This window comes from Acanthochromis polyacanthus, chromosome 4 (genome assembly GCF_021347895.1).
Source record: "Acanthochromis polyacanthus isolate Apoly-LR-REF ecotype Palm Island chromosome 4, KAUST_Apoly_ChrSc, whole genome shotgun sequence".
In the NCBI taxonomy this organism is placed as follows: Eukaryota; Metazoa; Chordata; class Actinopteri; family Pomacentridae; genus Acanthochromis; species Acanthochromis polyacanthus.
The window spans coordinates 15149824-15212837 of NC_067116.1; the positions used below are offsets into that span (position 1 = coordinate 15149824).

Below are 63014 nucleotides of genomic sequence, written 5' to 3' on the forward strand. Positions count from 1 at the left end.
GACCTCAGTTTTCTTTTGACTCTGGGGTAGAATCTGGTTTTCAGTTTGTTTGTCTGTGATTTGTTAGACCTAAGGCATCTACCTGAGGGTAGCGGGTCAAACCAATGATATAACTGTTGTCTGCACCCTTTTATTGTGTGTCCCAAAGGTTCACACTGAACTTGGCAAACTGGCTCTTATGTTCTCGGCCCCCGCAGCCTGGAATCACTTGCAGGCTGAACTACGGCTTCAAGAGCTGATTCTGATTCAGGTTTTTAAAAACATGGTGAAGGGTATGGTGGTAGAATCCATTGGCAGAGTTTTAACTGCTTTCCTTCATAGCAATTATGCTTCCTCCTGTTTAGACTCCTGTTTCTTTTGTGAGTTCTTACTGTATGTTTTCTAATGTATGTGTTTTAATGTTTTCTGTATGAAACTATAACTGTGTGCTGCTGACGTCTTGGCAAAGGCTCCCTTGAAGAAGAGATCATGTAATCTCAATAGGACTCACCTGGTTAAGTAAAAGGTCTAAAAACAATCCAAGGTTAGATTGGTCTTTAATAATGTTTACTGCTCTACTGAGGCAGTGAGATTTGAATAAGTTCTCCAAAGAAGGCAGTGAACCACCGATGATCCTCCGGACGTCCTCTGCTGAGCAGCTGGAGAACCATACAGTTATACAGTATTCATTATGACTGACTTGAACTAAAAGTGTTTTTTTCTGATATTGAAATGAAAAGTGATCATTCAGAGCTTCACAGTTTGAGTAACTGTCCGTATTTTTAATATACATACACTACCATTCAAACGTTTGGGGTCACCTAAGCAATTTCATGTTTTTCATGAAAACTCACACTTTTATTCATGTGCTAACAGAACTGCACAAGGGTTTCCTAATCATCAGTTAGCCTTTCAACACCATTAGCTAACACAAAGTAGCATTAGAACACAGGAGTGATGGTTGATGGAAATGTTCCTCTGTACCCCTATGTAGATATTCTATTAGAAATCAGTCGTTTCCAGCTAGAATAGTCATTTACCACACTAACAATGTCTAGACTGCATTTCTGATTAATTTAATGTTATTTTCATTGAAAAAACATTTCTTTCCAAAATAAGGAAATTATAACTTTTGATTGGTAGAGTATATACAATAACTCTGTGAGAAACTGCAAAAACAAAAGAATAATGAGGATGATGCAATTATACAGGTTTATTTTATCAGTTCATAAATTAGTTCTTTTCATTAAATGTGATGGAAAATTATGATCTGGTTAGGACACCACAAAGCAACATAACTGGGTGTCTCAAAAAGTACTCAGAATTAACACAAATGTGGCAAATTGGATGAATAATGTTTCGATTACTTGGTGTGACTGACGGATCTCAGTCTGTTAGTCGTATAAATTAGGACATAGGGGAGAAAGCAGCTAACTTTAAACACATTTCACAGTTTTTGTTTTCAGTACAATACAGTCACCCCATTAAGTTTTTCACGTTTTCACATTTCCCCCAACTAGTTATAAAACATCTGTTGGAAAAATGAACTTACAATTCCTCATATGCTGTTCACATGCTACTCCATAGTCATTTAGGACAATTCAAAGTGCACAATAATCCGCTGAGTGCAATTTCCAAACTTGGTGACAACGCTGCAGTCCTAAAATAAGTGACAAGTGTTTCTTACGGACATACATGAGGCATTCATCACACGAATCAGGAACAGCGTTATTAAGCTCAGTGGGAGAATCACACACAGCAATCCTTTCATTTCCTTTCAACCCTCTCTTAAACTAATGAAGAGTTATTACTGAGGTTAGTCGACCACAGGAAAACCCGTCGCTGTCTCTCCCACTGAGGAATTAAAGTTAATTGACTGTACCAGGGATTAGGTGTGGACCAGAACCGAATCAGTCTGCCGTTTGAGGTGCAAAGTCATTCCACATGCCCAAATTGAAGTATTACTTTCACACCATGTAACATCACTGTCCTCTGTATTTTTGTCACTGTTAACACCTTCTGGTGGCAATGATGCAGCTACATTATGTTTTTTTCTGTAGTATCATTAATTTCAAAGTGAGCTAAAAGCACAAAATATCATTTTTCTCTTTTATATCCCAGACCTTTTCCCTTTAAAATAGGAAATAATTCTACAGCTACCCAGACAGTAATAATCAATAACTCATTCCAGCTTGGTGTTTTATACTCCAGTGTCATGCTGCCGACTAATCAGCTACTGATAAAAGACTGTTAAATTAAACAAACTTACAGACTGCTGAAGGAGAGCAAAACAATACTGCATGTGTATTTTGAAACGTTATCCATGAAACTGGATGAATACAAGTGTGCAGACTGTTTGCTCTTGATGGAAACAAACTAGTCTGCACCTGAATTGTTTTCCAGTAATAGTGGTTGCATGTGGTTCAGAACAACTAGTCTAGCAACTGGTCAATAATTTTGAAATGTATTCTATCACAAGTCAGCACACTTATTAAGGACAATAGAAAAAAGACAAAAATGACAACTATGCTGTTTGATGTATTTATATTTACAGGATACATAGCAAAGTTGTTGTTGGAGTTACTGAAGTCAAGATATTGTAATTGTGTAACTTTTTTTCATTGAACTACTGTTTATCTACCAATCTATTTATTGCCTATCAGGGTTCTCGCCAGGATTTTTTTCAGGCAGGTCCTCCTGCACGCGCATGCGCAATAGACGGGAACGGGTCAATCGACAGGAAAGTACGGCTGAGGTGGGGAGACATAAATTAACCTAGATTCGCACCCAGTTGATAAAAACAAACGCACATGGCGTTATCTGTCAAAATAACAGCGCAGCGGCCCTAATCACAGTGTTAACCCTTCCTGTTCGGCTGTGGTCAGGAAGCCCGGGGTTAACCCCCTTCACTTCATCAGCAGCCGTAGAGGCAAAGACACAGGAGCCCAGCCGCATCGAAGAACACTGCAGCCTTTATTGTCTATAAACAGTGGCTGAACCGCACAGTACCGTCAACCCAGCTCTCCTCCTCCGACTGCACCGACTGCCCGTCTCTCTCACTCGCTCTCCCCCTCCCTCCCACACACACACGCTGCTCTCTCTCCCACTCTCATGACGGAGCCACACTCTCATAACAACAGTGTAATCTTTGAAATGCGCAGGCGTAGTGGCCCTAATCACAGCATAATCTTTTAAACTGAGCGTAACGGGCCGTTAAGACTGCGTAACGGCCCGTTAGACAGCGTAACGCGCTGGCGAGAACCCTGCCTATGATATTCAGTGAAATCTTCAATTTCCAGACTTTAGAAAACCTATACCTGGACAGATTTCAGCCAATCAAAAGGCTTTCATAATCAGATGAGAAAGCATAACTGTGGTGATAAAAGGTGATAACAGAAGACTTTCACTTAGGAGTTTGAATCCAAGGTGAAGCCATAAATGAACGTTGACCATCATTGCACTTTTGAAGAGCATGGCTCAGAAAGGGAGGAGCCATATATTTTCAAATTACTTGCTTTTGTAGTTTATTTTTTGATTGTTTTCCTGTTTTTACCTCCAGACTTCTGCCTCCTGCAGCCAAACTCATGCATCATAGATGTATCTCTGGCAGGGGAAAATACATTTCAAGCCTTTTTGGGGGTGCAAAGTCCGCAAATGTTTTACACGTCAGATGTGTATAGCAAGTCTATACATTTAGTTTGTGTGTCCCAGTGACCATTAGAATTACTGTTATCACGCTCTCCTCATGTATTTAGCTGTTGGGGGTATTAACATGATAGTTGCTGAGTAACAAAGTCCCCTACAAGGAATTTGACACTCTTGAACTATACTGTGGAGGACATATAGTAGGTTAGAGAGTATAGAATTGAGTATTTATAGTTTACTGTACAGTTTTGAGGATATTGTATGTTCAAGATGAAGCTGCCTGAAGGGAGAGACAGAAAGAAAGAGACATAAATACAAATCTATCTGCTTCTTCGGCAGCACAGACAGCACCATGGATTATCAATACTCAGCACAGTTAGGCTACTGATATTTCAGAGCAGCCATACATTCTAACTTATACAAGGCCCAGTCATTTAGATGTCAATGAGCCAGGGAGAGTAGACAAACATATTCAGCTGAACAACGAGGAAACGGAGAGTTTACAGTACATTTTGGTCATTTAACTAACAAGGGGGATGACAGGCTGCCACATTCCCCCTAAAACATCTACTGATCATACACTGCTTGTCCAAAAAAAGTCTAATATTTTGTTGGACCACTGTTAGCTTTGAGTATGACACATATTCACTGTGGCATCATTTCGATAAGCTTCTGCAATGTCACATCATTTATTTCTGTCCAGGGATGCATTTATTTTCTACCAAGATCTAATATTGATGATGGGAGAATCGGACCGCTGTGAAAATTCTTCTCCAGCACATCCCAAAGATTCTCAATGGGGCTGAGGTCTGGACTCTGTGGAGGCCAATCCATGTGTGAAAATGATGTCTCATGCTCCCTGAATGACTCATTCACAATGTGAGCCCATGAATCCTGGCATTGTTATCTTGGAACATGCCCATGCCATCAGGGAAAAACTCCATTGATGGAAAGACCTGGGGCCTCATTTATAAAACATTGCGTAGGATCCATACTAAAGTTTGCGTACGCCGAAAATACGAAAAGGGCGTATGCCCTTCGCCCCTGATTTATAAAACTGTGCGTAAGCACAGCTGCATGCAATTTCTTGATAAATCACACACCAGCTGGAAGATTGCACAGGTGGATCCACCTCACATTCCGCCCACAACACACCCACATTTTACCATGAATGGTCAATGCAAAGTAACTCATGAATGTATCCGTATATAAATAAGCTGCTGATCCACGGCATTTCACGCAGCGCCGGCCGGCAGTCTTTTCACTGCTGTGTGTCAGGATGAATGAGTCATGTGTGACCCAGGCCACCCTGCCACTAAATTTGCTATGATCATGTCCAATGTACAAATAATTTGTACACTGATTGAATGTACATTTTTTCGGTTCACATAGACAAATTCATTTTCACTCGGGGGTTGTGGTGTGAAGCATGTGTGCCTGCGTGCCTGTACAGGGCTGATTAATGGTTGGACGCTCATCCCATTCGGCCGCATGTGGATAAATAAACAAAATTCTTTACTTTTTTTTACTTTTTACTGTGATAGTTGCAGTGAAGAGTGACAGGAAATGGGGAGAAGAGTAGGGGGAAGACATGCATAAAAGTGCCGCAGGTAGGAATCGAACCCGCGCCACTGCGTCGGAGACCACCCCTGCAAATAGGTCTTCTGCTTTACCCGATGAGGCATACGGGCGCCGAATGATCAGTAAACAAAATTATTTAATAAAGATCACCGCACCGGCCCCAGATTTGGACCAGCCCGTCGGTCAAACGACCGAATGCAATAACGTTCAATCCGCTCCTGTTAATATATGAACATAGTTCTGCAAATACAGTTGTCGGCCGAATGACGCACTATAGGAACATCTACAACAATGAGGGTTTATGATTATCCGGCTCTACAAGTCTAATATGTGATAACAATAAAGGTTTGAGATCAATCTGGTTTCAATTCGCCACTTCATCCTCCGGCACTGCCGTTCCCTCTGTCTCCAAAATGTGCTTAAGCAAGCATCAAAGTTGGCGCACCGGTGCGCACATTCTCACGCCAAGTTTGTTTTAGAAATCACAACGTACACAGCGTACGCCACTTTCTACGCAAAGTTTGTGATTTACGCCCTGCTTTGTGCGTAAGGAAGCATCAAGAATCAAGGTTGGCGAACCGGTGCGCACATTCTCACGCCAAGTTTGTTTTTATAAATCACAACCTTTGTGTAGACTTTCTAGCCCTGTTTTGTGCTCACGCAAGCTTTATAAATGAGGCCCCTGGTGTTTTTTATTATACTTAGTTAGTCAGCTGACCTCATTTTTTCGGCACATAACGTTGATGAACCTGGACCTGACCAACTGCAGCAACCCCGGTTCATAACACTGCCTCCACAGGCTTGTATGGTAGGCACTAGGCATGATGAGGGCATCACTTGTTCTGCCTCTCTTCTTACCCTGATGCACCCATCACTCTGGAACAGGGTACATCTGGACTCATCAGACCACATGACCGACCACATTTCTTCCTCAAAGATGATGGTTCACCACTATCCTTCAGGTTTTAATGATGCATTGGATGGTTCTGAACCTTTTTTTTAGTAATTTCAGAAATCTCCTTATTTTTTTTCTTTGCTTGATAAAGGCCAATAATAATGTTTCTAGCACAGTTGCTTAAGAAATGAGAAGCTCCTCACTGCGTCAGCTAAGGTTAAATAAGTTGTTGCAGCTGAAACATATTCATCACTGCAGTAATTATCCAATGGAAGGCTCTCACATATTTGCTTAGTTAAAGCCAGGTGGAGATTTTTTTGGACAGGCAGTGCATTTTACATCAGTGTTTTTATCATCTTGTTCAAAAGTTCTTCTTGTCCCTCAAGACCAAATAATATTGGTTTCATTTTTCCTTTTTATTCAACCTTGATTTTACCAGGTAAGACATTAAGGGTAATTATTTATGCCTAACAAGTGCAGAAATATACCTTTGACACAAGGTTAAAACTTTTCCTGATAATGTTTTACAAATAATAAAAGCCACAAAGTATGTGTGGTAAGATGTACAGCAAGTCTGAATGCTTTAAATACGGCATGCATGAGACCTATTATCATTTGCTCAAGGGTGTGACATATAGCAGCATCTTCACAGTTGATATTTGGACAGACTGGATTTCAAGTTGTTCTCTCCAGGAATTAGTCATGGCCCAGTTAGTCATCCAGTTCATGGACATTAAAGAAATTTCCACTTAGCTTGTTCGATCAGCGCATTACATTAGCACTGACATTAGCTCCTTACATTAGCGCATATTATACCTGCAAGCTTTCTGTTCTGCTGCTCCCACCATAAGGCAACCATTAGCTTACTCCCACGGTCACAGCTATAATTATTTATGGTAAAAGGATCTCTAATGTGATTTTTCGACCCCAAATTTTACAGCACACTAGACAGTCTGGACTTTTGAAGGTTGAGTCAGATAATGTTTCAGTCAGTATGTCCTCACTGAATGCATTTCTTTTCTGTCTGTCAAAGCATATGCCTTTGAGAAATACTGTTCATTTGGTTGCATCAGCTCACTGTGCTGCATTGTTGCATTATTTCTACAGACTGAGTACAGTGAGCTTTGCAAACTTTAAGATTAATCTGCTTCTGACAGAACACAAAGACAGTGACACATACAGACTCTGTTTTGAATGATATAGGACTTTGAGGACACGTTTCCTGTATTTTTAGGCTGCACTGAAGTTGTTAACATTTTGACCCCTCAGAACACTCTGTTTTTCCAGTAGATTTATTCCTGTCAAGGTAGGAAAGCCTCTGAAACACCCTGCAAACCACGCTAGATAGTCTACCAACACAAAGTACATATAGTTTTATAAAAACATGTCACAGTAACCCAGGGGCGAATTGAGAAAGAAGACAGAAGTCACAAATTAATTGAATGATAAGACCAGCACAGTTGGGCTGGTCTGGTCCAAAAATCCCGGGCCGAATGTGACTCCTAATCCGGCCCTGCAGTAACCCCTTCAGCAATGGTGGAAAGTAACTAAGAGTACTGTACTGAAGTGTAATTTGAAATTACTTTTACTTGTGCATATTTTGTACTTATTCCACTACATTTGCTGCAGTGATTTCGTAGGTTAATATTTTGCACACTTGGACAGAAAAAACATTATTTTTAACAAGTCATTTTTGTCTATTACTAGTCCCTAAAGTCACATTTTCTAAAAATAGATGGTTAAAAACTATGGCTGCACAGTAATATACGGCACTTTAAAAAAAAAAATCACCTACAGTGGAAGTAGTGCCTTGTCAACACTGAATAATAGACAATTTAGTTCCACTGTTTTTGGGAAGAATTTTTTTTTTTTTTTAAATCCTTCATGTAAAAGTGAAAACAGATGTCTACAAAATAATGACAATTGATTAAAAAGATTAAATGGAAAAAAAGCGATTGTACAACTTTGTACAAATCTGTTTCCACTCTGACGTGAAAACAAAAATCAGTTTCTGCAAATTATTGTCAAAAAAATGTTTTGTATTTAATTTTTTTAAAGAAGCCTCTTTTTTCTTTGATGACAGCTTTGCACACTCTTAGGATTCTCTCGATGAGCTTCATGATGTAGTCACCTGGAATGGCTTTGAATTTACAGGTGTGTCTTGTCAAGAGTGAATTTGTAGAATTACTTGCCTTCTTAATGTGTTTGAGACCATCGGTTTCGTTGTGCAGAGGTAGGGTTAGTACACAGTGGATAACCCTGTTTGACTACTTCTGTAATCCACAGTATGGCAAGAACCAATCAGCTAAGTAAAGAGAAATTACAGTCAATCATTACTTTTCGAACTGAAGGTCACTCGAATCAGAAAATTAGAGCCCACATAAATTCTTCACAGACTTCAAGTAGCAGGCAAATCTCAACATCGACTGTTCAGAGGAGACTGCGTGGATCATGCCTTCATGGTCTCAGTGCTGCAAAGAAGCCACTACTGAGGATGAACAAGAAGAAAGAGAATAGTTTGAACCCAGAAACACCAGGAATGGACATTAGACCAATGGAAATCTGTACTTTGGTCTGATGACTCCAAATTTGAGATTTTACTTCCCATCGCCGTGTCTTTGTGAGACCAGAAAAGGTGAACGGATGGTCTCTACATGCATGGTTCCCACCGTGAAGCATGGAGGAGGAGGTGTGATGGTGTGGGGGTGCTTTGCTGGTGACTCTGTTGGGGATTTATTCCAAATTCGAGGCACATTGAACCAGCATGGCTACCACAACATCTTGCTGCAACATGCCATCCCACCTGGTTCACACTAACTGAGACCATCATTTATTTTTCAACGGGACAATGACCTCAAACACACCTCCAGGCTGTGGAAGGGCATTTTGACCAAAACAGAGAGTGATGACGTGGAGTAGAGCTGCGTCTGATGGCCTGGTGTCCACAATCACCTGACCTAAACCCAATCCAAATGGTTTAGGATGAGATGAACCACAGATTGAAGGCAAAGCAGCCAACAGGAGCTCAGGGAACTCCTTCAAGACAGTTGGAAAACCATTCCAGGAGACTACCTCATGAAGCTAACTGATAGAATGCCAAGAGTGTGCACAGCTGTCATCTAAGCAAAAGCAAAGAAATTAAAATACAAAACATGTTCTGATTTGTTTAACACTTTTTTGTTTACTACATAATTCCATATGTGTTCTTTCATAGTTTTGATGTCTCCACTATTAATCTACAATGTAGGAAATAATTAAAATAGATAAAAACGATTCCATGAGAAGGTGTGTCCAAATTTTTGACTGGTACTGAAGCTAAAAGTGGTCTAATGAAATGCCGTCTATTATAACTGTCACCAGAATGTTCTTGTAAAGTATTTTGACCCTGGTTTGACACATATTCATTGGATGATTGTAAATGAGGTTCTGAAATGGGTGAATATTTCATGCATTGCTTTCCAGGTTTCAAGGAGCAGCAGCTATAGGGATAGAGGGCCTTTAATATTAACAATGGACAGCCCTGAAATGAGCAATCAATGTCATGACCTGTTTATCAGCAGTTTAAGTCTAACCCCGCCTACAAATATATTGACATTGAGTCAATGCTGCAAACTGCTGGTTTGCAGGCGGAAGAAGGGCAGCTCCTTTGCACAGCCATACAATACACAAGTATACAAGATACATGGAGTGTTTATCATCTTCATCCTTACAGATTCATCAAAACATTTATATAAACTGGACTGAAGTGATTTGATTCATTATCTTGAATTCAGAGTGGATCCTTCCTTCTTCTGCCTTTACTAGCAGAAGAAGGATGGGATGTCTCATGGCTCCCCCTGAAGTTACTTCTGACTAGTCTGCTTTGTCTGTCTACAGGCTTTCTGTAAGTTATGCTGCCAGTGCACTGATGGGCCACGCCTGGGCTTTTTCAAACAAGGGTCTGAACTCTGCAGCAACCTCCTGTTTCATCACCTTGAATCATTCATTATTCCTTTGTGAGCAAAGAGCTGCAGGAGGTTCAGCTGCGTGAAAAAAAAGATATATCGGATTTGAGTCGGTCAGCCATGTGTTTTAGCAGGACTTCCTTTCTTGACAGTCTGCTGTAAGAAACACAGGGATCAAAGAGGGAGAAGCTCTGGAACATAAATGAGTATTGACTCTGCAGAAAGGCAGCAGCAGTGAAGACTGAGCTTATCGTGACAATCTGTCATTTTCGGCCTTTGCAGTGTTGAACAGGGAATGTGCCGTTCAGCTGGAAACCAGTGGTTCATTAACCTGTGAAATAATAGTTACTGCTTGCAGCATATCATTAGCTTTAAGCTGAAATCCTTAGGAAGAAAGGCTCTGCTGTTGGTTTGCTGTGGGTTCAAATATTATTGCTCCTCCTGTTGATTAAACAAGTTGGGATTATCCTGTCCTAACAAGCTACCTGTTCCAGCAGCACCCTCAAATACAACTATAAAGAAATCATTGCAGGATTTGCTCTATATGTCAGATGCAGACATTTTTACCATCTCTGAAACTCTGTTATTTTAAAAAGTAAGAATTACAGCAAAGTAAAAAGCAGCAGTTGCGTCAGATAAATGATTTATATTCCTAACACTTGAACATCATGTATATTTTACATATACTAAATTATGAACTTGGTAGAAGTTTCCCCAAAGCAGATGTATTATAAATTCTTCTTTTTTTGCTAATGAGAATGCATTTTATTATCATGAGAATGAACAGTGTTTTCAACATAAAAAGAATGCCTAAGGATGTACATTTTTTTCCTCTACCAGTCTTCAAGTCTGAAAGGCAAATTTTAGCAGGAGTGAGACCTCTATCAAGGGCATGTTTTTCTCCAGTTACTCTGTAGAGTTGAGTGCATGTGTGGCAAAGCGTCCGTGAGAAATAGCCTAAATAACCTGAATTTCAGTACTCCGTCTGTCCTTCAGCATGAATATATGGAACTAAAAGAGTGTGAAGCACAGAGTTGCTGAAACAGAGCATAGAAAATGGCCTCGCTCAAATACATACACAGTGTGAAGATGATAAAGCAGCCATTGCTTTGCCTTGATGTCCTCTCCATATTTTTCTTAATGTGCAACCAAAACCAGCAGACTGAGCAGAAAACCTCAGGTCAATAATAAGGTTACTGGAAGTAATAAAACCAGCTGGTGTCCAATTTAGTTCCTCTCCAGCCATGCCTTAATAATAGGAAATCTGCAATTTCAAATATTCCAATTGATTCTTGTCTTTGTTTGTTTTTTATATTTACTTAGTTGATCCCGTTTTCCCACATCATCCCTTCAGTTGGCTGATCCAGCTTCCATATGGATCACGTCTGTCCTCTAGTGGGGAAATAAAGGAACAATGCAAAGAAAACTAGTGCTGCTCTCCAATAAAAATGGTTTACTAAGAGCCAGTATTTTAAAGGAAGTGTTTGGATGACCTCTGTGATTAAATGGTGGCTTTGAAGATTTTTCTGGCAATTCATTTTCCTTTTTACACGTTAAAATATATTAGCTTTCTAGACAGTGCTACATTTTTATGCTTTTTGTGGTTTATAGTTGTTGGACAAAGGATGAAATGACCCCTCAGTAATCTATATGTGCTGTAGGTGGATATTAAAAACCAGCACAGCATCACCGCAGACTGACAGTAAGTACCTCTATACATCCTGCACAGGGAGCTCCTGGGACAGGGATGTCTGGTGGGATTTGAAGCCTGGTTTTCACAGTTGCCTCTTAGCTGTGCTCTGAATAACACTGACCAGAAAAACATACAGTTTTTCTCAGTCGCTTTGGTATATTTCTCAGATCAGAATTGAAATTCTCAAAACTACTTGTTCAGTCTTCACATCCTTGTGCCATTTGTGCACATCAAATAAGCAGTTTCTCGTTTCTTTGAACAAGTTGCAAATGCTTTGGTACATTATGCAAATGATTATGTTCAATTCTCTGCTGTTTCCTACATTTTCAATTGCTTCTGTCATGTTGATCAAAATGGATTGTAATGGGCCTCTGTTGAGTAGTCTCACCCCGAACAACATTTAGGCATGAGTTCATCACATAAGTCTTTACGTGCAAAATGGTTGAACAACTTGTCATAATACGTCAAGAATATTTCTATACATTTCCATTAGACTTCTTTTCCAAATCTGTCCCGAATTAGTAAATTGCTCCCAGGTTAATCTTGACTTTCTTTAACAAAGGGAAATGTGTGAAGGGTTAAAGTTTTCTGAAATCGCTCAAAGACGCAAGAGAAAATATTCATGACGTGGTTGAGAACTTGTGACCCAACAGACAGGAACGTCAGGAGATGTAGGAAGACTGGACTTTACAGTTTTTCTCAGTCGCTTTGGTTCATTTCTCAGATCAGAATTAAAATTCTCTAAACTCCTTGTTCAGTCTTCACATCATCGTGTCACTTGTGCACATCAAGAAAGCAGTTTCTCATTTTTTTCAACAAGTTGCAAATGCTTTGGTCCATCCATGCAAATGATTCTGTACAATTCTCTGCTATTTTCTACATTATCAATTGCTTTTGTCATGTTGATCAAAATGTATTATCATGGGTCTCTGTTGAATAGTCTCAGCTCTCACAACATTTAGGCATTAATTCATCGCTTAAGTCTTTACATGTCAGGATGTTTCTATACATTTCTATACAAACACACCAATTCAGGACAGATTTAGAAAAAAAAAATCTAAATCTGTCCTTAATTGGTTAATTGCTCCCAGGTAAATCTTGACTTTCTCTCATGAAGGGAAATGTGTGAAGGATTAGAATTTTCTGAAATCGTTCAAAGACACAAGAGAATACATTTCTGATGTGATGAGAATTTGTGTGTAATTCCTACAGCACTGGAAGTACAGTTCTCCCTGAGGAGATTGTCCTATGTTCACATTTCTACTTTTATTTTTTTGTTTTTTTCTTTGTGCTATGCAGCGCTGTTTTCCTTTCTGTATCAATAACATGGTCTGTCCAGAAATTGTAAAAACAGTAAAAGTGTAAACTAAATCTTGTCCAGTCTCTTGCAATCAATCTCCCACACACAAAGGTGTAACTTGCAACTTTCATCAAAACTTACGTAAACCATCTTCAGCATCAGAGCCTTCCACCAGAGTAACTGCTATTTTGAGAGCATGACTAAGCAATTTGACTGTCTTGTCTGTACACAATGAAACAAGGACTTGTCATTGTGACAGCACTGACATGTTCATTGACACAGAAATTTAATTTTGAGCAATAGACTAAGAGTTTTGCACAAAAAACTGGCTTTTGCAGGTAATCCATGTTGTTTTGCTACTTGTGCGACGTGTTTTGAGAAAGGTAGTGTCTACAGATACGGACCCGTATCCGTAGCTACGGATACAGCACTTTCCATTTGCCAGACAGATACGGACCCGTACGCGAGTCTCGCGAGTCAAGAAGCTGCTAACCACTGCAAACTGTTGAAAGGTAAGCAAAGGATAAGGTTAGGGTTAGTGTTAGGGTCAGGTTTAGGGTCCATACCTGTAGTACCGATGCTACGGGTCCGTACCGCTAGCATCTACCGGGAGTCACGTGACCAGATCTCGCGTATCTGATTGGCAAATGGAAAGTGCCGTATCCGTAGTCCACAGGCTACGGGTACGGGTCCGTACCTCTAGCAACAACCTTTGAGAAATGCACAAACTGTTTTGAGAATTTCAATTCTGATCTGAGAAACGTACTAAAGCAATTGAGAAAAACTGTAATTCCCACAGCACTGCATGTAGAGTTTTCCATAAGGAGATTGTCTTATGTTCACATTTCTACTTTTGTTTTTTAGTTTTTTTTCTTTGTACTATGCAACACTGTTTTCCTTTCTGTATCGCAATGACGCGGTCTGTCAACAAATTACAATACAAACAGTAAAAGCGTAAATGTGAATCTTGTTCAGTCTCTTGCAATCAATCTCCCACATACACTCAGGTGTAACTTACAATTTTCAATAACTGTCATCAAAACTTTAGCCATAGTTTACATCAGAACATCCCTCCAGAGAACACTGTTATAATGACATGACAAAGTAATCTGATTGTCTATCCACACACAATGACACAAGGACTTGTCGATGACACTGGCATGTTCATTGACAGATATTTACTTTTGAGAGATAAACTAAGGATTTTGAGCAAGAAACTGGCTTTTGCTATTTGTACAAATTGTTTTGAGAAATGCACTCACTGTTATGCAAATGTAGAGGACGATTCGAGAAATGTACCAAAGTGACTGAGAACTCTGTAATACCTCTCAGCTGATTTATACTTTCTTTAAGGGTATTTTAAAAGTGAAACTTTGTTTTCTTATCCATTTCATCCTCCTCATTCATCGACAGCAAACTACAGCTTTTCAAAGTAACAGTTGAAGCTGCACCTGTCTTACAGAAAGTGATAGAAAGTGTAACGTGACAGTGAAAATTACAATAAAATGGATCTGTTATTGTGTGATTCTTTATTCCAGACTCAAAATGGTCCATAAAATTACATACAAATACAAAAGACACTAACAAAACAGAAAAAAAAAAAAAAAAAAATCACTACACATGTAAACTATATAAACACTCTCTCCAGTGTCTCCAGAGCACAGAAGTGTACCGTACACTGCTCTGCCCAGGTTTGACAAAGGCTTGAATAACTTTATTGTCAGAGTCCATGAGTCGCTTAATTATGGAATAAGATTACTGTCAAAAGTATTCATCCACGATTCTAACCATTCGTATTCGTAATGTTAAACGTTTGTATGTTAATAAAAAATGTGTACACAAAATTCTGCTGTCATATGCATGAGTTTGATAAATTAAGGGTTAGGATTGTTTTTACGAGTATGAACCTAAAAGTTGTGAGTGCAACTCTAATTTCTACGACTACGAAGTCTTCCCTGTGAGGACGAATTCAAGTTTATGGGTACGAGTAGAAAAATACTGGAATGACGTCACATAGGTCACAGGGGAAGGTAATCGAACACAGATTGCTCCAAACGCGCATGCGCCATTTATAAAGAGTAGACGCCGGGTGGACCCGGTGGACCTACCGGGGCAGGTGACGCCTCACAGGTCAAGTAAATAACACATCCAACTTCTTGTAATTTATTTATTTCATGAAACTGTACTGTTTTAATTGATATACAGTTTATGGACGAAAGACGGTACTGCTTAGCTTGCACGCTAACGAGCCGGGCCGGTGACACATTAGCCTTCTAATGCAAGGAGGCTAATGAGGAGGCTAAGGAGGCTTAATAACAAAACAAACATAATTTGAGATTATGAATCGTGGCAATTGGCGTATGAATCAGCCCATTGTACAGCCTAAATTGCTGTAAATTAAGTCCAGTTTTAGTTCTTTGCAAACTCAGACACGTGCATTAGTTTAGTTTACAATGAATCTGGCGGAGTTCGGTAAAGTTGGAAAGATATTCACAGATTCGGACTTCTGGCATCAATAACTCATGAGATATATGTTGTCAAAACATGAACGATGCCTCTTTCAAATCGTTGTAAGGTAGACAATGTGCTACAAGGCCAATTTTATCAAAAGTCGCTGTATTTCAAGCTACAGAAATAACATTGGCGTCTATGAGCAGCCGGTGGTGCAACGAGTGAACAGGGACCGTCTGCAAATAGCAAAACCGCTGTAACAGCGAAAAGAGACACTACACATATATTCAATAACTTCACTGTAGAGCCACCAAAATCACTGGAGCCATGAATGGGCTCTTGCTGGTCAAACTACAACTCTTGCTTTGGCGCTAAATTAAAAATCTGAATTTTAAGGAATTTTTATGTTTTGTATGATTATTTTATGAGTATTAAAATGGCACTTTTCTTCATGTATGTGGTATATTTTATATAACACACAGGAAAAATGGCATAAGGGCATAGTGTACTTGCTGTGACCTGTGCTGGTCTGTATAGTAATGGAATTTACAATCCTTACCAAAGAGAGTATCAGATAACGCCAATATACCAAACAAACTGTTTAGACTGTCACCTCAAGTACTGATGATTGAGAAGAAAGATGATAAGACACTTTATTGCAAAGTTTCAGTGTCAATTGATTCATTTATACCATAATGTTAAATTGAGAGTAATATTTTCTAGTTAAGGACTGTACAGACAATACTTGGAGGTAATAAACCTGACGGTCTGACCAGCACAGGTCACAGCAAGTACACTATGCCCTTATGCCATTTTTCCTGTGTGTTATATAAAATATACCACATACATGAAGAAAAGTGCCATTTTAATACTCATAAAATAATCATACAAAACATAAAAATTCCTTAAAATTCAGATTTTTAATTTAGCGCCAAAGCAAGAGTTGTAGTTTGACCAGCAAGAGCCCATTCATGGCTCCAGTGATTTTGGTGGCTCTACAGTGAAGTTATTGAATATATGTGTAGTGTCTCTTTTCGCTGTTACAGCGGTTTTGCTATTTGCAGACGGTCCCTGTTCACTCGTTGCACCACCGGCTGCTCATAGACGCCAATGTTATTTCTGTAGCTTGAAATACAGCGACTTTTGATAAAATTGGCCTTGTAGCACATTGTCTACCTTACAACGATTTGAAAGAGGCATCGTTCATGTTTTGACAACATATATCTCATGAGTTATTGATGCCAGAAGTCCGAATCTGTGAATATCTTTCCAACTTTACCGAACTCCGCCAGATTCATTGTAAACTAAACTAATGCACGTGTCTGAGTTTGCAAAGAACTAAAACTGGACTTAATTTACAGCAATTTAGGCTGTACAATGGGCTGATTCATACGCCAATTGCCACGATTCATAATCTCAAATTATGTTTGTTTTGTTATTAAGCCTCCTTAGCCTCCTCATTAGCCTCCTTGCATTAGAAGGCTAATGTGTCACCGGCCCGCCTCGTTAGCGTGCAAGCTAAGCAGTACCGTCTTTCGTCCATAAACTGTATATCAATTAAAACAGTACAGTTTCATGAAATAAATAAATTACAAGAAGTTGGATGTGTTATTTACTTGACCTGTGAGGCGTCACCTGCCCCGGTAGGTCCACCGGGTCCACCCGGCGTCTACTCTTTATAAATGGCGCATGCGCGTTTGGAGCAATCTGTGTTCGATTACCTTCCCCTGTGACCTATGTGACGTCATTCCAGTATTTTTCTACTCGTACCCATAAACTTGAATTCGTCCTCACAGGGAAGACTTCGTAGTCGTAGAAATTAGAGTTGCACTCACAACTTTTAGGTTCATACTCGTAAAAACAATCCTAACCCTTAATTTATCAAACTCATGCATATGACAGCAGAATTTTGTGTACACATTTTTTATTAACATACAAACGTTTAACATTACGAATACGAATGGTTAGAATCGTGGATGAATACTTTTGACAGTAATCTTACTCCATACTTAATGAACTTAAAAATAAAATTTCTAATAACAGCATTTAGTGTTCTGACATTATTTTGCACAAACAACTGGCTCGCACTGGTCCACCGAGGGATCTTCATTAAAAGCCTAAAGGCATCATGGTATGCCACATGCAACTTTTTAAATTTGGCTTTTGTGTAGCCACACCACAAATGGGCAGTATAAAGTGGTGTGCAAAAGGCTTTAAACAAAGCAACTTTAACATTACGTGTACACGATCCAAATTTTCTAAGGAGTATATTAGCTTGTGCATACAATTTACAATACTGCCTCTGAATATCATCATCATCAGACAGGTCATTCCTGATGATATGACCAAGGTATTTTACCTTTTCCACCACAGAAAGCTCCTCTCCCGCCAGATAGAACGTAGGAAAAACTGCTTTACTCTGCTCTTGAGCCCTCACAACCATCACCACACTCTTTTTAGAATTAAACTTTATGTCATACTGCTCACCATACTCTGAGCAGACCTTGAGCAGTTGCTGCAGGCCAGCAGAATAGGGGGACATGATGACCAAGTCATCTGCATAGAGTAGGTGGTTCAAAAGTCTCTCTCCCACCATGCAACCAGTTTTACAGTTATTTAACCTCACAGAGAGATCATCCATGTAGAGGTTAAAAAGCATAGGGGACAAGGTCCCACCCTGCCTCACTCCATTGGTCACACGAAAAGGCTCAGAAATTGCGCTTCCCCATCTGACCTGCACTGTTTGGTGCATGTACCAAAAGTGTAAGACCCAAATTTAAAAAAAAGGAATTTTACGTTGTTGGAGCTTTTCAAACAGCTTGCAGTGGTTGATACGGTCAAAGGCCTTAGAAGCATCTAAGAAGCACAGGTGCATGGTGGAGTTCTGCCTTCTATACTTACTTACAGCCTCTTTCAGGGCATAAATGCACATGTCTGTTCCATGGTGTATCTTAAAACCAAATTGCTCATCTGAAATGACAACATGCCTCTGTAATCGAATCAGCAGAACACTTTCAAAAACCTTTGAAAAGACACTAGCCAGGGCAATAGGCCTGTAGTTGTCCACATTTGTGATTCTCCCAGTTTTATCCTTGAGAACCGGGACCAGCAGTACAGCCAGCATGGAGCTGGGTAAAGCACCATGCATTAAAAAGGCAGTAAAACAAATTGAGAGTAAGACCACAATTCTGTAGCTGGCGAATTTCAGGTGTTCCGCTGTGATGTGATCTAAGCCACATGATTTACCCATAGGCAGTTTGAATACAGCTTCAGCTACCTCATCTGTTGTAATAGAAATGTTGTCAGAGCAAGCATTACCAACATTAAAGCAATCACTAATTACACAATTAAAAAGGTCACTGTAATGCTTTCTCCACAACTTCACAATATTTTCAGGTCCCGTGACTCCTTCAATACTTGAAGGCAAAGGAACTTTAGAAGCATTTATAATCCCAACTTCCTTCCAAAAGTCTTTTACATCATTTAACAACAGTTTTTGAGCTAAGGAGTCAGCCCTCATCTTATTTTCTTTTCTTTTTATGTGTCGCACGGCATATTTAAACTGTCTATCAGTGTTTTTCTTCAGCTCATATACAGGGCCAGCCCTTGGTCTTCCTACAGTCACCCAGCTTGTTAAGGCCTCTCTAGCCTCCTGGTGCTGCCTCCGCACATGCTCATTCCATCCAGGTCTGATCTCATGTTGTTTTATTACAAGGTGGATCATCTTTTAGCAATAATAACCTGTAAAACCCAAATAAAGAGGAAAAAAATTGTCCTGTGGGACAGAATTTCTGTATTTTATTCACATAGTCTGAGATACTGTAGTGCTCATTTGTACAATTAATTGCTGTCTACATTCTAAATGCCATTACTCACATTCACCTGGGAGCAATTTACTCTGTGATTCAGGTCATAGTGGGTACAAGTTGTGAAAACAAAACAGTGAACACTACTACAAATCCAGCGAGAACCTTGTCCATACTACACACCATAGTATGACACTGAGCATGGATGGTTGCTAAATAAGTCGATTTTTCACTGCTATGGATGGAAACTTTTTATTTCCAATGATGCAGTGAACAAAAGAAATAATGAAGCTGCTGTTGCAAAAAAAAAGAAAGAAAAGAAATCGAATAAACTGTTGGAGGTGATGCAACAGCTTCAGAGGGTTTGGAAACAAAAAAAGAAACATAGTAATTAATTACTAAAAAAAATGGGGGTTGGCAGTATAAAGTTAGTTTATTTTACTTCCAGCAATGCATGTCTTGTGTTATTTCCTTTATAGAGTTTTTGTCTTGTAATTCATTAACACGCACATTATATACTGTATGTAAATTTAGTGTGTTGTATAGATTTGGGATACAGATGTGATTGGGATGGTTTAACAGATTTTTTTCATATTATCTTCCTCATATGTTCTCTCCATAATTCTTCTAACTGCATTCAGATCAACACCCAGCAGATGGACTGTTTCTAGCTGAAGACTTAAACAAATCTTAGTCAATGTAATTACAGTTTGAATATTGAGTGCCATCTGTTTTAACCTCTCCTTTGTGTATGAGTCTGCCTGTCTCTCAGTGATCGACTTCATAAACACAACTCATACAAATTCATACAACTGCTTAATGCAAACAGGAATTACATATGCATCGGCTGATGTTCAATTACATATGGAATACTACTTCATGGATAAAAAACTGTGAAACACAGGTTTACTTGCTCATGGTTTATGATGCTGAAAGATGTGCTGCGCATCTTGTTTGTGCTGGTGTCGAGGAGCAACTCCTATCTATTACCTCAGGAGGTCACTGCTGAGCAACATGTAACATTTACCCTGCTCTTATTGCATTCAGACCCACAATAAGCTGTGTCTTGTTCTGAATGTGTATGTGCTCAAAAGAGAAAAAATGTTGCATTTCTTCTAATCAGTGTTGCTTCAAGGAATAAGTTTGTGCTGATTTAGGTGGGTTTTTTTCATGGACATTCAGACATAGAGAGATTTCAAGAGTTGCTGTTGCACAAAACAGCAACAAACGAAGTGTACATGAACAGGACATACGGACATATAAAATTGATATTAAAATCTTCACTGTCCAAAAATCCTTTAGTTTTCCTCCTATTGTTTCTTTGCACAGCCTCCTCTTGATTATCCAGCATCTCTCAAAAATCTGTCCATTATCTATACACCGCTTTGTCATCATTACAGTTACATTAAACTTTATTAGGGTCACAGGGGGCTGGAGTCTATCCCAGCTGACTTAGGGTGAAGGCAGGGGACACCCTGGACGGATCATCAGTCTATCACAGGGCTACACACAGAGACAAACAATCACACTCACTTTCACACTTGTTGAACTGTGTGAGGAAGCCAGAGTACCCAGAGAAAACCCATTCATGCACAAGGAGAACATGCAAACTCCATGCTGAAAGATCCCAGACCCAGGCCGGGATGCGAACCAGGGATCTTCTAGCAGCAAGGTGGCAGTGCTAACCACTGATTCACTGTGCAACCCGCTCTCAAACATGCTAACAAATATTTTCTAGTCATGTATGTCTTTGTAAATGCAGACATGGCCTACTTACAGAAGCCCTGAAATGGGAGATAGGGCTAGTGGTCCAACATTACGCTTTAGCTGAGAAACAGATTCAGTAATGGATTTATAATTAGCTTGTCCACAGACTTTGTGTCCAGCATTAAAAACCTGATGAAAGTAATAGTCGATGTGGTCATAAGATATTGTGTTGGTTGATATGTTTCTTTTTTTTAGGCAAATTTTTTTATTTATTTATTTTTGGCTTTATTTGACAGGTTAAGTTGAGAGACTATAACCCATGTTTATGGGTCACCCTCTCAGCCAGTTGAGCTATCTGGGCTCCCTTCACTTTCTTCCATAAAAAAAGGGGGGGATGGACTCAAAAATACAAAAATAAATGTGATTAGTAGTCTTTCAGATACATTTAAGTTCACTGAAATTAATATTCAAAGTAGTGTAACATGAAATGTCACAAGAGCCAACACATTAAAAAAAACAACCGGTCAACACTGCCCTCCATCTGGAACCACTTTCGCATTGAATTGAAGGCGTCTGATTTCATACAGTAGTTTGTGTTTTTTGTTTACACACACAAACACACACACATACACACACACACACATATATATCTATATGTAGTAGATAGTGTGTTGCTATAAAAATGGTGAGGAAAAGGCAATTAACAACAGAAGAGAGACAGATCATCATAACACTTAAAAATGTAGGTTTTTCCTACAAAGAAATTGTGAAGCAAGTCCAGGAGTTTGTGAGTATAGTTTTCTTCCCCATCAAAAGGCACTCAGAAACTGGAAGAGGTCTGGAAGACCCAAAGTCACAACAGAATCAGAAGACAAGTTTCTGAGAGTCAACAGCTTGGTGATAGGTAGCTCATATCACAAAAGCTTCAAGCACAGGTTAACAGTGGTCGTAGTAAGAAGTCTCTGTTTCAACTGTGGAGAGAAGACTTGGAGTTGCAGGTTTGACAGGTGGAGCTGCAGCAAGAAACCCATTGCTCAGATGTTAGAAGAACAAAAAGAGGTTTGCCTGGGCCATGAAACACCACCAATGGACTACTGAAGACTGGAAGAAGATATTATGGACTGATGAATGCAAGTTTGAAATCTTTGATTCATCACACAGGATTTTCGTACACCTTCGAGTAGGAGAAAGGATGGTTCCTCAGTGTGGAACATCAACTGTCAAACATGGAGGAGGAAGTGTGATGGTCTGGGAGTGTTTTGCTGCATCCAGGGTTGGTGACTTGTACAGAGTGAGAGTCACCCTGAACCAAAACGGCTACCACAGCATTCTGCAGCACCATGCAGTACCCTCTGGTATGTTCCTAATTGGTCAGGGGTCCATCCTACAGCAAGATAATGACCCAAAACATAAGTCCAAGCTACACCAGAACTACCTTAGGAAAAAAGAACTCGATGTTAAGCTTGAAAACATGGAGTGAGCAGCACAGTCTCCAGAATTAAACCCGGCTGGTTTGGAATGAACTGGACAGAAGAGTGAAAGCAAAGAAACCTACAAGTGCCACACGTTTATAGGAACTTCTGCAACAGAGTGGGGAAGAACTTTCTGAAGAATATTTGATTTCCATTGTGAAAAGAATGCCACAAGTTTGTTCAGCTGTTGTATCTGTCAAAGGTGGCTACTTTGATGAGTCAAAAGCTTAGAATACATTTTGGTTTCTAGATAGATTTTTTTTTGGTTTGTTTAATTTCATTTCAGAGTACAATGAAACAATAACATGTATTATCTCTAATAAAAAAACTGGAAAAATTGGAGTGTTCTAAAACGTTTGACATATAGTGCATGTATATTATATATTTTATTTGAAGGAAATAATGCATTCCTCTTCCAACACCTTGATCTCTAAGCTCAGTCAGCTTCATACTGTATATTATCTAATAAAGTATCTGTATGACAAAGATATATTTAAATTAACCTTTCATTTTTAGAATATGTATTCCTATTTCAAAAGGGTTTGACAACCTAACTGCTAAAAACAAGTCAATCAGAGAGTCAATCCTTTAACGTTTTGTCATAGTATTCTTAATACAAAGATGCCTGCACACAAAATGGCTTCTTATCAGAACTTTTGTCTTAACTGCCGTGGCCTGTAGAGGTCAAATCAGTGGAGCATTTCTCCAAAACACAACTCAAACAATCGTCAAACAAAGACAGTTCCATAGTATAGTAACAAATGATCTTATGCACACAAAACACTACACAGAACAGACCATCAGATGGGTTTTTAGTGACATGTTCCTTCTGTTCAAAAGAAGAAGCACGAATAAAATGAGGTCATGTTGAGAAATGAAGGTAAATCCTGCATTGCTCAACAGTAACATTTTGTTTTATTAGCGTCCAAACAGAGGTCAGACGGCATTGTTTGTTTACCAGCTGTTTTACAATCCAACATGAATGTGCCTGTATTTCAGTGTAGTCCAGACTGTTACATTTTAACACAAAAGCAACTTGGATTAGTTTCATATTTTTAGAGTAGTTATTCTATTTTAGATGACACACTGTTTTATTTATTTTTGTATTGCTTATTTACTCGAAATGAGGAGACCCTGAGCAGATTCACTGAAATGCAACATATTTTGTTTGCTCAATTGATTCCTGCGAATGATTACCAGGAAGGTGAAAGCCAAAAAGCAAATAAACCTTTACTGGCATAATGGTTTTATCACTGAATAGTAAACATAGTCCCCAGACAGGGTCGTTACGCATTAAAAATACCTTTAAAAAATACATAAGTGTCTGTGTGATTCTGTTATTTGCATTTTCCATGATTCACTGAATTTTTTTTTTTTTTTTTTGCAAATAAATCTTCTTTACTTTTTCAGATTACTTTTTTTTCCTAATTTTCAGATGACAGTCTGGTGTTTTCATGGTTTTGTTCATTATGTGGTGCGTCATATTGGGTGATCACTTCCTCTGTTTTCTCTTCCCTGTAAGCCTGGGATTATATTTGGAGGCTGGAGCTGCCTTGCGTAATTCATTGAGCAATCTCCTTTTCTTCCCTGTGAAACCCACAGCTCCTGCTCTGTTTCACACTGTTTCACTCTGAAGTTTCTACTTGTGCCTGGTGGTTCACGGTAATGCAGATAAAATGCATGTAATAACCAACACCTGTGTCCTTTTTTTGTGGATGCATCTAGTGACTTTTGTGCAAAGCCAAGGTAAGGCCCCGCACTCGTGCTAATTTATATGTTCCATTATTTTACCATTCAAATTATTGCTTTTTTGTCAAGATAAAGTGATATACCGCATACTTACTTCTGTTTCTTGCTGTTCTACAGGTTGTACACTTCAGGAGTTTATAGATGGCCGCCACTATGACTCAAATTTTGACATAACTGGTCTGGAAGCTAGCTACGCTGGTGGAAGGCAGGTGAGAGTGGGCTGCAATATTGGCTACACTGGCTTTTTCAAGCTGATCTGTGTGGAAGGACAATGGCAGACTAGAGGCAGCAAATGCCAACGTAAGTTTTCATCTTTTATTACTTGTAAATATTTACTCTGACATTATGAATGGTAACCACTAGAATAGATAAAAGCAATATGCTATGTTTTATCAGGGTATGTGTTGCTAAATGGAAAATGCAGTGCAATTACATAATAAGTGCATATTATTATTATTATTACCACATTCATATTATATGATTCATTATAAAGCACATTACAAGGTATTATTGTTATCATATAAATGGAAGCACATATTTCCAAGTATTTTTCCATGCGATGTATTTACCCACATTGTCCTTTGTTTGTTTTAAGCAAAGTCATGTGGTCATCCTGGCGATGCCCAGTTTGCGGATTTCCATCTTGAAGAGGGAGACGATTTTGTTTTTGGGTCAAAGGTTGTATACACTTGCCACAAAGGGTATGAAAACATCTTTAATGACAAATTCTTAGTTTTTTTCTTTATATCTTGTCTTACATATGCGTTGTATATATTCCCTGTAAGCTTTGCTTCTCTTTACAAGTCATTATCGTAATAACCTTTCTACATTCAACTTGTTTAAGCTATCAGATGGTCAGTAGGACGAAATTCCGGCGCTGCATGGCAGAAGGCTGGGATGGTGTTGTTCCAGTCTGTGAAGGTAAGAGTTGAAATGGAGGATCTTACTCATTCAGAGCCTGATACAACCCACCCTGTTGGTATATCCATTGAAGATAGATAGATAGATAGATAGATAGATAGATAGATAGATAGATAGATAGATAGATAGATAGATAGATAGATAGATAGATAGATAGATAGATAGATAGAAAGAAAAGAAAAAGAATGAAAAGAAAAGGGTATTGCATACGTGCCCATATAGCCTGATACATCTGAATGTTTCTTGATCATTCTCCTTTCAGCCCAGCAGTGTCCAGTGATTCATGTGGGCAGCAATGTCCAGGTGATTGGGGATCCAGAAGAAGCAAACTATGGCAATGTAGTTCGATTTAGATGCAAGTCAAGCTCTGAAGTTCTGGAAGGGTCAGCAGAGATGTATTGTGATGAAAACGGACAGTGGAGTGGGACAGAACCAAAATGCACAGGTAGAGTGGCAACAAAGAAAACAAACAGCATATTAATGATCTTTTGAAAACCAGTAAGAAACAACCTGGTGAGACAATCAGGGCGGTGTACTATTCAATTCAATTCAATTTTATTTAGCTTAGCACAAGGAGCAGAAAAACAGTTTTTTATATTTTTCCCGAAAAAAAACATCCCTCCTCCTCTCTGTACAAAACATAAAACTGGCACATATTTATGATCTGACATTAGGAACTCCGTTAAAATGTGCAGTAAAAACAGAAATGGGTTGTCATTCAATATTGTTCATGTATTTGTAACAGAAATAAAATGTACAGTCCCCCGGATTGAACATGGTGTGGTGCTTGGAGGTGTCCAAGAGTACAAAGAAAATCAAGTCCTGAATTATCGGTGTGATCCTCAATACAAGCGTGCTGAAGAAAGACAATCAAGATGCTTGAAAGTGGGAACAAAAGCAGAGTGGAGTCCTACACCTGCATGTGAAAGTAAGTATAAAATGAAAGATCCACAATTTGTTGGTTCTATCGCAATGACAAGTGAAAACTGCTGCTATTATTGGACTACAGTCTGTCTTGTTATAACAGACTAACAGATATGTTCATTTCTCTACAAATGCAGAAATAAAATGTGAAGTGAGACTGCCAGCACTTGAAGGAACACGATTTGAACCTGCTTCCAGAAGTGTGTTTTTTCCTGATGACACACTCAGAGTTTTCTGTGGAGAGAAACATTGGATTGTGGACTATCAGACCACCTCAGCACAGACGACTTGCCAAAGTGATGGAACGTGGAGTATCAGGCCACTCTGCAAAGGTAGAAATCCATATGAGTCTTAAAGCCAGAGACAGATTATGGGATCATTGTTTTTAACTATGTGGTGTTTCATGAGACCATTATTATAGTTTTCAATCTAACCTTAGTTACAGGCTGCACAGTGGAGTAAGTGGTTAGCACTTTCGCCTTGCAGCAAGAAGATCCCCGGTTCAAATCCCGGCCTGGGCCGGGGATCTTTCTGCATGGAGTTTGCATGTTCTCTCTGTCCATGCGTGGGTTTTCTCCAGGTACTCCGGCTTCCTCCCACAGTCCAAAAATATGCTGAGGTTAATTGATCACTCTAAATTGCCCGTAGGTGTGAATGTGAGTATGATTGTTTGTCTGTATATGTAGCCCTGTGACAGACTGGCGACCTGTCCAGGGTGTCCCCTGCCTTCGCCCGAGTCAGCTGGGATAGGCTCCAGCCCCCCCGCGACACTAGTGAGGATAAAGCGGTGTATAGAGAATGGATGGATGGATCTTGGTTACTTAACATTGACAAATCTTTCTCTCATTCCAGAGGTCATATGCGACAATCCACGAGACTCACGTGTGTACAGCTGGGGTGTCAGTTGGTACGAACAGAAAAAACTGGGTGACTCTGTGTATTACAGGTGTAGATATGGTTATCAGAGTACAAGTAGAACCAATCAGGCCACTTGCACCAGAGATGGATGGACACCAAAACCATTGTGTAAAGGTACTGTGAAGTTAACCTTATATTTCTAATATTTACTGGTTTTATGTCTTTAATGTTACGTCATATTTGTAAAAGTGTGAAGGAACTGTTTTGGAGTTAGTCTTTTAAAACTATTGGCTGTTTTTCAATGAAATATCTCAGAGGTGACAATTCCTGTTTCCATCATTCACATTCATTTCAGTAGATCAGTAATCCATCCAAATAATATATCACACTGCCTGATACTCCACCACCCTGATCAACAAGGCAGTAAAGTATAACAAATGCAACAGGTATTTAGTTACTTTAGTTATTTCCTTCCACAAAGTATCATTTCTCAGAACTAGCAGTTATACAAGACGGTACCAGTCCTAATATGTCTGAAGTTGTCGTTAGTATTAAATCATCACAGTCTAACTAAAGCTAACGTACAATTAATGTCAGCGCTTCATTTCACCAGAGAACATGACAGGACTGAGTTCAGGATCTCTGCACATCAGTTTCTCATGAGAAGACGTTTGAATCAGAGTCCTGTGATTCTTCTCACATTAAAAGTACATTAGCTGTAATTAGTGCATGTTGACTTTCAGCTTGACTATTTTTCTACATTTAAAGTGTGAAAACTGTGCTGGTTTGGTGAGAGGATTTTTCTGCCTTTGAGTCCACTGAAGTGTGTCTCCAAAGGGAACTGGCCAATGGAGACACAATCACATGTCTTAAAGCTCTATTTTCAGTGACTTCATTTTTTTCTTGGTAGATTTTGTGCTTGTAAGAGGGAAATTATTAACAAACTGGTCATTTATCTATGTGAATTACTAAAGTGTAATATATTTGTCCCCAGGAACATACTGTACCAAACCCAACATTGAAAATGCAGAATTTACCTACAACCTCAGGGACCGTTACTCTCACAATGACCGAGTCCATTACACTTGCAGGAACAGCAATAGAAACACTTTTACTATTACCTGTATTGAAGGTGATTGGACAGGAATAAAGAGCTGCTCAGGTAAGAACATACAATTAGAACTAATTATTTACAGTTTGAAGGCTAATTGTGGTGCAGTTATGACATGTTTGTAGATTGTTTTGTCCTAATAGATAACCTTAATCGTCTCAGATTTAAATTGCATTCGTAGTGTAATTACTTAGTGTAATCATTTTTAGGCTGTGTATTATTGTCATGCTAACAGGATTGTGAGGCTGCACTTATACACAAGAGTACATTGAATGCAAAAACCAGCATTCTAGCATATTCACCATCACAATACACATGTACTGTCGTTGAGCAAATATAATATTGATCAAATTAACTAAGTTTTGCTGGAGCTGATGGAAGCATCACTGGGTTTGCAGGTATTTAGTATTAAATAAAAAGTAAGTGATTAACGTGCTGAACGCTAATCCTTGCTGAAAGATCTCCAGTCAGTGGGATTCACCCTCAAAGAACCATCAGCACACAAACAGACCTGTCTCACTGTCTAATTAATGTTATTTGCATGTTTTTTTCTGTTTTGTTGACAACACAGACTGTCAAAAAGCTGTAGTTCCAAATGGATTTGTTGTTGGTCCATACCAAGACAAGCTGTACTACACCTGTGATGATGGTTATAAGCTTTTCACCAAAGGCTGGTGGGCTGAAGCCAGATGTATTGGCGGTGTTTGGTCTGGACTCAACCAGTGTATTGGTAATTAATCTTTACTATTTTACTCTCGTATATTGCACTATAATGGAGCCAACTAGCCACAGCGGTTTGTAGAATGTAGACTGTCTCACAATCAAGCCACATCATTTTTAGCTTCATGTTTCATTCAAGTTTTACAATCTATATCATCTTTATTATTCCAGAAATGTATGAGACAAAAGAAATTGCTGTAAAAATGTTCATATTTGCTGCTCAGTGTTTTTGCATTTACTGTATCCAAGCAGTGCTTCTGCTCTCCTGCTGATTTTAGTGGCGACCATTTTGAATAGAAAAGTAATTTTCAGTGTTGCCAGTATTTTGCTAAGAATATACAATCCTAATTGTTTGTAATTGTGTAAACTCCAGACAAAAGATTCTGTGGAGAAACTCCTGTGATTCCTAATGGGAAAGTGTCCCCCCCAGTTACTGGAGCAGCCTATAGTTCAAATATTATTTGCAATGAAGGATACTACGCTCAGAATAATCGCTTGATTTGTCAGAATGGAAAATGGCATCCAGCTGAACATGGATTATCACTCAAAACAATCTGTGAACGTGAGTCAACTTCAGGATTATTTTATCACACGCATTTACGGCAGAAAATATTCATTGCAACAGAGTGCAGGGTAAAAATTAACACTGTCTTGTTTTCATCTCTTGCAGCAATCGCTGTTCACTGCAGTCCCCCTCCTAAAATTCAGAATGCTGTGGTTTTGTCTTCATATCAGAAGGAGTACTTATCTGACTCTGAAGTAACTTATTGGTGCCGTGATAAGTTTATAATGAAGGGAGAAGACACAATTAAATGCAATAATGGCCAGTGGGAGGAGAAAAACATCATGTGTATACGTACGTACATCAAAAAGCATTTCACAAAGTTACTCAGAGAAAACTTACAGAGATTCCAGTTTTAAAGCTGAGTTGGGCTGCCAGCTGAATTATCAGGATTCTCAAAGTACTTATAAATGCATCAAGAAATGCTGAAACTTTGTACTTTGATGCATTATTATGACATTACAGACCAGGTGATAATTACAGAGCAAGGCAACAGATGTACTGAAAAGACAGAGATTAATATGCCAAGCACAAAACACAAAATACTACAATACCTCAGAGAACAACAACACTCTGTTTCCTAGAAAATATCTTTCTATGAAACTAATCTGTAACAACGAACATGCTGTGGTGACATTACTCTGCCAGCAGTAGTTATCAAATTGAGCTTTATGGCTCAACGGCCACAATGTTTAGCAGCATAGAAAACCCCTCAAGGACCTTTTATCCAATTTGAAGTTCGATGACCCCAACATTAGAAAAAGTGAAACATTGTCTTTGTTATTTTTATCAAAGCTGTACATCACCAGGGTACAAAGATTGTCTTCAGGTCATTTTTGACCTGGCAGTTAAAAATCACAGTCACAGTGGACTAAAACACACACCAACATCACACACACACCTCTAAACCACAACACACAAATTTTGCAAAGTTAAATAAAGACTGTGTTTTTTATTAAATGTTGGCGGATATTATGCCTTGGTTTCAAGTCCCTTTAGGCTCATGCACACACAAAGACACACACACAGGATGAAAAATGTAGATTATGTGTGCTACTGACTGATCTCAGAAACACTTGAACAGCTACGTGCAGGTGCATCATTGCCCATCCATGACCCCACACGACTAAAGGTCACAGACAAAACATACATGCACACACCCACACACACGCACACGCCCACACCCACACACGCACGGAGAAACTGAGATTGTGTGTGCTGCTGATTGATCTCAGAAAAACTAAGACTTTCTCGTGCAGGTGCCACATCACCCATCTACAACAAATCTCAAATTTTAACAATGTTAAACAAATGAAATATTTCTTGAAAGCTTTGTTTTCAAACGGGGAATGTGTTCAGAGGCCGTAAAGATGCTGCAGCTGACTTCTCTCTTTGCTCAAGCCATCAGTGCAGTTTTTAATTTTCAGTACTCAGCAGGTCAAAGATCTGATTTTTTTCACACATCCAAGAGTAACAAGAAGGACTAGAAAACAAACACTGTGTGCTACACATAAGGTAAATACATTTGTAAAGTCCATACTCACACTGGCATACTGTCCTACATATGCTAATTAGAGTTTAATATGTTCTTCAGATTTTTCTTTTGCATCTATTATTTTGTTTTCTTCTTACTATTGTTGTAGGTTATGCATCTTGAGGGTGGGAGCAATGATTCAAAAGATGTGAGACTAGTATTTTGTAGTTGAGTTTTGTAGTTTTCCATACCATTGGACAGGATACACTACACTCTTGTTTCCCTTAAAAATGCATTTCAAGCTACTTTCTGCGCATTTCGGGCTCTTTCTTAGCTAAACAAATAATGTTTACACTTATGCAGTATCGTTAACAACAATACTAGTGATGATAAACCTCTACCTTAGCAAAGAAAACAGTTATAACATGTGCGATGTAACAAAAATGAGAAATAAATGCAGTATTTCTCCACTCTGAAGAAAAAAACTCCAGACATTCACACAGTGTGTAATGCATGACAGGTTGGTTCTTCGTGTAAAATTGATTTTTGGTTGAAAATTCAGTTAAGCTGCTCTATTTTAGAGGCCCAGTTGAGACTGGTCATTTTTGATCATTTGAACGAGGGGAGCATACAGGATGTTAAGACAACACGAGGGTTAATATGAAAAAGGCCCAAAGGGACTTGAAACTCAAGGCATAATGTCGGCCAACATTTAACCTAAAACACAGTCTTTATTGAGCATTAACCAGAACCAGGACTACACAGGATTTGGAATGTGGACCCCGGTTTTCACCTTCAATCTCTTCACTTTGTACACCAGGACGTAAATGCTTCATTCACCTGAAACACAATTATAGTGGACACCAAGAAATAATTTGGAACCAAGATTACATAACCTCTGTCTAAGAAACAGGGACTGACAACAGTATGTGACTTGTGTTTCCAGGATACTGTGATAAGCTCAACAATGAGAAGCAGTCAATGAACTTCACTTCAGACAAAGACAAATATTTGGATGGAGATGTCATCAAGTATCAGTGTATCATTCCTGATCCAGTGGCTGAAGGCAGCGCAACATGTGTGGATGGCAAATGGAACAAAACAGTGGAGTGTAAAGGTAAGGACAAGTTTATGTGGAAGCAGATAAGAGAATGATAAATTTAGATTTTTTTTCTTTGTTGTTGTTGTTTTCTATCTTGACACCAGACTCAGGCTGTAGGCTGAGACAGTCCTGGGTCTCTGTAATAATTCCTTCTATCCAAACTGGCATTGAAGAGATCTCTTCCTGGTGCAACTACAGGTCTTGTCCGCATACAGTCTTTCATTTGCTACAGCTGAATTTTTTGCTGTGTCTATTGTATTCTTCAGGTAATATACCAAAAACAAGGGTGGCATATATATATATATATATATATATATATATATATATATATATACACCTGAATCCAATAGAACACCTTTGGAACATTATGGTTTGTTCCATCCGACACCATCAGGTTGCTCCTCAGACTGTCCAGGAGCTCAGCGATGCCCTGGTCCAGTTCTGGGAGGAGATACCCCAGGACACCATCTGTCGTCTCATTCAGAGCTTGTCCCGATATTGTCAGGCTGCATACAAGCACATGGAGGTCATACAAACTACTGAATACCATTTTGAGTTGCTGGCGAAGAATTTCAGCAAGATGGACCAGCCTGCCACATCAGTTTTTCACTTTGATTTTGGGGTGTCTTGAATTTAGCCCTCCTGGGGGGTTGATAATTTTCATTCCCATCAAACAATGTGGCATCTTTTCATTCCTAACACATTATCCAGTCCATATCAATGCTAAGATCCATTTTGTTTTTTCCCGTATTGAAATATGATGTGTTTTCAAAGTGTTCCTTTAATTTTTTTTGATCAGTGTATATATATATATATATATATATATATATATATATATATATATATACATATATATATACACATACATATATATATATATATATATATATATATATATATATATGTCACAGGCCAAATTAGAATCCAGGCAGATTTAGAATCTACCTCGACAGAATTAGAATTTTGATTTCACCTAGGCGAAATCAAAATCCTACCATGGTTGTTGTAAAGATTTCAATTTTGATATATCAATAGCCTGTATATTAGAAAGAATAACCCTAACCCTAACCCTCTAACAGGATTTTGGTATACAGTATATGAAAAAAACAACCCAGAAACTACTTTGACAACATAATTTTTTCGCTGTTTATTTTGCCAAGTGTTGAGGACAAAAGTTGACATTAATTCTAAAGTTATTATTTACCTTGTATCCAAAACCAAATTTCAAGGTACATAATGTTAGGGAAAACAAATAATTACATTAACACAGCATATCATATTCAAAACCCTTCAAATTTCAATCTCACCTCGGCGAAATCAAAATTCTAATTCTGCCTAGACGGATTTAAAATCTGCCTGGATTCTAATTTCTCCTGTAACATATATATATATATATATATATATATATATATATATATATACATATATATATATATATATATATATATACATATATATATATATATATATATATATGGTTCTACTAAAGCAAATCAGTTTGTGTTTTAATGTGCTTATGTGAGACAGATCGCTTCTTTTGTGTAATGCATCATCAACTTGTGAGGTCAAACTCAGTAGAGACGTATGCCTCTCCTCCTCTGTCGCCTTAGCAGAGTAGGAAGGTAGGCTCTGTTGCAGCATTTTTAGATCTATTTTGGCAGGATACAACAGACTTGCATTATGAAGAGTCTTTGAATTGTTGTTGTGTGACAGGTTCTGTTTGTTTTGGGAGCTTTCGGTGAAGCTTTTGAGAACAATGCATCCCCATGTGTGCTGATGCAACATGTTGTTCTTACGGTCTTGTACAATCCCATGTTGTACAATCTTCAGTACTCCCTGAGACCTGGAACTGGGGACAAACACACAGGAATTAGGCTCAGAAAGCACAGTTTGTGAAAGGAGCTGGGCTCAGTAGCTGATCAATGATTGTTGGTAATCCTTGTATTTCTCCAACTGTGGGAGAATGTGGAAGTTTCTTTAATACAGAATGTTAAGACAGACTTTTTTTAATGCTGCAGTGTTATACAGGGTGACCCAAAAGTTTGGAAACAAAGTTTAGCTGCAGTGTCTATTTGAGTTGGGGGTGCATGAATTCACTCTTATTTTACCCATTTTTGTTACAGCATATTAAAATAACTTAAAAGCATAGTATTTGCCGAGTGCAATAACTCGGAAGAAAATTAATAGAACCATAAGGTCCAGGTATGCTGGAGCATAACTTCAAAATGCAGGCCATCAGTGTCAGATTTCAAAACTCTTTATGGTAAAGTTTAATTTTTTTAAACATCCAAAAGTACTATGAGGCAACATTTACTGGCCAGTTTGAGGAACCTTCCTAAGCATGAATGAAGATACATTCCAGAAGATACCAGTGTAACCAGTTGGTGGAAACATTCACAACTTTGTATAAGAAACAAAGATGAACATGTCGAATTATGTTTGTTTTACACTAATCTGTTACTCTTCTGAATATATCTGTGGTACTGATTTATTGAAATAACATTATATTATTTGGATTAGAGACTTTTCATTTGTTTCCAAACTTTTGGGTCACCCTGTACACCTAGTTTACTATTAAATACTATGTGTTTAGTTGGGTTCCAGTTTGCAGAAGCCGCTACTGTGAGTTAAACAGTTTTTTGTTGTACTCTCTGTTTTGTTGCTGCTTCAGTGACAGCAATTATCAGGTTACATGAATCTGTGACAATGTTCTTCTGGTGACGTTCCACAGTTTTTACAACTGATTGTTGTTACTTGGAACTGGTGATTGTGGCACTAAGAGAGTGTAAAATGCTGCATTGTATCGCCACCAACAACTTCTATTAAATAAATATCCCTGTGTTAAATCAAAGAAAAACATTAAGAACATTGTTGTCTCACTACAATGTTAATGAAAGGAGCAAAATCTGTCCAGTGTACAGTCACATTGATGACTCATCTCTTTTTTCTTGTGTCTTCAGTAAAGCCATGTCCACGTCCTGATGAAACTCCAAATGGCAGTTATCAAATTATTGAGGGTGAAGACTTTGTTTTTGGAACAGCTATCCAATACGTTTGTGATCAAGGGTACGTGGATGTAGAACGATTCGTAGAAACAAGGCATTATGGTGGCACAGCATTTTTAAGAGTTGTATTGACACTTAGTATGATTTAAAATATAATTTAGTTATTAATTATGCAGCTCTGGTTAATAATAGTTGTAATATCCAATTTGTTATAATGACAAACGCTGTGCATTGAAAAACACAAAAACCCTTCTGTGCACTTATAATACGCATTATAATGTGTCATATCAAGTACTGAATAGGGTCAGGATAAAGTGTTTATTTTAAAATGGAAAGCTTTATCTTATTTTCTTTGCAGGTATCAAGTGGTGGGTGATGACACACTGAATTGTAATCTGGATGGATGGACCGGGAAGGCGCCGACATGCAAACGTAAGTCTCAGTATCAGCAGCAATTGTGTTTCGAGTTCCGTCAATTAATATCAATCCTACTCTGTTCTGTTGACATGAGAGTTTTAGTTTCTACATTAAGGGGTTTTGTTGATATCTTTTTTTTTTTTGTCAAGTTTCCACAAAGAAATTGCCAGAAAGCTGCTGCTAAAGTCCTATTAAGATAAACACATCACACCAGCTCTCAGGCCTCATTTTGGGTTTCAAGTGCCTCAGAGAACAGAGTTTAATGAAGTATTGCTGATTACTATCAGAGATGAGGAACCACATTACATCTCTGACCGTCTTTCTTCAAATGTTTCTTCTCTACCTTTACATGCAGCATTCACTTGCTGTGCACCACAACAAACTTTCAGAAGATATCACACTCTGATTAACTTTCAGTTCAATCTAGAGACATTGTGCTGAACACCCATCATACTCTTTTGGAACCTTTTCATTTCCTTTAAATTTCTGTGTTGTTGTTGTTGTTTTCGTTTACACATGTGGTTTTGTTTATATGCCATTCTTTCTTCTCAATATTCACTTCGGACATGAACAACTATAAAAATAAACTTGCTTCCCTTAAAGCACAAAGTGGAAAACTGATTCAATTCCAAGATTCCTGGCATGGAATTAATGAATCATTTCATTTTTAATTCTTCTTCAAGGACATAATAATTGGGACATAAACTCATAATCTAAACTTTGCAGTTTTAAGTGGATTTTATCTGTCTCTCTTTTCAGTCATTACTTGTGAAGTTGGTGTTCTGCATCCTAATCTCATTGTAACTGGAATAATATCAGCAAGTGAACCTGTTCAAGTTGGATATAAATTACAGTTTGACTGCAGCAGGGATTTTCACCTGGACGGATCTAATGAAACAGAGTGTTTACCAACTGGACAGTGGAGTGCCCCCATCCCAACCTGCTCTGGTACGTTCACTTTATTCAGTATTTGGAATAAATCTGTTCAAGTCACATTTGTAGATTGAAATTTTTATTAAGTGATCTCTCTATCCATTCACTGCACCTTTGTTCAATTTAAATGAAATGAGTTACAACACTTATGACAATTTGTCTACAGAGGAAAAGTTGCAATGGGTTGACACAGATTTACATTCCACTGACTCTAAAATGCTGATGTTTATTCAGCAGAAATCTCTTGATTAAACAATTTCTCTTCTTCAAAACAGACACATGTAAAGTTTCAGGAATACCAGGCAACATAGTCGTCACCCCACCTTTATCAGGCCATCCTCTTCCAACGGGACACAAGTTAACATTTCGTTGCCGTCGAGACAGACAATTTATTCAAGGGAATGCAACAGTTGTATGTTTGGCAAATGGACAGTGGAGTGATTCGTTTCCAACATGTGGAGGTAAGTCAGTTCTTTTCCTCTCCTCATACTCCTTATTAAAAATGTTGAGAAAAAAAGTAATCCATGAACCCAGCTTCAGATATTTCCCACAATGCTCTATGAGATTTGAGGGCTTGATTGACCCAGTTTACCTGCATTTTACAAGGCATTGCATGAACAGTTATGAAGAACAGTTTGTTTGTGTTGAAAATTTCATCTCAGTATGTGTTGGACTGTAAAACCACAGCAGAGTTTTACCAATTTAGAATTAGTGAGAAGATGCCAATTTAAAACATAACGGCAAAAACGTTTTCTTCCAGGATAGAGTTGGTGTTGTTAATGTTTTCTTTGTTGTAAGTTGCATGTGAATGACTGCAGGTTAGTAAATTTCACCTGCTATTGTGAGCAAAGATGTGTTGACCGGGTGATCAGGGGAATTAGTGTGTGGAAGTATTTGGGTTTGACAATGTAGTTGCCAATAGAGTCTTAAGAAAACGTTATGATACGCAAAATAAAAGTCACATGACAAATACTCACTTAGGACTTGTCCACACATACATATTTGTTTTTTAAAACATAATTTTTTCTATATGTCTTCCAAGACAAAGAATTTCAGAACAGCAGTATTGATGAACAGAGAAAATTGAGTTTTTTTATTTGTCATGTAAGAGTGTGCACCATTACCTTCTTTATATACGTACATGAGGCAATTTTGTGCAATTGAAGATGTTATCAAAATAGTCCTGCTGCTGACTTTGCTAACAGGACCTGTACATGTTTACACATTAAAACACAATTGCTGTTTCACTGTGCTGACAAACGGGTGTCAGAATTAGTCCACACATATAGTTCCCTCATTTCTCCATGCAGCATTGCTGGTAGCTGACCAGAACCAATAATATTTTTGAGGTCTCTGATTGTCCAAGATGGTTAAAGTTAAATAGTCTGAATCTGTTGGTTGTCCTCCTCTGGACAGTTGTGTCCACTTGTGTTTTTGTGTTTTCCTGAACAAAGGAATAAAAATTCCCCTTAAAGCTACTACTTAAGTGCACTATGTACTTCTCTCACCTAAATTTGAACAAACATCACAGTGTGACCGAAGTTAGGATAAAAAGAGCACTGATTAATACCAAATGTCAATTCAAAACCCAGGTGTCACATGTCATTATTGGGATAATTCACAGAGATAACACCAAGTATAACTGTTTACAGTGGCATTAAGTTTGAAGTCCACGGCGCATGGCAGCAAACATATAAAAATGTAATAGTTATGACACAACACCACATAAACTTGTACTTTCACTGTGATTGACCTCTGTCTTGTAGCTCCTGTGGGTTGTGGGAAACCTCCACCTCTTGCAGATGGAGACACCAAGGAAACTGTTGACTTCCAGTATAATCATAATGCAAGGGTTGAATACATCTGTCAGAATGTTTACCATATGGAGGGTGGGCCGTTCAAGACCTGCAAAAATGGTGAATGGATTGGACAGATGAGATGCCTCAGTAAGTTACAGTTCCATGTATATTTTTATACTACGATCTGTTAAGATTCTGCATCGGTAAAATTGATTTTGGTTTGCATGGTCTGTCAAAGTGCTAAAAATCTATTAATCATACGCAGAGCCATTGCACATCACAGTCATTACAAACTAAGTGAAATAACATTAATGGCTGGCACAGCAGACACATTTAAAAGTGTGTTTGGACTCAGTCATCCTCAGATTCTCCAACAGGTTATTTGATAACTACGAGGTCTTGGCAGAGAAGGTCTGGTACCTCTCTTTATTACTCATTATTAATAAATGAAGACAAAATAAGAGTAATGAATCCATCACCAGTTCTCCAGGCAGGTACAGTAAATCTGCAAAAGAAAAAAAAAGATTGATGAAAGAATATGATTGTGAAAATGTGACCAAAATGACACAGAGACTAAAACTGGTTCCAGAACTGATCCTTGGGGAACGCCTCAGTTAAAACTAGTCGAGACTCAAAGGCTTTCCTTGTTAACAGCATTGATTATATTACTGCTTGTAGATTCAAACCAATATTTTTTCTTGAAGAGAGGTGACAAGGAAGCTCAGTTAACATGGAAGGTGCCATCACAGCTTTTGACTTCAGTGGCATTCATGTTGTTTGGTGTGGGAATGCTACAACACTTATTTCAGTATTCTTCAAGTATTAATACAACCTTACTGTAGGAAAACACTTCTAGTCAGTGGAAATGTTAAAAAATGCTTTGGTTTTTAAAGAGTTAATTGAAATAGACATGAAAGATGAAAGAATAAGTTTTTGTTGTTAATTTTTTGGCAAAGTTTACTATCTGCATTTTTAAGTCTTATGTATGGAGGTCCTTAACTAACCGAAAAAACAATGAAATGAAAAAAACAGTCAGTCACATCACAGTCTGCTGGCAAGTTATAATTGCTCTGTATGTTGAGCATTGTGACAGAATTAGCTATTGATTTGTTTTGAAGCATCAATCAATCAATCAAACTTTATTTATAAAGCACTTTTCATACAAAGAATGTAATGCAGAGTGCTGTACAACATTTAAAAACATTAAAAACAATATAGGTCCACGAGGGTCGGTATGTTAAAAGGAGATCGGACAAATAAGAATGTGCAATGCTGTTAAGGCATTTAAAAACTAGTAAAATAACCTTAAAATCGATCCTGAAGCAGACGGGGAGCCAATGCAGCGACTTTAAAACTGGTGTAATGTGTTCCCGCTCTCTGGTCCTCGTCAGCACGCATGCAGCTGAGTTTTGCAGTAACTGTAGATTTAAAATGTTCTTTTTGGGAAGACCAGAGAGCAGGGCATTACAATAGTCTAAACGAGAGGAGATAAAAGCATGCATTAGCACCTCCATGCTGGCCTGAGAGAGAAACGGGCGGACTCTGGCTATGTTCTTAAGATGATAAAAAAAAAAACTATTTTTGTTATGTTTTTAATATGTGGGATAAAATTCAGCTCAGAGTCAAAAATAATTGACTCCAGGTTTTTTACAGATTGTGCTAGTTTAAAATCTTGTAATTTAAATAATAGTTTCTCTCTCTGGCCTCAGATATTTCTTTCTAACAGAGAGTACCAATAATTTGGTGTGCTGTACATTTCTGTAATTTACTAATATTAATTTTCTGTAATCTCTTGCAGAGCCCTGCACTGTGGATAAAGATGTCATGAGAAGACGCAATATTTATTTCGCATATAGTGGTCAAGAAAAGCTGTATGCACCCCATAATGGTTTCCTCTCATTCTCATGTATCTATGGAACAAGACCTGTCGGCACACTGGAAATGCGTCAGCAGTGTATTGATGGTGAGATAAACCTCCCCACCTGCGGATGAAGTGTTTTAACCAGTTGGATGTGATAAATCTGAGCACACAAACATGATGACATCCAACATGAAGAGTAGGAGCAGTTATGTATTTTAGTTCTGTGTGCTCATTTAAATAAAATCATATCTACACCCTCAGTCTTTTTTCATCTTGAACAAAGTTTTATAAGTAATAGTTCTGTCTTCATTTGTTAATGTGCTGAGAGAAGTGAAGACAATTGATGAATTGCCTGTTACTCATCTTATGTCAAACTTTATTTGACAAACAAAATAAATGTTCATGATACAAAGTCTATACTTGAAATGTCTTATGATGTTCCCCTTGTTTTGTTTTTCAACATTGAATCATTGTCAAGTGAATTGGGCTTTTTTGACAAGAATTTTTAAAAAGTTCAGAATTAACTACATTTTTTTTTAAATGTCGATATAAAATTGTGTATTTTTTTAACCACCTTTAAAGTGACTCATCGAATTCAACACAAGTGCAACCAATTAGTGCCAGAAGGAACAAATTTAGTGAACTGGAAACCATCTGAGTGCAAATAATGTGTCTCGGGTGGAAGGTCCAGTCACTGAACATAAAAGACCACTCCAAGCAACTTTCTGAAAAGGGCATTGAAAATAATAAGATGTAAAAAGTCACTGAATATCCCTTTGAGTATAGTTAAATTCATCCTTAAGAAAGGAACCAGAGTTCGACCAGAGGGCATGTGGGAGACTCTGAAATCAATCGGAAAAAGGTTCCAGACCAAAATTGAGCTTTTGTGGACTCGATGCTGTCTGGTGGGCACCAAACACTGCACATGATCACAAACAGACCTGTAAAGCATGGTGGTGGCAGCATCATGATGTGAGGATGCTTCTCAGCAGGAGGCCCTGGAAGGTTTGTAAAGGTAGACGGTAAAATGAATGCAGGAATACAGAGTGAAATTCTGGAGGACAACCTGATGCAGTCTACAAGAGAAGAGAACTTGGGAGAAGATTTTTTGCCATAAGGACAATAAGACTAAAGCTACACAGAAATAGTTTAAAGACAACAAGGTGAATGTTGTGAAGTGGCCAATCAGAGCTCAGACCTCAATATAACTGAGAATTTGTGGCTGGATTTGGAAAGTGCCATTCACTCATGATCCCTGTGCAACCTGACAGAGCCTGAGCATTTTTGCAAGGAGGACAGGAGTCAAATTGCTGTGTCCAGATGTGCAAAAGTGATTAAGACCTGTCCAGACAGACTCAATGCTGGAATTGCAGCTAATTGTGTGTCTACTAAATGCCGACTGGAAAGGGATGAAAACTTATGCAATGTTATGTTTTATATTTCTGAATGGTTGATATTACTTTGTAGAAATCTGTGTTTTTTTTGACATGGTAGAATCTCTTTTGTGAATTCTTGTCAAGATTAGCAAGTCTAATTATATTGACCATGATTCAATGTTGAAAAGAAAAATAAACAAGGCAAACTTCCAAGTGGAGTAAATAGTTTCATACTTCACTTCATTTATACACCCCCTGTCAAAAGTTTTAGGACACTGTCTCATTCAAATAAAGTAGAACCTGTCCTACAACTTTTGACAGGGGCTGTATTTCATCATATGGATGTGATCAGGACAGGACTCTGATCATACATGTAAATGGTGAAAAAAAATGGTAAATGGCTGTATTTATATAGCACTTTTTGGAGCATGTTCAGGGCATTTACACAGCATTTGAAATTTCATGGCGAAGAATCAAAATTCCAGAGGCCGCCACGGGCACACCCTTCGACTTTGGAAAAAGATTTTAATAACTTTGGATCATTAAGGCCTCCTGTATGTACTGGCTGAATTTGAGGTGAATTGGAGTTTCCCCCTAGGAGGAGTTTGCTCTAGAAAAAAATGAAAAATGGGCAAAATCTGACATTCAACGCAAAATAGCTCACTTCCTGTTGGGTTTGAAATGTGGCTGTCACTGACTTTTTTGTTCAGCCTGATGTGCTGCATATGTGTACCAGATTTGGTAGATACAGCCCCTGTCAAAAGTTGTAAGACAGGTTCTACTTTATTTGAATGAGAAAGTGTCCTAAAACTTTTGACAGGCTGTGTATAATATGTGTGTGTGTGTGTGTGTGTGTGTGTGTGTGTGTGTGTGTGTGTGTGTGTGTGTGTGTGTGTGTGTGTGTGTTCACTTTCCAAGCATCCTCTCCTGGAATCCAACTAATGTTTTGTATTTTTGCATCTGCAATTACTGCACTTTTTTAAAATCCTCACCCTACTACTATAGTAGGCTCATGAAATTGGAACTTCAGACTCGGAGATGCTCACTTTGTGGATGCCTTGATGTCTGGTGTTGCATTTAGCAAAGGACTGTGTTTAAATAGTATTATCTCTCAAATGTTAATTTTTTTTTATCAAACATATTTATTGTGCAGACTTTAAAAGGCATCATGAACAGTGTACAAAAATAAAGAAAATCTTCAGGTGAGAAGTCTGACATTATCCCCCCCCCAACATCTTAACAAGAGAATATTGAACAGAATATGACCTGAGTGACAGACAAAACACAAAATATCCCTCCGTCCCCACCCACCCACCCACCCACCCACCCAGGTGTGCTATGCTCACTGCACAGGATAAATAAAAAGAAATAACAATTGAAGAAAAAAAATAGTGAAAATGAATAACAAACAGAATTAAGTAATATTAATGGTAGCAGCAACAGCTATAGCAGTAAAACAATGATTGCCATAAATGAAAACGATAATAGAACATTCATAAGGTAAAATGAAATTAATAAATAAAAGTAAATAAGTAAATGAATAAATAAATGAATAAAAGAGAGAGAGAGAGAGAGAGAGAGAGAGAGAAAAAGAGAAGTCACAGTTAGCTTTGAAAGTCTAGTAAGGTTAGAGAGTTAACATAGGAAAGAAAGGGGTCCCAAGTTCTGTGAAATCTTCTCACTGATCCTCTGACTGTGTGTTTGATTTTTTCCATATGAAGAAAAGACATTAAATCTTTCAACCAGGAGGTCATGTCGGGGGGATTAGGACTCTTCCAGTGCAAAAGTATACGTCGCTTGGCTATGAGGGCAGCAAACGCAACCAGGTCGGCTTGGTATTTATTGAACCTATCCACCGGTGATACACCAAAAATAGGTATTAAGGGGCATAGGGACAGGGGAGTGCCCAAAATTATAGAAAGGGAGCTGAAAAATGACGACCAGAAGGGGCCGAGCCTAGGGCAGGAGAAAAATGTGTGCGTGTGGTCTGCAGGGGAAAGAGAGCACCTGATACATTTATCGTCTGAGTCAGGAAAAAATTTCTTCAGCCTGGCCTTAGTATAATGAGTCCTATATGACACTTTAAGTTGAATCAGGCTCATACGAGCACAGGTGCAGGTGGAGCTAATTCTAAGTAGTGACTCTTCCCACCAGTCCTCATCTAGTGCCAGCCCGAGCTCCTTTTCCCATGTGTCCTTCAAAATGAGAGGGAAGAAATTTGTGATGAGAGCAGAAGATTGCAAATTGAGCCGATGTTATTTTGTGAAGTCGGTGGAGACATTATATTTTCTAAGAGGGTCTTCTCAGGCAATTCAGGGAAGGATGTAAAGTTGGCCTTAGCAAAATTGCGAAGTTGGAAATATCTAAATCGATCCTGTAGCGACAGGCCAAACTTAGCAGCAATACTTTCCCTTCTACCAAATGTTTTGTTCAAAAAAAGATCAAGAAAAGAGACCAGTCCCTTCCCCTTCCACAATTTAAAAGCATTAAGAAAAGGTGATTATTACAGATAGGGGACAGGACAGAGGAAGACCTTAATCCAAAATGCTGCTTGCACTGTTTCCAGATTTTAAGTGAAGAGAGAACGATCGGACTGTTGGTATACTGAGAAGGTTGCGATGTAAGTGAAGCAAAAAGCAGTGCAGGTAAAGATGAAGTGCAGGAGCTAGCTTCTATGAGACACCATATGGTGTCAGGGGTGTGATACCAAGTTTTAAGCCTCTGGAGGTTGGCAGCCCAGTAGTAAAACAGCATATTAGGAAGTGCCAAGCCCCCATCACATTTGGGTCTTTGGAGGATCGATATTTGAATCCTGGGGGGCTTGCCTGCCCAGATAAAAGAAAGTAAAGAGGCGTTTAGAGATTTGAAAAAAGATTTAGGGAGGAAGATAGGGAGAGTTTGAAAGAGAAATAAAAGCCGAGGTAGTATGTTCATTTTAATTGTTTCGACGCGGCCTACCAATGATAGAGGCAGCACACTCCATCTGTGAAGGTCTGATTTGATCCTCTCGGTCAGTTCCACAAAGTTGTTCCTATGTAGTGAGCTGAAGGAGTGGGAGATGTTGACACCTTAATATTTAAAGCCACTAAGAGATAAACGGAAGGGTAGTGCATCAGGGGAAATCAGCTTTGCTAATTGGTTAAGAGGAAAACATGTACTTTTTGCAATATTTAGTTTGTAGCCAGAAAACACTCCGAAGGTCTCTAACAGGTTCACCACTCCGTCTACACAGTTCACTAGGTCCTGGACATACAACAATGAATCATCAGTGTACAATGTACTCTGTGCTCAATGCCTCCTCTGATTATACCTGAAAATAATGTGGACCTCTTCAGGGCTATGGACAAAGGTTCTATAGCGAGTGCAAAAAGCAGGGGCGAAAGAGGGCAGCCCTGATGTGTGCCGCGGGAAAGAGAAAAAGACGGTGAAATTTCTGAGTTCGTTTTGACTCTAGCCACTGGAGCAGAGTATAAAAGACGGATCCAAGAAACGAACTTAGGGCCAAAACCAAATTTTTGGAGGACTGAAAAAAGGTAACCCCACTCCACCCGATCAAATGCCTTCTCCGCATCGAGTGAAATGACCATCTCAGGATTCAGAGAAGCAGAGGGAGTTAGAATCACATTCAGAAGTCTACGCACACTGGATGATAGCTGGCGGCCCAGAATAAAACCTGTTTGGTCTTCCGATATAATGTCAAGGAGGCAGGTCTCCAGCCGGCGCGCCAATGTCTTTGCCAATAGCTTGACGTCGTGGTTAAGCAAGCTAATTGGTCTATAGCTACCACACAAAGTGGGATCTTTGTGAGGCACAATTTTTTAATTTGAATATTTAAATATTAACCCAAACAACCATCTCTTTCCAACATTAAGCAAATCTTTTAGTAAACTAAACCTGAGAACATGCTGAAAGTACGCTTTGGCTTAGTACGCCGACCATCCACCCTATCCTCCTCCACAGGACTTCTATGTAGAAAAGTGTGTTAGTGAGCCCAGCTGAAAGCAGTAGTAGAAGACCTGAAATAATCTTAAGCACCAACACTTTTTCATATATTTCTGTTTGAGTGACAGGACACAGATACAGATAATCTGAGCTGAATGTCAGCAGACAAACTGTTTATGCTGATACGTTGCAACACGTCAGGTGTACCGTCCCACTGGGCAGTCCATGCTGTGACCCTCTGTACTCCATCAGAACTGGAGCTGTTAGCAAACAAACTGAAACTCTCCTCAGGAAACAACGACTGGCAAAAGAATGAAGCTGTCTTTAACCCTTCTGTTTCTCCAGCTGTGGGAGAACGTGGAACTCTCTTCGTCACAGAATGGTAAGTTGGACTGTCTTCTTTTTATTTAAAATTGCATGAATTATTTATGACTTATCTTTGTGTAAAAACAGACAGAGTTGAGGTCAGATTACGTTGTACACAAAGAGCAGACTCCAGTGAAAATGTCCTCATTAGATTTTAGGCATTAGAGGAGAATTTGTGTATATGTGTGGAAGATGTCTTTAAAGTAAATTTGTTTTGTTAGATTATGGTGTTTTTGACTAGAAACTCCATAACCTGGTATTTATGGGCAATAAAAAGCAAATGTGAAGAATAAAATGTTTATTTTTTCTAAATTGGTATCCGTTGTGGATTTTAGAATACTTATTTTTCTGTGCATGTATGTCCCTGACTTTAGTCAGTGTAAAATATTTGGGCATACTTCATGTGATCTGTGACTGCATAGTGTCTTCATCAATATTTCTTTTTGCTGTTGTTGCAAGATTACAAGCTTGTACATGCTAGCTAAGGTTCAATGCTGCCTTTTAAACTTTCTTAATGAGTTTTATGTCATGAATTCATTGTATTACTTCAGCTTACAAACAGATAAATAAAGAGTGTATCCAAAAACTGTGTACCTGCAGTTAAAATATATTTTTAAATTACTTTGTATAAAGATATTAGCAGCTTTTCAGTGTTGTGAAGACTTTAGTTTTACAGTTGTGTTGTGTGCACAGCTACAATGTACACATTTGTACATGTGGCAAACAAATGAGACAAAATAATCGAATAATTGGAGTTTGTTCGTGTCACCATGTTTGTTTCTCAGCATGTTCAAAGCTCCCTGATGTTCCACATGCTCATGTGTCAGAAGAAACCAAAAAAGCTGAGTACCAAGAAGGAGACGTGATACATTTCACCTGTGAATCTGGTTATATATCAGACCACACTTCAAAATATGTCTGCACAGGGGCAGGGTGGCTAGCAGTCCGTCGGGGAATGTGCTACTGTGAGTAAAATGGTTTTATGTTTTTTTCGCCACTTGAATAATTATTGTAAGAGAAAGATCTCTTCTGAGATCCATACACTGAAATTATGTCCCGATACAGGACCCACGACTACAAACCACTACAAGCTGCCCTAAATATTACACTAAACTGCACTTTAACGTGCCATTCTGCTTTATGTAATCACAATAAAGCTCAACCTTGTAGCTGACATTTTGATCATTCACACTTAATAGGATGGATTCCTGTTTCAGAGTCAGATTTTCAAGAAGATTCACACAGTGAGACCTTTGCTATCAAACTGCTAGCCTCAACATCAGTGTCTGAATACTATCCCATTGGAACATCACTTTATTTGAAACATGTAGAACCAACAGGCTACAGACAAATATTATTTTAAAAGAAATGAATGTATTTAATACAACATTTGTGTTTTGTGCATCATTTGAGACTCAAATTACAGAGCCGACATGACACCGAACCCCCTTTCATATTAATTCATGCATTGTGACAGTGTGTGTAATTTCCTCTTCTTTTCTGGTCTGACTCTTGTTTTGTTGTTGTTGCTGCTAGCATGTTCAGTGCTCCCAGATGTTCCTCACGCCCATGTGACAGATGAAACCAGAAAAGCCGAATATCAAGAAGGAGACGTGATCCATTTTACTTGTGAACCTGGTTATACGTCAGAGCTGACCATCAAATATGTATGTGCGAGTGAGGGTTGGCTGGCAGTCAGCCAGGGACTATGTTACTGTGAGTTAAACATCTTTCTGTCCTTCTCTTTCACCACCAGGTGTTGCCCCTTAGATGTAAATATATCACATATGATAACAACATGACAAGATATAAAAACAGAAAGTATTTCAACTTTTAAATCTCTTTAGCCCTTCATCACTAAAATGTGGTGGCAATTTTTTTCATATTTAAGAAAAGGCACGCTGTCATTTCTCTAACCTATCTGGCACGCTTCAAGTCTAAATTGAATAGCGTTGCATTAACATGAACTTCGCAGAAGCACTGGAGATGATGAATACTTGTCTTTGGCACTGTAATCATACTTTCTTTTTTCAGTATCATCTCTTACACACAAACAAAACAAATCTTCTCAAAAATGAAGACTGTTGTCCTTTTTCAGGATGTACCTCATTATAAATTGTGGAGTATTTGTTCCAAGTTCCAAATCAAAATCCAACTTGTTTTCTTTTTTTAATTATTCTGACTTCCACCAACTCCAGAGAAATATTTGAGCACTAAATGCCAAATGATGTTCATAAGCTTCTCTCTAATCATGTCTGTCTAGATTAAATGTACTTTAATACAATACATATAAATATATTGAGTCTAAAGTTTAACCGCTTTTTTGTGAAGCTGTCAGGTAGAAGTAAGTAGCTGAACTGATTGGTAAAATAACATATGAGAACATAAATCACAGTTTTCTACCCATAGGCTATTCCTTTATTGCATCATTTGCAATCAGTTGCAGCCATTTTTTTCCTTGTAGCTCTACACTATAACAACCTGATGACTGAAGTATATGGCACTCAGTAATTTATAAGAGTCACATGACATGTTAAAGGCTTATTTTTATGTGAAAAAGCACAGAGTCCGAAGCAGAAAGCAGTTAACAAAGAAAGTTGAGAACCACTTTCATGATATCTGTCATCTCTGACTGGGGCTTTCGTTTTGTTGATCCAAACTACACAAACAAAGCCTGGCTATGCCAAACTTGCATCATAATATAGAAAATCAGCTGTAGTATACAATGTTTTTTTAGACATTTAACGCTTACCAAAACAGTAAAGTAACAAGTTGGGGGAAAACTATCAACTAATGTGCCATGAAGCTCTGTAAAGCCGAAGTAAACAGAAAAATGTTGATGGTAAAATGAATCATATAGTTTTTTGACTGGATACTATGTTTTATCCTTTTCAGACCCTTGTCAAGTTGGCAAGATGCATCCTCGTCTCTTTGTAGCTGGATTACCACCACCAAATGAAAGAATAAAACTGGACATAAATTACAGTTTCAGTGCAGCAATGACTTGACACTAAATGGGTCTGAAAAAATTGAGTGTTTACAAACTGGACAGTGGAGTGCCCCCTTCCCAACATGCTCTGGTATGTTCACTTTTAATTTCTTCATTATATTGAACTGTGAAAAAATATTTGTTCTGATGTCTTCTATTGTTGCATATTCTCACATCTATGTTCCAGATCATCAGACTTCTGTTTATCTGATATGAGACAGAGATGACCCACAAAGCACAAAATACAGAGTTTCAATGAGGATTTATTGAAGATTTATTTAAAACCTATAATACCCCTGCAAAAAAGTAATTACCCCCCTAAAACCGGTTGGTCCACCCTTGGCAGCAACAACTGCAGTTTAACATTTGCAATAGTTTGTGATCAGTCTTTTACATCATGATTGAGCAATTTCAGTCCCCTCTTTTCTGCAGAATAGTTTGAATTTAGCCACAATAAATGTTTTTTCCAGCACAATCTGCCCTTCTAAAGGCCTTGCCACAGCATCTGAATTGGATTGAAGTCCAGACTTTTGGCGCGGCCGCTGTAAAACCTTCATTTAGACACAATGCTTCGTCAGATTTAACTATTTACGCATTTGCATTTGTGTTGGGTGATGACTCTGTCTCTGGAACGATCTATGACACAGACAGTCCCTGAGATCACAGCACCCCAATATTTCTCTCTCGATGGGAGCAGATGAGTGGAGTCACTGCCTTTGAACTTAATGAAATGCCGATGTGATGCAACAAGCATGTCGCCTTTCCTCTGAATTCATGACCTTCTCAACTGCATGCTCGGGATCAGCGGTCTGTGGAATACAAGCAGAGAACATGTGGCAAGACGCTGTTACAGAGCCTTGATACAGAGGAAGTGTTCTATGTGAGATATGAGATTATGTGTGGCATGAAGCGTGACATACAGTTGTGGAAAAAAGTTTTCGGACACCCTGAAATTTTTAGACAATCTCAAATATGATCATGAAATATTTGTCGGGAAATCTTTTTCTGTGTTTCAAAAGGTGTGACTGCATTAGACAGACACAAATATGAGCATTTTTTGTTTTTCTTGTGTATTGTTTACAAGAAAGACTAACAAAGCTCAATTCTTGACAGTTTCAGTATGTCAGTTCTCAACATTGTCAGTATCAAATGAACAAATAACAGAGAATATGTTCAAATCTGAGCAAAAAATAAATAAAGCATTACATCATCAAATTAATATTTAGTTGTCCTGCCATTAGCACACAACAGAGCTGTAATTGTGGCTGGCATGTTCCCCAGAAGCCTTTGACACTGTTGAGGGGTAATTTTGTCCCATTCTTCTTGAATGACTGCTATTAATTCTTCTACATTCTTTGGTCTGCGCTTTGAAATAGACCTTTAGATAATCCACTGCAGATTTTCAATGGGGCTAATGTTCGGGGATTGAGCTGACCACTCTCAGATCTGGATACTGTGCTCCTACAGCTAAATTCTACTGGACCTGGATGTGTAGCAAGGGGCATTATCTTGTTGAAAGAGCCAGCTTTGACCTCAACAGAACAGTGCATTTGCAGAAGCAGGGCAGTGTGATTGGGGCATCGTTGGGCCCAATCACGCAAGAACTGGACAGCCAGGCATTGGAAGAAGATTCTGTGGACAGATGAGTCCAGTGTCCAGCTTTATCTTTCTCCTGCTAATGTGAGGGTACACAGAAGGCCAGGAGAAGCATGATGTCCAGCATGTACAGTACTGTCAAGCATGGTGGAGGCAGTATCAGGGTTTGGGGATACATGAGTGCTGCTGGTGTTTGTCATTTCACTGTTGGTGATGGCACAATGATCTCTGCTCCCTTCTGGGGAACCTGGAGAACATGCCAGCCTGGATTAGGGCTCTACTGGGTGCTAATGGCAGGACTACTAAATATTAATCTGACGATGTACATAATTTTTATTTTGAAGCCCGAAACTGGATTTCTTCATATGAATCATTTGTTTAGCATATTGGCATATAGAAACAAAAATCTAAAGTTTCAAGAATGATTTCAAAATAAAGAATTTCACAAAAGAAAACAGCGCCTGCCAAACACAAAGTCACAACAGTCAATACTGAGTATGGCCTCCATTTGCTTCGATGCAGGCAGCAATCCGTCGGCGCATGCTTTGGACCAGGCTTCTGATTGTGGGTTGGGAACAGCCCATACGCCTGGCTACATCACTGTAGCTCAAACCGGCCTCCACCATACCCAGTGCCCGGAGACGTTGTTCATGTGATAGACGCGGCATGATGCTGTTCACTGGAGTAACAATGGTGGCCTTTTTTGGGCCTTTATATAGGCCTTCAAAACCCATTCTCAAATTGTGCAGATACTCACTGAGTATTGCTTGGTGTGTATTTGGTTCACTTTTGCAAAGTGACCAACCCATGTGTAATGAATCATGACAAAATGACAACTCATCATTATCTCAACTACCAGGGCACTAGATCATCAGTAAATCCACAATGAATAATTACAACCCCCCTACAAGTAGAATTCTGCGTACATTTCTACCTCAAAGTTTCTATTGACTGTCAGTGTATATATATATATATATATATATATATATATATATATATATATATATATATATATATATATATATACATACATAGTGTCATTGAAAAAATTACTACATCACCCTTGTTTTCTTCAATTTCTTGTTCATTTTAATGCCTGGTATAACTAAAGGTATTTGTTTCTACAAATATAATGAAAACAACAAAAATAACTCACAAGACTTTAAGAGCTGATATTTACACATTTACCATGCTTTTCTTGATAATAACCAAATCATTTAAGTTCTTACATCCATAGCTATGGCATTGTGCAGCCAAAAGCAGTGCTTTAAAGGTCCCATATTATGCTATTTTTCAGTCACATCATATAGGTCTCAGAAGCCCAAAAACATAATATTTAAGTTTGTTCGCCCCAAAATCATCCTTTGTTCAGAGTTTCAGCGGTCGAAAAAGTCACTCTCACCAGCCCTCCTCAGAACAGGCTGTTTCTGAGCCTGCTTCCAGGTATGCAAATGAAAGCATCTGTCTGTGCCCACTCCCCCTCCCCTCTCTGGGAGAGGACGCGACTTACAACAAGCTGTCACCGAGGGACTGAGCCGCCTCTTGGGAACAAACCCAAGAGGAAAAGAGCCGGCCAGCGGAGAGTTCGCTCCCGTAATCCCTGACAGCTCCACCACACCAAGAACCCGCCGCCCCTTGACGAAACGGTGGGCCGCCACAGGCGGCGAAGCCGACGCCGCAGCAGCCGCTAGCAGGAGAGATGCTCCGGCAGCCAGCAGCCGGCCACCACCAGCCGAGAGCGGGGAGCCACCCGGCGCCGCTGCCGCCGCTCTCCAGACAGCTGCTACTGGTGCCATGAGCCTGGTCACTTCGCACAAGACTGCCCGGCGCCCACACTGAGAAGCCGAGCTCCGGGAAACGAGAGAAGAGTGGCGCTGCGAGGGAACCGCGACTCCAGAACCCCCTCCCTCACCCAGGACAATGCACGCTGGTAGGACAGTGCGGCCATGCCGGGGGGGGGCACAGTCAGGGGGAGGAGTTAAATCCGCTTATTTTGTCATCGGACCCAACTCAAACTTGGCCTTTTGAGCAGGCATTTTCACAAAATGTGGTGTAGCAAGGCAGGGAGGAAACACACAGTTTTCAAATTCGATCCTCATAATGAGGCTACTGCACACTACTATAAGAAAACTTTCACAAAGAGAGATTTGCATAATATGTCCCCTTTAAGGCATTCCATGTTTTCTTTTCTGTCTATTTTTGTCACATGATACACATAGGAGTTAGTGCTTGATTCCATAACCATTGTTTTTGATGACTGCAGCAATACGTCTTGGCATGTTCTTCACCAGCTTCTGACATTGTTATGCTGCCACAGCAGCCCATTCCTATTGCATATAGTCAAACTAATTTGCTTTGTTTTTTGGCTTGTGGTTCTCCACTTTACGTTTGATGATTTTCCACAGGTTTTCAATTGGATTTAGATCTGGTGATTTAGCAGGCCAAGGAATCCAGAGTGTTTAGTTCAAACACAGCTGGCCCCATTATAGTCATCAACCTGTAAAAAATGCTAATTGGAACTGTAGTTGTTGTAGATGTTTAAGGTCAATTCTGTGTTTTTGGGGTGAACTTACGATTGAGACTGGGTTCAAAAAAGGAAAAGAATAGAGTTTAATGAAGTATTGCTGCTTGCTATCAGGGATTAGGGACCAAACTACATCTCTGACTGTCTTTCTTCAAATGTTTCTTCTCTACCTTTACAAGCAGCATTCACTCGCTGTGCACCACAACAAACTTCCAAAAGATATCACACTCTGATGAACTTTAAGCTTGTTAGGATGGCTGTTTTGCGGTTGGATAAAACAGGAGGCTTGAGGTGAGATAAGATGCAGGTCAACCTGGCATTTATTCACCAACATAGCATTAAAAGTACACAAACAGCCAAAATGGTTAAATGGTGTGTTGTGGCACTCCTCTCCTCTCTTCTCACTCTCACTGACTTCATTTTTTTTTTCTTGGAGTGTATGTAATTTACAACACGTTTTTCAAAGGAAACCTTCAAGTCTGCACATTCATATGCTGTATATAGATTTCCAGGCTTTTGAAATCCACACAGTCCACAATATTGAGTACTGCATCTCCGTCTACATTCAGGTCATGCACATCATCCATGTAGGTGCAACACCCAATACACACACTCATGTAAAACCAAACAACAACAAAAAAAACACAAAAAACAAACTAACAAAAAAGAAACTATCACATTTAAAGAAGTGCCACACATACGTTAAGATATTACCTAATGCCTAATGTAATAAAAATATTTTCCCTATTTTGCATTGTACTCTTCCCATCTGTTGTTCATCCTATAAAATAGCCGTTCAAAGGATGCCACTCGTCCCAGCTCACAGAACCAATCTCTCAAGGGTGGAATTCTAGAGTTCTTCCATTCCCTTAGCAGAATCTGTCTGCCTATCATTATTGCTGTTTGTATGAATGAAGCGTTTTGACATCCATCTACAATTGCTGGATCTCCGAGCACATATAATCTGGGAGAGAACTCAAAACCGTCACCTGTAATTTCCCTAATACAGTTGTGTATTTCACTCCAGTACTCTAAGATTTTGGAACACTGCCACAGAGCGTGAAGCAGGGTTCCACTGTCTTTTTGACATTTCCAACAATTTGGTGTGTTCTTTAGGTCTAGTTTATGTAATTTTGTTGGTGTCCAGTAGTTACGATTAACTATTTTAAATTGTATTAATCTTATCCTTGAATCCATTGATAGAGTTTTGAAATTCTGACATACTTTAAGCCATTCTCACTCACTAAATGACAGCCTCAGGTCAGTCTCCCAGATACATTTTAACACAAGTGGTAAATTACAATTTTGCTGTATAAGTTTTGAGTAATACTTGGACATAGCATGATTTGATTGTGATATTTTAAGGATATCACTGAGCAAAGTAGATTTAATTACTGTGCTTGAGAGATCCATCTCCGAGCTTAATAAATGTCACAATTGCAAATATTGCCAGAAACACTTTTGTGGAAGGTAAAACGCCCAAAATGTCTGTGCACGCCACTGAACATAAGGGTTAACCAAAAATAATCCATCCATCCATTCTCTATACACCGCTTTATCCTCACTAGGGTCACGGGGGGTGCTGGAGCCTATCCCAGCTGACTCGGGCGAAGGCAGGGGACACCCTGGACAGGTCACCAGTCTGTCTCAGGGCTACATATACAGACAAACAGTCACACTCACATTCACACCAACAGGCAATTTAGAATAATCAATTAACCTCAGCATATTTTTGGACTGTGCCCGGAGAAAACCCACGTATGCACAGGGAGAACATGCAAACTCCATGCAGAAAGATCCCAGGCCCACCCTGGGATTTGAACTGGGGATCTTTTTGCTGCAAAGCAAAAGTGCTAACCACTACTCCACTGTGCAGCCCCCAAAAATAATCAAACACAAGAATTTCACAAAAATACAATGTCTTTAATTTCAACTATAATAACAAGCATTAAAACTGGATATCTATTTCCTAAAAATGACTACCAACATCCTCATCAGGTAAAATATTTATATTATCACCTGAAGAGATTTCTTCTCACTCTCTCCTCACTTACACTTGGTTCCTCCCAGAACCTTAGAAAAGATGTTCCAGCTAATGGGGACTCTTTTGTAAGGAACACCTGCAGTTACAAAGGAGAGGTGAGTCTTGTCACACTTTTCAATTTATGCATTATTAAAGCAATGCCCCACACCCACTTCAACAGGCATTCAGTTATAAAGTCCAGTCACTTAATCCTTGCACTTAAACTCAATTAAACTCACCCAATTCTGCAAGGAGAAGCCACCAAACAACCCATGGCTCCACATGGCAGCACATGGCAGCCTCAAAACCACACTCATTAAACCCATAAAAACAATCATTGTCTTGTGTCCTATATCTTGAATGTGAACTCCACAATGGTAATGGCAATGACACTGGCCTTCATTAAATTGTTCAATCTAAAGACTTTGTGCTGTGCAACCTTAAACACCCATCCTACTCTTTTGGGACCTTTTCATTTCCTTTAGATTTCTGTGTTGTTGCCTGTTTATTTATTTTTTTCATTTATACTCATGATTTTGTTCATATGCCATTCTTTCTTCACTATTCACTTTGGATATCGACAATTATTTAAAAAAAAAATGCTTCTTTCCTCTAAAGCACAAAGTGGAAAATTCCATGTTTCCTGACCACTTACTCATGTCATTTTTAATTATTCTTCAAGGACATGAAAATGGGGATATGAATTCATGAACTAAACTTTGCAGTTTTTAAGTGGATTTTATCTGTCTTGCTCTTTTCAGATATTACTTGTGAAGTTGGTGTTCTGCATCCTGATCTTATTGTAACTGGAATACTATCAGCAAGTGAACCTGTTCAAGTTGGATATAAATTACAGTTTGACTGCAGCGGTGAGCTTCAACTTGGTGGATCTAATGAAACAGAATGTTTACCAACTGGACAGTGGAGTGCCCCCATCCCAACCTGCTCTGGTACGTTCACTTTATTCAGTATTTGGAATAAATCTGTTCAAGTCACATTTGTAGATTGAAATTTTTATTAAGTGATCTCTCTATCCATTCACTGCACCTTTGTTCAATTTAAATGAAATGAGTTACAACACTCATGACAATTTGTCTACAGAGTAAAAGTTGCAATGGGTTGACACAGATTGACATTCCACTGACTCTAAAATGCTGATGTTTATTCAGCAGAAATCTCTTGATTAAACAATTTCTCTTCTTCAAAACAGACACATGTAAAGTTTCAGGAATACCAGGCAACGTAGTCGTCACCCCACCTTTATCAGGCCATCCTCTTCCAACGGGACACAAGTTAACATTTCGTTGCCGTCGAGACAGACAATTTATTCAAGGGAATGCAACAGTTGTATGTTTGGCAAATGGACAGTGGAGTGATTCGTTTCCAACATGTGGAAGTAAGTCAGTTCTTTTCCACTCCTCATACTCCTTATTAAAAATGTTGAGAAAAAAAGTAATCCATGAACCCAGTTTCAGATATTTCCCACAATGCTCTATGAGGTCTGAGGGCTTGATTGACCCAGTTTACCTGCATTTTACAAGGCATTGCATGAACAGTTATGAAGAACAGTTTGTTTGTGTTGAAAATTTCATCTCAGTATGTGTTGGACTGTAAAACCACAGCAGAGTTTTACCAATTTAGAATTTGTGAGAAATGCCAATTTAAAGCATAACAGCAACAGTTTTTTCTTCCAGGATAGAGTTGGTGTTGTTAATGTTTTCTTTGTTGTAAGTTGCATGTGAATGACTGCAGGTTAGTAAATTTCACCTGCTATTGTGAGCAAAGATGTGTTGACCGGGTGATCAGGGGAATTCGTGTGTGGAAGTATTTGGGTTTGACAATGTAGTTGCCAGTAGAGTCTTAAGAAAACGTTATGATACGCAAAATAAAAGTCACATGACAAATACTCACTTTGGACTTGTCCACACATACATGTTTGTTTTTTAAAACATAATTTTTTCTATATGTCTTCCAAGACAAAGAATTTCAGAACAGCAGTATTGATGAACAGAGAAAATTGAGTTTTTTTATTTGTCATGTAAGAGTGTGCACCATTACCTTCTTTATATACGTACATGAGGCAATTTTGTGCAATTGAAGATGTTATCAAAATAGTCCTGGTGCTGACTTTGCTAACAGGACCTGTACATGTTTACACATTAAAACACAATTACTGTTTCACTGTACTGACAAACGGGTGTCAGAATTAGTCCACACATACAGTTCCCTCATTTCTCCATGCAGCATTGCTGGTAGCTGACCAGAACCAATAATATTTTTGAGGTCTCTGATTGTCCAACATGGTTAAAGTTAAATAGTCTGAATCTGTTGGTTGTCCTACTCTGGACAGTTGTGTCCACTTGTGTTTTTGTGTTTTCCTGAACAAAGGAATAAAAACTCCCCTTAAAAGTACTACTTAAGTGCACTATGTACTTCTCTCACCTAAATTTGAACAAACATCACAGTGTGACCGAAGTTAGGATAAAAAGAGCACTGATTAATACCAAATGTCAATTCAAAACCCAGGTGTCACATGTCATTATTGGGATAATTCACAGAGATAACACCAAGTATAACTGTTTACAGTGGCATTAAGTTTGAAGTCCACGGCGCATGGCAGCAAACATATAAAAATGTAATAGTTATGACACAACACCACATAAACTTGTACTTTCACTGTGATTGACCTCTGTCTTGTAGCTCTTGTGGGTTGTGGGAAACCTCCACCTCTTGCAGATGGAGACACCAAGGAAACTGTTGACTTCCAGTATAATCATAATGCAAGGGTTGAATACATCTGTCAGAATGTTTACCATATGGAGGGTGGGCCGTTCAAGACCTGCAAAAATGGTGAATGGATTGGACAGATGAGATGCCTCAGTAAGTTACAGTTCCATGTATATTTTTATACTACGATCTGTTAAGATTCTGCATCGGTAAAATTGATTTTGGTTTGCATGGTCTGTCAAAGTGCTAAAAATCTATTAATCATACACAGAGCCATTGCACATCACAGTCATTACAAACTAAGTGAAATAACATTAATGGCTGGCACAGTAGACACATTTAAAAGTGTGTTTGGACTCAGTCATCCTCAGATTCTCCAACAGGTTATTTGATAACTATGAGGTCTTGGCAGAGAAGGTCTGGTACCTCTCTTTATTACTCATTATTAATAAATGAAGACAAAATAAGAGTAATGAATCCATCACCAGTTCTCCAGGCAGGTACAGTAAATCTGCAAAAGAAAAAAAAAAAAGATTGATGAAAGAATATGATTGTGAAAATGTGACCAAAATGACACAGAGACTAAAACTGGTTCCAGAACTGATCCTTGGGGAACGCCTCAGTTAAAACTAGTCGAGACTCAAAAGGCTTTCCTTGTTAACAGCATTGATTATATTACTGCTTGTAGATTCAAACCAATATTTTTTCTTGAAGAGAGGTGACAATTTTGTTCTGAATGAAATCGGAGTACAAACTAGTTCACATTTTTAGAGGAAGCTCAGTTAACATGGAAGGTGGCATCACAGCTTTTGACTTCAGTGGCATTCATGTTGTTTGGTGTGGGAATGCTACAACACTTATTTCAGTATTCTTCAAGTATTAATACAGCCTTACTGTAGGAAAACACTTCTAGTCAGTGGAAATGTTAAAAAATGCTTTGGTTTTTAAAGAGTTAATTGAAATAGACATGAAAGATGAAAGAATAAGTTTTTGTTGTTAATTTTTTTGGCAAAGTTTACTATCTGCATTTTTAAGTCTTATGTATGGAGGTCCTTAACTAACCGAAAAAACAATGAAATGAAAAAAACAGTCAGTCACATCACAGTCTGCTGGCAAGTTATAATTGCTCTGTATGTTGAGCATTGTGACAGCATTAGCTATTGATTTGTTTTGAAGCATCAATCAATCAATCAAACTTTATTTATAAAGCACTTTTCATACAAAGAATGTAATGCAGAGTGCTGTACAACATTTAAAAACATTAAAAACAATATAGGTCCACGAGGGTCGGTATGTTAAAAGGAGATCGGACAAATAAGAATGTGCAATGCTGTTAAGGCATTTAAAACGAGTAAAATAACCTTAAAATCGATCCTGAAGCAGACGGGGAGCCAATGCAGCGACTTTAAAACTGGTGTAATGTGTTCCCGCTCTCTGGTCCTCGTCAGCACGCATGCAGCTGAGTTTTGCAGTAACTGTAGATTTAAAATGTTCTTTTTGGGAAGACCAGAGAGCAGGGCATTACAATAGTCTAAAGGAGAGGAGATAAAAGCATGCATTAGCACCTCCATGCTGGCCTGAGAGAGAAACGGGCGGACTCTGGCTATGTTCTTAAGATGATAAAAAAAAAAACTATTTTTGTTATGTTTTTAATATGTGGGATAAAATTCAGCTCAGAGTCAAAAATAATTGACTCCAGGTTTTTTACAGATTGTGCTAGTTTAAAATCTTGTAATTTAAATAATAGTTTCTCTCTCTGGCCTCAGATATTTCTTTCTAACAGAGAGTAGCAATAATTTGGTGTGCTGTACATTTCTGTAATTTACTAATATTAATTTTCTGTAATCTCTTGCAGAGCCCTGCATTGTGGATAAAGATGTCATGAGAAGACGCAATATTTATTTCGCATATAGTGGTCAAGAAAAGCTGTATGCACCCCATAATGGTTTCCTCTCATTCTCATGTATCTATGGAACAAGACCTGTCGGCACACTGGAAATGCGTCAGCAGTGTATTGATGGTGAGATAAACCTCCCCGCCTGCGGATGAAGTGTTTTAACCAGTTGGATGTGATAAATCTGAGCACACAAACATGATGACATCCAACATGAAGAGTAGGAGCAGTTATGTATTTTAGTTCTGTGCGCTCATTTAAATAAAATCATATCTACACCCTCAGTCTGTTTTCATCTTGAACAAAGTTTTATAAGTAATAGTTCTACCTGCATTTGTTAATGTGCTGAGAGGAGTGAAGACAATTGATGAATTGCCTGTTACTCATCTTATGTCAAACTTTATTTGACAAACAAAATAAATGTTCATGATACTAAGTCTATACTTGAAATGTCTTATGATGTTCCCCTTGTTTTGTTTTTCAACATTGAATCATGGTCAAGTGAATTGGGCTTTTTTGACAAGAATTTCTAAAAAGTTCAGAATTAACTACATTTTTTAAAAAATGTCGATATAAAATTGTGTATTTTTTAACTACCTTTAAAGTGACTCATCGAATTCAACACAAGTGCAACCAATTAGTGCCAGAAGGAACAAATTTAGTGAACTGGAAACCATCTGAGTGCAAATAATGTGTCTCAGGTGGAAGGTCCAGTCACTGGTCCACAATGAACATAAAAGACCACTCCAAGCAACTTTCTGAAAAGGGCATTGAAAATAATAAGATGTGAAAAGTCACTGAATATCCCTTTGAGTATAGTTAAATTCATCCTTAAGAAAGGAACCAGAGTTCGACCAGAGGGCATGTGGGAGACTCTGAAATCAATCTGAAAAAGGTTCCGGACCAAAATTGAGCTTTTGTGGACTAGATGCTGTCTGGTGGGCACCAAACACTGCACATGATCACAAACAGACCTGTAAAGCATGGTGGTGGCAGCATCATGATGTGAGGATGCTTCTCAGCAGGAGGCCCTGGAAGGTTTGTAAAGGTAGACGGTAAAATGAATGCAGGAATACAGAGGGAAATTCTGGAGGACAACCTGATGCAGTCTACAAGAGAAGAGAACTTGGAAGATTTTTTTTCAACAAGACAATAAGACTAAAGCTACACAGAAATAGTTTAAAGACAACAAGGTGAATGTTGTGAAGTGGCCAATCAGAGCTCAGACCTCAATATAACTGAGAATTTGTGGCTGGATTTGGAAAGTGCTGTTCACTCATTATCCCTGTGCAAACTGACAGAGCCTGAGCACTTTTGCAAGGAGGACAGGAGTCAAATTGTTGTGTCCAGATGTGCAAAAGTGATTAAGACCTGTCCAGACAGACTCAATGCTGAAATTGCAGCCAATTGTGTGTCTACTAAATGCCGACTGGAAAGGGATGAAAACTTATGCAATGTTATGTTTTATATTTCTGAATGGTTGATATTACTTTGTAGAAATCTGTTTTTTACTTTGACATGATAGAATCTGTTTCGTGAATTCTTGTCAAGATTAGCAAGTCTAATTATATTTCAGTGTTGAAAAGAAAATAAACAAGGCAAACTTCCAAGTGGAGTGAATAGTTTCATACTTCACTTCATTTATACACCCCCTGTCAAAGTTTTAGGACACTGTCTCATTCAAATAAAGTAGAACCTGTCCTACAACTTTTGACAGGGGGTGTATTTCATCATATGGATGTGATCAGGGCAGGACTCTGATCATACATGTAAATGGTAAAAAAATGGTACATGGCTGTATTTATATAGCACTTTTTGGAGCATGTTCAGGGCATTTACACAGCATTTGAAATTTCATGGCGAAGAATCAAAATTCCAGAGGCCGCCACGGACACGCCCTTCGACTTTGGAAAAAGATTTTAATAACTTTGGATCATTAAGGCCTCCTGTATGTACTGGCTGAATTTGAGGTGAATTGGAGTTTCCCCCTAGGAGGAGTTCGCTCTAGAAAAAATTAAAAATGGGCAAAATCTGACATTCAACGCAAAATAGCTCACTTCCTGTTGGGTTTGAAATGTGGCTGTCACTGACTTTTTTGTTCGGCCTGATGTGCTGCATATGTGTACCAGATTTGGTAGATACACCCCCTGTCAAAAGTTGTAGGACAGGTTCTACTTTATTTTAATGAGAAAGTGTCCTAAAACTTTTGACAGGCGGTGTATAATATGTGTGTGTGTGTGTGTGGTGTGTGTGTGTGTTCACTTTCCAAGCATCCTCTCCTGGAATCCAACTGATGTTTTGTATTTTTGCATCTGCAATTACTGCACTGTTTAAAATCCTCACCCTACTACTATAGTAGCCTCATGAATTGGAACTTGTGGATGCCTTGATGTCTGGTGTTGCATTTAGCAAAGGACTGTGTTTAAATAGTATTATCTCTCAAATGTTAAAAATGTCAGCTGTGACATGAGGCACAGTTTTTTTATCAGATATATTTATCGTGCAGACTTTAAAAAGCATCATGAACAGTGTACGAAAATAAAGAAAATCTCCAGGTGAGAAGTCTGACATTACCCCCCCCCAACATCTTAACAAGAGAATATTGAACAGAATATGACCTGAGTGACAGACAAAACACAAATATCCCTCCATCCCACCCACCCACCCAGGTGTGCCTATGCTCACTGCACAGGATAAATAAAAGAAATAACAATTTAGAAAAAAAAATAGCTGAAATTAATAACAAACAGAATAAGCAATATTAATGGTTAGCAGCAACAGTTAAGCAGTAAAACAATGATTGCCATAATGAAAAATAATAATAGAACATTCATAAGGTAAATGAAATTAATAAATAAAAAGTAAATAAGTAAATGAATAAATAAATGAATAAAGAGAGAGAGAGAGAGAGAGAGAGAGAAAGAGAAGTCACAGTTAGCTTTGAAAGTCTAGTAAGGTTAGAGAGTTAACATAGGAAAGAAAGGGGTCCCAAGTTCTGTGAAATCTTCTCACTGATCCTCTGACTGTGAGTTTGATTTTTTCCAAATGAAGAAAAGACATTAAATCTTTCAACCAGGAGGTCGTGTCAGGGGGATTAGGACTCTTCCAGTGCAAAAGTATACGTCACTTGGCTATGAGGGCAGCAAACGCAACCAGGTCGGCTTGGTATTTATTGAACCTGTCCACCGGTGATACACCAAAAATAGGTATTAAGGGGCATAGGGACAGGGGAGTGCCCAAAATTATAGAAAGGGAGCTGAAAAATGACGACCAGAAGGGGCCGAGCCTAGGGCAGGAGAAAAATGTGTGCGTGTGGTCTGCAGGGGAAAGAGAGCACCTGATACATTTATCGTCCGAGTCAGGAAAAAATTTCTTCAGCCTGGTCTTAGTATAATGAGTCCTATATGACACTTTAAGTTGAATCAGGCTCATACGAGCACAGGTGCAGGTGGAGCTAATTCTAAGTAGTGACTCTTCCCACCAGTCCTCATTTAGTGCCAGCCCGAGCTCCTTTTCCCATGTGTCCTTCAAAATGAGAGGGAAGAAATTTGTGATGAGAGCAGAAGATTGTAAATTGAGCCGATGTTATTTTGTGAAGTCGGTGGAGACATTATATTTTCTAAGAGGGTCTTCTCAGGCAATTCAGGGAAGGATGTAAAGTTGGCCTC

The 63014-nt window shown here is 38.6% G+C and overlaps 1 protein-coding gene and 2 long non-coding RNA genes across 3 annotated transcripts; 2 read left to right on the forward strand and 1 right to left on the reverse strand.

Moving 5' to 3' along the window:
• The first annotated feature begins 24017 nt into the window (after positions 1 to 24017).
• On the forward strand, positions 24018 to 32016 carry LOC110968368 (complement factor H-like). The gene is made up of 9 exons (XM_051947594.1): positions 24018 to 24219; positions 24340 to 24522; positions 24818 to 24923; positions 25067 to 25143; positions 25406 to 25588; positions 25889 to 26071; positions 26205 to 26399; positions 26920 to 27104; positions 31999 to 32016. Exons 1-9 carry the CDS (start codon positions 24150 to 24152, stop codon positions 32014 to 32016), a joined length of 1200 nt encoding a protein of 399 aa, XP_051803554.1. The 5' UTR covers positions 24018 to 24149.
• Positions 32017 to 37013: 4997 nt separating this feature from the next.
• Positions 37014 to 57417, reverse strand: LOC127533668 (uncharacterized). The gene is made up of 2 exons (XR_007941426.1): positions 56868 to 57417; positions 37014 to 37457 (listed from the first exon to the last, which is right to left on the reverse strand). It is a non-coding gene; the product is annotated as an uncharacterized LOC127533668 (long non-coding RNA).
• LOC127533665 (uncharacterized) lies at positions 45447 to 55635 on the forward strand. The gene is made up of 5 exons (XR_007941423.1): positions 45447 to 45609; positions 46379 to 46558; positions 47130 to 47309; positions 48489 to 48673; positions 55487 to 55635. It is a non-coding gene; the product is annotated as an uncharacterized LOC127533665 (long non-coding RNA).
• Positions 57418 to 63014: the final 5597 nt, after the last annotated feature.

Bases quoted from the DNA above. Each gene is read 5' to 3' on its own strand.
- LOC110968368 (XM_051947594.1), top strand. From the start codon at position 24,150: ATGCATGTAATAACCAACACCTGTGTCCTTTTTTTGTGGATGCATCTA. The intron at 24,220-24,339 runs GTAAGGCCCCGC...GCTGTTCTACAG, and splicing joins GACTTTTGTGCAAAGCCAAG to GTTGTACACTTCAGGAGTTT. The intron at 25,144-25,405 runs GTAAGAGTTGAA...TTCTCCTTTCAG, and splicing joins TGTTGTTCCAGTCTGTGAAG to CCCAGCAGTGTCCAGTGATT.